At 31.6% G+C, this 72,089-nt stretch overlaps 3 protein-coding genes across 3 annotated transcripts; 2 read left to right on the forward strand and 1 right to left on the reverse strand.

The window, feature by feature from the left end:
- The first annotated feature begins 19,182 nt into the window (after positions 1 to 19,182).
- On the forward strand, positions 19,183 to 20,041 carry LOC129292328 (cysteine-rich receptor-like protein kinase 14). Its single transcript, XM_054929900.1, has 3 exons — positions 19,183 to 19,339; positions 19,404 to 19,559; positions 19,659 to 20,041. The coding sequence occupies exons 1-3, from the start codon at positions 19,183 to 19,185 to the stop codon at positions 20,039 to 20,041; spliced, it is 696 nt and encodes a 231-aa protein (XP_054785875.1).
- A 13,397-nt stretch (positions 20,042 to 33,438) lies between these two features.
- On the forward strand, positions 33,439 to 37,019 carry LOC129293192 (tetraspanin-2-like). The gene is made up of 2 exons (XM_054931005.1): positions 33,439 to 34,043; positions 36,523 to 37,019. The coding sequence occupies exons 1-2, from the start codon at positions 33,540 to 33,542 to the stop codon at positions 36,832 to 36,834; spliced, it is 816 nt and encodes a 271-aa protein (XP_054786980.1). The 5' UTR covers positions 33,439 to 33,539; the 3' UTR covers positions 36,835 to 37,019.
- Positions 37,020 to 37,733: 714 nt separating this feature from the next.
- LOC129293191 (uncharacterized) lies at positions 37,734 to 44,833 on the reverse strand. Its single transcript, XM_054931004.1, has 8 exons — positions 44,380 to 44,833; positions 43,762 to 43,829; positions 40,645 to 40,792; positions 40,494 to 40,574; positions 40,038 to 40,124; positions 39,363 to 39,448; positions 38,186 to 38,306; positions 37,734 to 37,944 (listed from the first exon to the last, which is right to left on the reverse strand). Exons 1-8 carry the CDS (start codon positions 44,638 to 44,640, stop codon positions 37,867 to 37,869), a joined length of 930 nt encoding a protein of 309 aa, XP_054786979.1. The 5' UTR covers positions 44,641 to 44,833; the 3' UTR covers positions 37,734 to 37,866.
- Between the last annotated feature and the right edge of the window lie 27,256 nt (positions 44,834 to 72,089).

The raw sequence follows: 72,089 nt of genomic DNA on the forward strand, positions 1-72,089 counted from the left end.
TCTAGAGAAGAACAACAAAGAAGCAGACACTAGGCACCAGCAAAGAAGCAAACAATAAAATTGAGATGTAAACAAACTTGCAAAACTTAATGGCAAGGTGGAGTTAAAACAAGCTGGATATCGAGAGACAAAGACTTGATAACAATAAGGTTTTAGAGACACAGAGACCAACGAGCAATTCTGCAGTAGTGAGAGAGAAACGAAGATGAAAGAGAAATTCTAAATTTGGGCTCTAGGGATCGATTTCATTTTAGATATTTCAGGTTTCTTTTATTCTTTTGTAAAAAACCTCAAAACAACGTTGTTTTGGAATTATGACAAGGAAAAAAATTATAACTTAGCCAAATTGTCGAGTTAATCAAGTTATCTCAAGTTAACCCTAGATTGCTCAAGTTAGTCTGGTTTTCCATTTTATAGTATTGCTAGACTTTTCTATTTTAAATATAAAAATATGAGTAAATATAAGTTAAATTATAAAAAAAATATTACCGCATAGTTCGTGGTGGTTTTACACCAAAACCACTGCAATGTTTGACTTTACATGTAAACTGCTATAATATGTTTACCTCATAGCAATTTTTATTGGATACAACTAGCATTCAAGAAGGGGAGTGAATTAACTATTCTAAAAATTTTTCCCAACACAAAACTAAAAATGAGCAAAACAAAGTTTAATGTAGAGATTTAACAAAAATAGATGAGTTCAAGAGTAGAAGAAGGTTTGTATAAGAGAATTTTTTCTAACTGCTTAGCCTACGTTCAATCCCCAATATCAAATTTGAAATTTTCCACTATAAATAAGAGTCTTAAATGGTGCTTGTCAGCACCACTACAAAAAAACAGTGAATTAGCAACAAAATAAATCTTCATCGCTAATCCATCACTAATTCCATCACTAAATTAGTGATGGAGTGTTTCGTTACTAAAATTCTATCATTATTCTATTACTAATAAGTTAGAAATGATTTACCGACAGAGCTTATTGATGGAAAATTTTGTTACTAATTTTTATAATATCTTATTCCAATTTAGTGACAGAATTTGCGATGGAAAATTCCGTCACAAAGCTTTCTATCATAATTTTGTCATTAGTTCTATCACAAATTATTTTTAACTTAATTTTATTATTTATAATATATACTTATATATAATTTATTTAATAATTTATTATTATGCTATAAATAAATAATTTAAAAATTATAATTTAAAATAATTTAATATTTTAAATTATTCTTATATTATTGATAATAATTTAAATTGTGTAATTAATTATTCTTATTTAAAAATAAATGAATAAATAATAATTTAAAAATTTAAAATATTATATATTATATAAATACAAAATATAATATAATATATAATGATAATAAAATATTTTTAAATTTAATATTAAATTTATTATCAAAAATAATTTTTTAAAAATAAAATATAAGAGAAATAATTATTATATATAAATTAATTTTTCCATATTAATAAATAAATATAATGTTAAAAAAATTTAAATACTATATTTAACAATCATTTAAATAATATATTTATTAAAATATGTGTGTGTGGTTAAATATTATATATTTAATTTTTCAATTAAGATTGAAGATTCATTTCAACTTAACTGGTAATAAGATGGACACAAAGACACTAGAGAGTATGAGGTTGTAAGTTTGAGCTTGGCTAAGGCACAATTGAAAGTAAACAATATTTGACATAGTAGTGACAAATGACGTGGCGGTGGTGAGATGGGTCTATCGGGTGATGTGGCAATATTGTTTTGGTCCACCTAAAAATTAGCAATGTAATTAGCGATAGAATAGGTCCATTACAAAATTTGTGATGGATTAGCTATGGAATACATTCCGTCACAAAGTTAGAATAGCTTATCCTTATTTAGTGATGGAAAATTTCATGTCTAATTAATGATGGAATTGCAAATTTCATTGCTAACGAATTAGTGATGGTATTTTTATTGATGAAAATATTCCATAGTTAATCAATTTAGAGACAGAATTTTCATTGATTAGTAGAATTTTTCGTCGCTAATAAGTTACTTTTTTTTATAGTACACAATACAAATCAAAAAATTACACTAATATTGATTTCGTAAAAATATACACTTGCAAAACTTGCAAGCTAAATTGCACTTAGAAAATCACTTTCCAAGATTTCAAAAAGGCACTAAAAGCTTTCCAAATCAAAGATTATCTGAAAGAGTAAATATAAATAAAATTGAAAGCTTATAAATCAAGTCAGAGCTTTGTCATAGAAATATGAATGCAATAGGTAAGAATTTAATGTAACACACTTAATGCTCTAAAATTTATTATCCATTCACTTAAATGAGATCTTATACATAGTTTGGGGATCAATATAGACATTAAGAACACTCAAAAAGTGATTAAGAGCCATTGGAGACATGTAAAAGTGAAGGAAAGCAGGAAAAGAACTTTTTCTGTGAACTATATTAAATACACTATTAGAGCCTCAAACAAGCATGTGTAAGGTTGACACATGCATTTGATCTCACTCAAGCAAGCGTAAATTAATAGTTAAAAGAACCTTGCTTCTATTGTGAACTCAGACATGTGCGGGTCAAGTTTAGGACAAGCATGTATTAGATGAATGTTCTCTATAAACCAAGACATGCATGTATGACCACTGAGACGAGCTTGTTCTATCTTGCTCAAGTTCAAAGTTCTCTAAGTTAGGCTTGTATGTTCCAAGTGTTGAACCTCAAAAAAGCTTGTATCATAAAAGGGACGCATGGGTTTTAGGTGAAAGCACAAACTCAAGCTAATATGTTAGAAGTATATCTTACTTGTGTAACCACTAATTTGAGCTTGAGGTAGATCACAAAATTATATTCTTGGGTAAGTATTAAATCAAGCATGTGTCTCCTTAAGACAAGCAAGTTTTAGGTAATCTTAAAACATTTGCCTTCATTGGAACACTCAGACACATGTGTGGCTCTATTGAGACAAGCGTGTATTAAGGGTTAGTATAGAACAATGCTTCTAGATACTAGGACAAGAAAGTAATTATTCCAAAACAAGCATGAACTAGATCCAACAAAATCGTATAATGTATTCTAAAGACTCATCATACATGCTTGTGTCTATATTGAGACGTGTGTGTCTATATTGAGACAAGCTTGTATTAGGCTATATGCACAAAATGCATTCTAATTGTTTGACATTAAAGTGCTAGAACTTGTGAGCCTATAACATATTCTAATATGAAATATTCTTACCATACAAAGTATGAATTGGCTCTCAACATAGTTTTCACAATTGAATCTAAGAGAAGATAAAATGACAAACCTATATAAACTAAGTCTTTTCTTACTTTTTATGTTCTTGAGATTTTGTCATTTTAGAATACAATGATTGATCTGTGTAAGTAATAAACTTTTTTTCTTAATTTTGTAAGGTTTAAAGGTCAATTTTTCCTTTTAAGTGTACATGAAGGGTCACAAAGGACTCTAAACTCAACTATGGGTCATTTATATCCTTCAACCTCAAAAATTCTATTTTTCTTCACTGTGCCATTTGTTGACCATCTTTTGACCGTTTGTTGCTATGTAGGGCCCAAAAATTTGAATTTTTTTAATATTTGTATTATAAAATAATATTAGCGGGCCTCACATTACTTGTTTATATTTTTATCCCCTCTCTCTCCTCTCCTTCTCTGTCTCTCTCCTTTCTCCCCCTCTCTTTAACTATCTCCTCTATTTTGCTAAATAAAAACTCCTAACCATCTCTAGTGCTCTTAAAGAACTATTAAATCCCACTAGAGGAATTAATAACGTGGACAAGGAGTTCAACAATCTAGTAGTGAAAGTGAAGCATAAAAGCAAGTAGAGCATCCATGGCGGAACCTGTTGCAGAGGTCATCTTCTCTTTCTTCTACCACTCTTTCTCTATCAAATTCATGGTGGCTCAATTTTACTGTTGCCATCATCTTCTACTGCATTAAACCCATCTACGTCGTCCAATAACTAGAGTAAGATTTGATTTAAAAATGAAGGTGAGAGAGAGAGGGAATGAATGATGATGGAGATAAAGAGTAGTGTCATAATTTTGAAAAGCAACATACTCTAACTAGCAAACCTTCCCCATGTATACCTTTTTCTGCCTCCTAGATCAAACCCTCTCCATGCACTCAATTCCTTTGTCTCCTCCTTTACTTATCCCATCATGTAGGCCTCCTACCGTTACCTATCTCATCATGCAAGCATTAACTAGACAGAGAAGGAGGAATGTTAGAGAATAATATTGACCTTAATTATATGATTAGTTATTTGGTAGATAAGGATGATTTTGTACTCTGCATACTTTTTCTCGCTCTACTTGTCATTTATTCATTCATTCTCTTGTAACCATTTTGCACAGACTTATACTATTTATGTAAATAGAAATGGTAGGCCAAGGCATCGCATTATTCTGAACATTTTCCATTCCTTGTTTGATTCTTCCTTTGCTTTGATATTACTCCTATTATTATTGTTCATATTGTTTCTAAACCTAATCCTTTATTTAGTAATCAGGTCACCTCGGTCAAGCTGGAATGAGGGCATTATTTATTTTGGGAATCTATCATTTTTCTACTAGTTAAGGGCAACAAGTTGGAGGCCTACATTAATGATATCAGTCCTGTTCTACTGTCTAGTGTTACAAATGACTTGGGTTTTTGAACTAAATCCTGACTATATTGACTGATATGCTGTGGATTATTTGCTCACTGGATGGCTGAGAAACACGATAAGTATAGACATTAGAGCTCAACTCTTGCATTGTCAAACTACTCAAGAGATATGGGACAGTGTTAAGGCTCTGGCCAATGCCTCTATTAAGGCTCGTGTGCTTGTGTTCAAATAAGAACTCCAGAGTACTAGGAAAAATGACATGAAAATGGGTGCCTACTTGACTAAATTGAAGAATCTAGTTGATCAACTTGCAATGGCAGGAGCTCCTGTCTCAAACTGAGGACCTCATTTCTCAAGTGCTTAGTGGTTTAAATGTTGAATATAATGCTATTGTTGTTAATCTTGTTGATGTTTCTAACCTTACTTGAATTGATGCCTAGGCTTCTTTAATGGCTTTTGGAAGTAGGCTTGAGCAGCTCAATTCATTTTCTACTTTATCTCTTCAATTGAATGTGGATGCTGCTCATCATGATAACTCTCGTTCCTTTCTTGCTCGTGGTCCCACTTGTGGCTCTCGTGGTAGTCAAGGATATCATTCTCGTGGTCGATCTTTTCATGGTGGTGGTCGTGAAATTACTTTTGCTTTTACTACAATGACCTAACCATGTGATAGCAAATTGCTTTCAGCATCTTCATCATTCCTTCCAACTTGGTGCTGATTATGGTTCACCTCAGGTATATTTTGCTTCAATACAGTCTCTGAATGACTTTTCTTGGTACATGGATAGTGGTGCAAGATATCATGTGGTTCCTGCTTCTGCTCTACTTGACTCTACCATTCCTGTTGGTAAGTCTCATTTACTCACCTGTACTAGGCAAAAGACTCTTATCTCAGCCATTGGTACATTTTCTCTTACATGTGATTCAACTTTAAATCTTAACAACATTTTAATTGTTCCCTCTGCTACTAAGAAATTATTAAGTGTTCATAAGCTTATTAAAGACAATATGGTGGACGTTTTATTTACTGATCATGGCTGTCTTGTGAAAGACAAAGTGACAGGTCAGATGCTACTCTAATAAAAACCAAGATAAGGAATGTACCCAATGGGTCAACCTCCGTTTGAAGCCTACTCTACTATTTTTGCTGTTCATTTTGCTAAAGCCTGTTCTATCAATTTAGATGAATGGTACCATAAAATAGGACATCCCCGTGAAAGGGTTTTGCATCAAATATTAAATAAATGCAATGTGAAGGTGAAACCTAATGAAAAGTTTTTTTGTGAAGCTCGTCAATTTGGCAAAGCAAAACATTTACCCTTTCCACATTCAATGTCTCATGCTTTAACACCTTTAGAACTTATTCATACTGATGTTTTGGGACCATCACTAGTTCAATCTGTTCAAGGCTATCAATTTTACATTCATTTTCTTCATGATTTTTGTCACACCCCAAACTTTTGAAATGTGATCAGCTGGAATATGAGAAAACTCATATTCCATAAGCCTAAATCCTTAATACATCTATCAAATTAATTGAAATTTGTTGTACAATTCTCATTTATATTAAATAATTATTAGTGAATGTAAAATATTTGAACTAATTGTATAAATTTTGGCAAAGTCTCTGCTGTAAGTTGGACTTCCTGAAATTTCTACAACCTGCCAAAAGCATATCCAAGCAACGTTTGGAGTTCTACTCTGATACAATATATACAAACCCAAAATAATTTAACTGAGGATCCTGCCTTTATGATTCGTGGAGCGATTCTAGAACAAAAAGGCAGAATATTTAGATATTTACACTCGTCCACTATGTAATTGAAGAAACAAAATATCCCTTGTCTCAAGATGTCCCAGAAGATCTACTGAAGAGCAGGTCCACTCCCACTATCTGAATACTAAAATTTTTCCAGTAAATAACGTTCCTAGATAATAAACAAGTAAATAAATAATAATAATTAAGTAATAAAAGAGAAAGGAGGAAAGATAATCGTGATCAATAAATTAAAATTTTATCTTTTATATAAAACAAATAATAATGATACAGTTCTTAAAAGTAAACAATTTGGAAAATTGGTTTTCTATTAGGACTTAGACAGAATGAATAACAGGTGTGGACACACAGTCCACAAGGGCAAGTAACATCTGACGTGGTTAGAAACCACAAAAAACAGGCGCAAGTATAAAGCTCACGAATAATAGGCGTGAATTATATCCATAAATTTATATCCTCTATTCCACGTGTGTTGGCCGACACACGGGGCTAGCATCTCCCATATACCCTGCTAGCTGGGTGTGCCATGGCGCGCTAAGGGCTAATAAAACTGTCGTTAGCGACCAGCGTTTTGTATTTAGTTCTATAAAACATTTCTGGCATACATGGAAGGAAAATATATTTGTAGCTCAATTTGTTCACAAATTATTAATGCCTTCTAGATCTTCCCATTAGTAGATTGTTCAACCTATGCACGAATAATGTGTTTGAAAAACAAATAACCAAATGAAAATATAAGCTAATAAATTTAAATCCTATGAAACCAAGTACATTCTTCAATGCAAACATTTTAAGGCTCCATAATATATATGTATAAACATAAAATTTCCTCGAGAAAAGTTCTATTTATTTATTTAGACAAAAATCATCCTCATTTTGACGTATAGGGAACGTTATTTACTTACCTGATGTACCACCTAATTCCAAAAATCTCCTTTTTTTTATAGCTGTAATCAAGTTTTCCCTTCTTCTAATGACCCTATTAAACATGATAGAATTTTAATAAATTTGCTACCAGATGAACAAACTCTCTTACTCTAATAGCAAAATCACAATCAACTTAAATAAATCAAAGTTTGTCCTTCATCATTATTTAAATTTCTTTACTTTCTTAAATCATTTTCCCTAATAGTTATCAACACAATTATAATACTTCACAACTCCAATTCCCATTGAATGTCAAGTTCAATTTAGGAAATAAATTTCCAAAAATTTAGATATTTGCATATTACTTCCAAAATCAGACCTTCTTTGCAACCTTTTCTAATAAACCTTTCAACAACCATCTTATAACTGCCGATATTCAAGATTTGTATTCAAAATATTCTCTTTCAATTTCATTTAAACAAATACTTCTATATATTAACCAATCTAACAAGTCTAATTTAACTCAAAATTTATAACCTATGAGTATACCTTTGTCAAACTTTAAGTTAAATTCTCAACCATTTTTTTTTCATAGCACAGCAATGACAGCGGCAGATTTGAGAGAAAACAAATTGCAAACTTCACTCCTTCACTTCTTCCATTTACACGCACCACAATTGTCTAAGGAAAGAAGAAGAGATCAAAGCTTATCACCTAGATGAATTAACAACATCCAAACAGGGAGGACGAAGCAAACATCAGGTCTGTACAGGGGGTAACGAGAACCAGAATTAAGCATAGAAAAGAGATGAGCAGCTCGGCGGTGACCAAAGAAGCAAAAAGGAAGAAAGAATTCTAGCTTGCTTAAGCAATTATACACATGAAACAACAAGAAAAAAAAGAAGAAGAAGAATTGGGCATACTTGGGACGATGATAACGGCGGAGGAATGGTGAGATAGGAAGAGAAATCTCACAGCTACAGCGGACGAAATAGCAGCAGGCACCGGTGACAGAGACTTACACAGACGACGGTGACCGATGATCGAGAGGGGAGGAAGCAGAAATGTGACGGGAGACAAGCAAGGACCCAGATATCTAGCTCTCTCTCTCTCTGCTTCTCAAACGTTCGAAAAAAGAGAATTAAAAGGAGAAGGAAAAAAAATCTGATGCAAAGAAGGACATATTGGTAATTTCATGGAGTAATAAAATTAAATAAATCTCCTTTAGGCTAGAATTAGGTTCGAACTTGCGACCTAAAGGCAAATTATTTGCATAGTTTTCACTACACTAACATTCCTTCTTGTCCTAATTGTCTCAAAATTAATATAACTAACATATGTTTAATTAATTTATTATCATTTTAAACATTTGGGTTATTACAATTTTAGCTGTTACACTTGGATTTATCCACTAAAACATAAAGGAGAAGCCATTAATGCTTTTAATCATTTTAAAGTGCTTGTTGAGAATTAGTTCAATACAAAAATAAAAAAATATTCAAAGTGATATGGGAGGTGAATATAGGCCAATTGTTAGATATACATGTCTGTACACTTCTAAACAAATGGTTGTACTGAACGAAAGCATTGGCACATTATTGAAACTGTTTTAGTGTTGCTTACACAAGCCAAAATGCCTCTCATGTATTGGGTGGAAGCTTTTCAAACAACTATATTTCTTATTAATCAGATGCCTACTCTTGTGATTAATAATAGAACACCCTTGTTTAAGTTGTTTGGAATAGAGTCTGGGTATAAAAATTTTCAATTGTTTGGATGTGCATACTATCTGTGTGTTTGGCTTTATAATGATCATAAATTTCAATTTCACAGTCAAAAGTATGTGTTTCTTGGATATGCTTCTCAACAAAAAGGGTATAAATGTCTCAATTCTAGTGGATGAATTTATATCTCTCGACATGTTATATTTTATAGCTCTATTTTTTCCATTTACCATAGGCTTTCTTCATCGATTAGTCACAAATATTACTATTGAGACTTTTGTTCCTATTAGAATCAGAGGATTCAATTTCCCTTTATTAGTTTGCTGAACCTAGATAAGTTTCTGAAGCTTTTGGTGTCTCTCACTGGCATCAAGCTATGGCTGAGGAGTTCAAAGCTTTGAAACGGAATCAAACATGGATTTTGGTTCCTTATTAGAAAACTCAAAAGGTAATCGATTGTCGTTGGGTATTCAAAACTAACTATAAGGTTGATGGATCATTTTTGAAGTGCAAAGTGCGATTGGTTTTAAAAGGTTTTCAGCAAGTTCTAGGTTTTGGTTATAGCAAGACTTTCAGCCCAGTTGTTAAATTAACCACGGTATGTGTAGTTCTTACTTTGCTATGACTTTTAATTAGGAAGTTAGGCAATTGGATATTAATAACACTTTCCTCAATGGGTTTTTGGAAGAAGTCTTTATGCATTAGCCAGAGGGATTTTATAGATTCTCAAAAGCTAAATCATGTTCGTAAGCTTATTAAAGCAATATAGGGCTTGAAACAAGCTCTATGTGCTTGGTTTGACAGATTGTGACTCACTCTATTACAGTAGGGATTTCAGAATGCTCGAAGTGATACTTAATTATTCATGCCGCGTATAAATGGATTAACAATATTCATTTTAATTTATGTGGATGATATCTTGGTGACTGGCAATAACTCTTCTTATCTGAGGTCTTTTGTTCAAAAACTCAATAGCTTATTCTCTCTCAAAGACTTAGGTTCAGTTCATTATTTTCTTGACATTGAAGTTGCTCGAGATATAGTTCTAGAATGTTTTTGAATCAAGCAAAATATGTTCTTGATTTATTAAAATGTCATGATATGTTTGATGAAACCCTTATGTCTACACCCATGGTTAGTAGTCGATAATTTTTAGTCTCAGATGGTGAACCTTTAGCTGATCCTAGTCAATATCAACAAGTTATTAGTGCTCTTCAATATTTGACTACCACTCGACCTGATATAGCCTTTTCTGTTAATAAGCTGAGTCAATTTATGTCTAGTCCTTCTTCTGTCCATTTTCAAGCAGTAAAAAGAATATTGCAATATCTCAAGGGCCCTTATAATCTTAGATTGCACATTAAACCATTTTCTCAATTGCAATTAAATGCATTTATAAATGTTGATTGGGCTATAAATGTGGATGATAGAAAATCAATGGCTGGTTTTTGTATATATTTAAGAATACTTTGATTGCTTGGGCATCCAAAAAACAAAGGGTTATGTCACGATCTAGTATTGAATTAGAATATAGAGCTTTAGTTGACACCACTGCTGAGATTAATTGGTTGTGTTCATTACTTTATGAATTAGGATGTGCACCTAGATGTCCTTCGACTGTATGGTGTGACAATATTAGTACAAATTCCCTTACTACCAATCCTATACAACATACAAGAACTAAGCATATAGAAATAGATTTACACTTTGTGAGAGATCAAGTTTTGGTTGGCACTCTTCATGTCAGATATATTCCTTCTCATAATTAAGTTGCAGATTATTTTACTAAAATTTTGGCCTACACACAATTTCAACCTTCAGGAACAAACTTATGTCATCAATAACTTCCCCGCATATGAGGGAGAGTGTTAGAGAATAATATTGAGTTTAATTATGTAATTAGTTATTTCATAGATAAGGATGATATTTGTACTTTATATACTTTCTCTCTCTCTACGTGTCATTTATTCATTCATTTTCTTGTAACCATTTTGCACACACTTATACTATTTGTATCAATAGAAATGGCAGGCCAAGGCACCACATTATTTTGAGCATTTTTCATTTCTTGTCTGATTCTTTTCTAGGAATATGTCTCCATGCAATCATTGTCCATCTCTTCTTTTCCTTTCTCTTGGTCACTTTACCTCTATTTTTTATTCAAAGAATAGAGATAAAAAAGGAAGAAGAGGTTAAAAATGGATCTCTATCAAGTGACTAATGAATTCTAGAATGCCACTTATGGTTATGTAAGTCAAGGCCAAGAGTTTAGTTACTAATGGATGATCTCTATAAGTACTTCGTTTAGTCACTAATTGCCTTTGTGTAAGTCTTTTAGTCATTAATTTCCTATCTCATCTTCTTGCTCTCACAGCTAAGATTGATTACCTAACGTTCCACTGTTATGATAACAGATGTAACTACTATTGGGTTATCCACCTTTGATGGATTAGGCCCATATAAAAGCTCAAATTGGGAATAGGGCTCTTATGAGAATTATGAAAAGTGTTTGGGTTTGAAATGCGATTTACTCAGGGCCTTAAAAAGTAATATTCTCCAACCTTTGAATTTGAAATATGGGCGGTTAGAGAAATTGCCATACTTTCCTATAAGAGGTGGTTATGGGTGCGGTTTCATTCGGTTTAGATTTTGGTTCTCTGCGTGGAGAAAGAAATAGAATGCTCTCGTTTTTTCATCCATCTCTTTTCTTTTTCTCTTTACAAGGCTTTTCTCTCCGAGAGTGCATTTGCTGTGTACCCGAACAAAGTTTGACTAGTGTAACTTTGTTCCTGCATACGTACGCGTGAATTAATGACTCAAGGTATGTTTTTCCTCCTCACTTTTCTTACATTGGTATTAGAGCTTTCGTCTTTCCTGGGTTGTGTTTCCTATGTCTAAAGAACTGATAATGATTTGCTTAACTCTATACACGCAAATCTCCAAGTTTACTTTTTTTATTTTCTTACTGTGTTTACACTTCAATCTTTCTTTATTCGTCTTTAAGATTATCACTATCAAAATGAGTGTGTGAATATGCTTCTTAGTTAATATGAATGTTCCACATATGGCTATACACGTTTTGCATGCAATCAACAATGACGAGCGTAACGCCTGAAAACAAACCAAATAATAGGTGTCTAAAAATAAGTTTTTTGAACAAAAGATTGCATAAATGTGTAGAGCTCGAAAAAAATAAAGAAAATGACACCAAGAATGAGTAAAATGGAGACCGGACGGAGGAGATATGGCCTCCGGAAGTTTTCGAGTCTGACAGACCCGACCCGCTGGAGGAACCGGGTCAAGTTAACCTGGCTGGGGGAAGACGACGACAATAATGACACGTCGTTTTTGTCCTCATCAAAACGACTGTCATCAAAACTAAAAAAAAGGTTTCTAGGCTACGAGCCCAGAAGCCCAAACAAAAAAAAAAGATTTTTGGGCTACAAGCCCAGAAGCCCCAAACCTAAAAAAATATATATATATATATTTTTAATTTATTTAATTAAAAAAATATTAAAAGGACACATGGCGCCTGGGACCCACCGGGTACCTCGATCGGCGCGTGGATGACCCCACTATAAAGCTAGTGGTGCATGGGGAATGATGGTGTGGCGCGTGACATCGGCTGAGACAGATAAGGTGGCGCGTGTACAAAAGGCGCCTCCTTGAGAGTGGTATTTTAAATTTTAAAAAAATTTCTTGATCCAGCACCTTCTTGGGGTGTGTGCTGGCGCGTGTTAGATTAGATTGGGACCAAATTTATGTTAAAAAATTTCTCAATTCGAGATCTTCATTTTGATATATATAATTTGTATATTTTTTTTGAGATACAATAAGAATTTATTTTTTGTGTTATCTAGTGCTTTTTTTATGAGTTTTAAAAAAATAATTATAATAATATTTCTAAATTTTTTTATTTTTTTATTTTTTTCTCAAGGAAAATATGAAGCAAGAGGCTTCTAGCAGCACTGATAACTTAAAAAATTATTCTGTCAGCATTGAGTATTTGGATGAACCAGATTATGAGCCTCTTAGTGAGGATTCCGACCCGAAACCCTTTGAAGAGGAGGAGAAGGAATATGAACCTTAAAGTGAGGATTCTGATTCTGACCCTGAAGAAGATCCTAATATTGATCTTGAAAATGTTTTGGGAGGATCTAAAGAGGTGCACATGCTATCAGGACTAAAACATGAATCAGAGGGTGATGAGAATGTTCAAAATGAAAATGAAGATGTCGAACAACCTTTCACACCCTCAATGATCATAAATATAGCAAAAAGAGAAGCTAAAAGAATAAAAAAATTGGATTAAATTTCTCTAATAGTCAGAGCATATTCAAGCTTCATAATGAAAGAAGAACAAGCCATAGTTGTAGGAGAAATTTTCAAACAACTTAGGAAGGAGCTTATGCAACATAACAAGCGAAACAAGTCATACTCTAAAAATCCTCTATTGGATAAAGCCATCAACAGAATGAAAGTACAAGAAAAATATAAAGACATAATTAAGAGTTTTCTTTTTAGATTTGCACCTTAAGCATTGTTCTGTTCTTGCAAGAATTTTTTTTATGCTATATTAAGACCTTGATAATTTATGAAATATACGAAGCATGTTGTTTTATGTTTAATTACTTTATATATACTTTATTTGAGTGGGAGCTCTAAAGTGATAAATCATTTATGAGCCATATGTAACGATTAAAATATTTGTAAAATTCTTTATAGATGATAGTGATTTTATTAGAATCAATGTGAAGGGAGCTATAAACGTAGCCTCTTGATCATTGATCTAATAAAGTTATTATCACTCTAATAAAGAATAATACAAATATAAGACATTGTATCTTTCTTGTAAGTATTTTATTCTTGGTTTAATATAGAAAACTATTAATGTGGGATAGTTTCGTCTCAGAACTAAGAATGGCAACAAAAAGCATTATCACTGAATTGAATAAGGGCGACAAATTAAACAGGGATAATTAGGATATCTAGCATCATAAGGTAAAGTCATGGCTGAGCCTGAGGCAGGAAACTCGGCTCAGCATAGGAGAGACCAAGAGGCATTTGAGGCATGGAAACGAAAAAATAGCATCGCTCGAATAACACTTCTAAGTGCTATGGCGAACGATTTGATGTGTGAATTTGAGAAGCACTCCACTACTCAAGCCATGTGGGCTGCCTTAAAAGAAAAATTTGGTGGTACCTCAACCACCAAACTGAGAAGGCTTACAATTAAATTCGACACTTATAAATTAAAGTTGAATACTCCCATGCCGCAGCACCTTAGAGAGATGGCCAACATGATTTGTGAACTTAAAGAAGTCGGGCAAAATCTTTCTGACGAACAGCAAGTACAGGCTATAATTAGATCGCTCCTACACAGCTGGGAGCATATGAAAGTTAACTTAACTCATAATGAAAATATCATTAACTTTAATGATGTGGCTAAACACTTAGAGCTAGAGGCTGAACGTCTGGAGGCTTACAAGTCATCTGGACAGACTTACCTTGAGGTGGTCCTTCAAATTCTAAGCCTAAGAGAGGCAAGAAACAACATAAGAAGGGTAATAAGAGTGGCCCTAGAGTAAAGAAGGACAAAAAACCTTTCAAGAAAAAGGGCAAGAAGAGCAGCAAAAAGAGAATTAACCTTAAAAGGTCAAATGTTTCACTTGTCAAAAGATGGGCTATTTTGCAAAGGACTATCCTGAGCAAAGTGGACGTGATCAGGTACTTGTGAATTATGTGAATTCACATTTTTCTTATGTTTCCAGTAATGTTTTTCTAACGAAAACTATTTCCTCTTTTTAGATTGTAGACTCGGGTTCCACAGACCACGTAACCAAGGATTGTGGATCCTTCGTAGAGTACCGTCGGTTGTCGAATCAGACCAAGTGGCTTTACGTTGGCAACAATGCAAGGATCGAGGTAAAAGGCATAGGAACTTGTAAGTTGATCTTGCAAGGTGGAAAAACCTTAACTCTCCACGATGTTTTACATACACCGGACATCCGACGGAACTTAATTTCAATTGCTTGCCTTTTAGAATTTGGGTTTGTAATTAATTTTCATGACAAGATTGTTGACATTATGTACAATTCAACTTTTTATGGTTGTGCTTTTCTTTCAAAAAGGTTCTTTATAATGGATATTGTTGACCAAGTTCATTTTCATGATTGCTTTACCACCTCTTCTAATAATGTAGATATGAATATTTGGCATGCTAGACTGGGGCATATTAATCAAAATAGAATGATTAAGCTAGCTAAAGAAGGAATTCTAGGTCCAATTACAAATATGGAAATGTCCTTATGTGAAAATTGTCTAGCTAGTCAAGCAACGAGAAAACCTTTTAGTAAAGGTGTTAGGGCTGAAAATCCATTACAATTAATCCATTCTGATATATGTGGTCTTATGAGTATAAGGGAAAAACATGGAGCTTGGTATTTTATTACCTTTATCAATGATTTTTCATGTTTTGGTCATGTCTATTTGATATCACAAAAGTTTGAAGCTCTTGAGTGCTTTAGATGATACATTAATGAGGTTGAAAATCACATGAACAATAAAATTAAAGCATTACGAACTAACCGAGGATGTGAATACTTGTCTGATCAATTTAAAGAACTCTGTGAAGAAAAAGGAATAATTAGACAACTAACTATTCTTGGCACTTCGTAACAAAATAGAGTTGCTGAAAGAAGAAATAGGACTTTTCTAGACATGGTTAGGTTAATGATGGCACAAGCAAATCTTCCAATCTCGTATTGGGGGGATGCTTTACTGACTGCAGCCTTCATACTTAATCGTGTGCCCTCAAAATCAGTTACTTCCACACCCTATGAGTTATGGACAAAACGTAAATTGGATTTAAATATCTTAAGACCATGGGGGTCAGTTGCATATGCCCATGATGATTCCTATAAATATGAAAAATTAGGTCCAAGAGGAAAGAAATGTATCTTTATAAGATACTCAGAGCAATCAAAGGGTTATGTTTTCATTGGTAAAAATGATAATGGAACTGTAACTAAATTTGAATCTAGAAATATCAAATTTTTAGAAAATGAGTTTCCTAGTAGGGGAGAAATTGATCGAACTATATCTCTTTATGAGACACAAGAGCAACATAATATAGAACTCATAGAAAGGCTTGAATCATCACAAAATGCTGATTTAAGTGGAAGCTCTAAAAGGTCTTTCAGAAGACCTAAAAAGAATCAAAATTCACAAGAGACCCACTTCAAAAAAGTAATAGAGAAAGTGTGCCAAAAAGATGCTTCTAAATTGAGGGTGAAGCATTGATGGTAACTCCTCTAGATGATGATGAGCCACGTTCTATAAATGAAGCTTTATCAGGACCTACTAAGGATAAGTGGAAGAAAGCAATGGATGAAGAAATGGATTCCATGAGGATTAACAAAGTATGAAAATTAGTTGCTTTACCACGAGACCGAAAGGCTATTGGGAACAAGTGGGTTTTCAAAATCAAAAGAAAAGTGAATGGATCAATTAATAAATATAAGGCTCGCTTAGTAGCAAAAGGGTATACACAATAAGAGAGAATAGATTATGAGGATACATTTTCTCCTGTTATACGCTTCAATTCTATTAGACTAATTTTGGCAATAGTAAATAGTCTGGACTTAGAGTTGCACCAGATGGATGTAAAGACTGCTTTTCTTAACGGTGATCTGGATGAAGAAATTTATATGAAATAACCATTAGGTTTTATTGAAAAAGGAAAAGAAAATAAAGTATGTAAATTAAATAGATCAATTTATGGACTAAAACAATCATCCATATAGTAGTATTTGAGGTTTCACAGAGCAATAACCTCATATAACTTTCAAATGATTGAGGAAGACCACTGTGTTTACATTAAGAGGTTCAATGGGAACTTTGTAATATTATCTCTTTATATAGATGATATTTTACTAGCCGAAAATAGTCTGAATTCGATAATCGCTATTAAAAAATGGCTTTCATCGAATTTTGAAATGAAAGACATGGGTAAAGCATAATATATTCTTGGAGTTAAAATCTAAAGAAATTGCTCTAAGAAGCTTCTTTATCTATCACAAGAGAATTATATAAGAAAAAATCTTGAGTGTTTTAATATGAAAGATTGAAAACCCATGGATACTCCAGTAGCTTCAAGTGTGAAGCTTAGTCCTGATATGGGTCCTAAATTTGAGATAGCCAAAAGAAAAATGGAAAGAGTTCCATATGCCAGTGCAGTCGGAAGTTTGATGTATACAATGATGTGTACAATATTAGATATCTGTTATGCCGTAGGACTTGTGAGTTGCTACCAATCCAACCCCGAAGAAGGACATTGGAAAGCTATAAAGAGGATCTTAAGATACTTAAAGGGTATTGTTGACTATGCACTGTGCTATCAAGGGAGTGATCTACGCCTGACAGGATACTCCAATGTGGATTTAGGTGGAGATAAAGATGAATGAAGATCAACTTTAGGCTACACTTTCTTGCTAAATAATGGGGCCATTTGTTGGAGCAGCAAGAAGCAGACATGCATTGCCCTACACTCTATGGAAGTTGAATTTGTAGTATGTATTGCAGCAGTGCAAGAGGCTATATGGCTTAAGAGATTTATAGAACATCTTAGGTTTGGAACTGAAAGTACAAATCCAGTGTTAATTCATTGTGACAATACTGCAGCCATAGCCTATACCAAAGATCCTAAATATCATAGCAAAACCAAACACATAGACATTAAGTATAATTTTGTAAGGGATTATATAGTGCAAAAGGTTATCACTGTTCAATACATTTCCACGAAATGTATGATAGCAGATCTCCTAATAAAACCCATAGCCAAGGAGATATTTGAGAAACATGTAAGGGCTCTTAGCATGGCTAGATTGACTTGATGTAATATATTGGTTATATTAATGAGATTTTTCATTACTTCCATATGTGTACAATTGAGAACATACAATGTCTAGTATGTTGTACAAATTGATAAGGTTGACTCTCTCACACGAGCAACTACCTTTGGTATTGAAATCAAAGATGAGACATTAGTGTTCACCAGCAAGGCAACAAAAAAATGTTGATATGGTAGAAAGGAAACACAAATCATATGTCGCCTCGATCAAAGAGCAAGTTAAGATGAGATCCGTGAGCATACTTGGATCGAATGATGAATCCCCATATCCATGATACCTGTAGCCAAACGACAAATTCTTCTAAATTGACGTCATGTGAGATCAATAGAAAAGAAGAATTTGAGTTTAGATACAATGAATATCTAAACTTATGTTTGTATGGTGCTAATAATAAATGAAAATAATGTATACTCTTATAAGCAAGAGTAACACCATAACATGTGTTTCATAGCACATGTGCTTAAGAATTGCAATGGGAAGCAAGTGAATAAATTCCTGCTTCATTATTGTGTGAGTCCTAGAAAGAAAAAAAAATCCTTTCATTGATGTCCTTTGACTTTGACATTATCATGGAGATATGTTACAGTATCTACTACTTTAACATGCACCCTATGGTCATGATTGATGCGATCTAAAGGTTTCATGTTAGGAAAACGATTGTTTCCTATCAAAGTGGTATATGGGCAAAAGGAAGATTATCTTAAAGATACACATCTATGCTCGTATTCAAGACATGTCCCTTATGAAATAATTTGTGAATTCATAAGTATGGATACTACGCATATAAGAGAAACTATCTAAGTCTTGGACTGACTTAAGAGGGATCAGATTATTCATAAAGAGAAAAAGTGTATATTGGTAAATATAGGACATTAAGGCACGAATTTAATCAAGAATAAATTCAACTTTAAAGTTATTTGTGCTGGTCCTTAATAGGATTTCCTAGTATAAATAACTGAAATGAAGACATCAAGGCTATGCAGTCACGGCAAAGCACCTAGTATGAAGAGAGGAAAGAGAAAGAGATAGAATTGACATTATCTTCTCCACCAAGTATGAGTGGGAGATGTTGGGTTATCCACCCTTGGTGGATTAGGCCCTTATAAAGCCCAAATTGGGAATAGGGCTCTTATGAGAGTTATGAAAAGTGTTTGGGTTCAAAATGTGATTTACTCAGGGCCTTAAAAAGTAATATTCTCTAACCTTTGAATTTGAAATATGGGCGGTTAGAGAAACTGCCACACGTTCCCATAAGAGGTGGTTATGGGTGCGGTTTCATTCGATTCAGATTTTGGTTCTCTACATGAAAAAAGAAATAGCACGCTCTCGTTTTTTCATCCGTCTCTCTTTTTTTTTCCTCCTTACAAGGCTTTTCTTTCCGAGAGTGCATTTGCTGTGTACCCAAACGAAGTCGACGTACGTGTGAATTAACAACTCAAGGTATGTTTTTCCTCCTCACTTTTGTTACAACTACATATACATAGGTTCCTACCACAAATACCTCGATAACCCTCCTTTTGATTTCAGTTCCGACAACACAAACACTGAATATGGCTTCATCAATTCCTCTTATGGCCAAAACCCTGACATGGTTTACGCACTTGGATTCTGCAGAGGCGACATGATGCCAGATTCATGTCGTAGTTGCCTCCAAAACGCCACCATCGTCCTCCCACAACTATGTTCCAATCTGAAGGAGGCAGTTATATTATACGATGGTTGCACGTTTTGATACTCAGATCGTTCAATATTTGGGATATGCAACGCCTCTGACGTAACATACTCAGTATGGAACTTCCAAAATTCAACGACACTCACGGATCACTATGTTCCGGTGTTGTTGGATAAAGTAAAGAGCCAAGCACTGAAAGGGGAGTCTCATCGTAGGTTCGCAGCTGCCAATGATACAACAAGCGAATCTCGGGATGTATATGCTTTTGGTCAGTGTAGTCCTGATCTGCCCAAGGTTGACTGTAATGCTTGCTTGCAGAATGTTCACGATCAGATCCCACTGTGCTGTGAAGGAAGAAATGGTGGTAGGGTTCTAAAATTGAAGCAAAGAAATGTGTGCATATTGGGTTATTATTTGTTCAGAACAATCCAGAAGATAGGCCAACAATAACTCAAGTTGCTTCATATCTACGCAATCTTTCCATTGAATTACCTTCTCCAAGAGAAACCGCCATTCTTAATTAATTCAAACCCAATGACGTCAACAGAATTATCTGGTTTGGATCAAACTTGTCAGAGCTCCAAGATAGCCTCAAATAAAAGGTCTATTAGTGAGCTATTGCCTCGTTGAAATTATATTGTATTTTCTATATTCACATACGTTCGTGTAATTGATGGAGTGAAGAATACTCACTTTCATTTAGGGGGGGGGGGGGAATAAGCATGTCTCAAAACATATGCTGCTAGCTACTTGTATGGTGCGTAAACCCCCACGCTGACCTCCTTCAATTTTCTCTGGGAAAATATATTGTGTGTGTGTGTGTGAACGTTCTTATGATTTCTCTTAATTTTAAATTACGTTCTTATAATTTATTTTGTTTTAATCAAATTCTTACAGTGTAATTTTTTAGTTATTATCTGTAATTTTTTGAGTCTTTATCAGTAGCTTTTTGTTTTTTTCTAGAATTCTTGATTTTATTTTTTGTTATTTTTTTGATTAACTAACGGTTAAAATTAATTTTTGTTAATAAAAAAAGTTAGATTATATCATTTTCTACCGTTGAAAGAAAATATTACATAAAAAATTTTAGACTCTCAAATACAACACAATTTATAATTTAAGGGATTAATTAATTAATTAATTAATTTTTTTCTCCAAAATGTCTGTGATATTGGCCCAACATCTGTTTGAAAGTTTTGGGCTTGGCTCCCAAAAAACTTTGATACTGCTTTCTTGGGCAACATTATCTTTTTTATTTTATTTTTTAATAAATCTTTTTTACTATGTACGTCATGTTGATTGGAAGATAATGATCCATCCTTTGGCCAAAAAAAAAAAAAGGTAAAAAAACATAGTGATTCATCCACATGTCACGTGTGGGAATGGATATTGAGAGACAGAACGGATGTGCCATGTTTGAGCCAAATTATGGTCTTACTTTTATTTCATTTTGTCCGCCAGGAGGATGAGCATTGATTCGGCAATTAGACACATGGGGGACCACTTATTTGTTATTATATTATTTATTTTCAATACTACAAAATTGATTTTATACCAGTACTATAAGCATAAGCTAAAGGTAAAAAAACAATCCAACCTAACTCTTAATGAGTTCAGGATTAAAAGAGTTAGGCCTAAAAAACTCTCTTATCTAAAAAAAGTCTCATCTACAAAACCCAACTCTCGACCTCACGGGTTCAAGATAGGTCCTGCTGACTTCAAGCTCTTATGTCTTTTTGTTGTTGATGTTTTTGCTCTTTTAAGTAAATACATAAAATAAAAAACAAATATTATAAAAATTTTGAATTCATGTCATAAATATTAACAAACTTAAGTATTAGCCAATGTTAACAGTTAATTAAATCAAAGGATTCTTCTCTAAATTTCAATAAGACAATAATAATTAAACATTAGTAGCAACATTAGCATCATGATCATACAAAAGAACTCCTATTTCAAGTAATAAAATATTAAAATTTATAAATTTTTAATTCAAATCATACAATCTCAAATTGTATCAGTGTAAAAATATTCTTTTGTCAAAAATATAATTTCAAAATATTAACACACATACATAACATAAATCAAACCATTCTTTAGGTTAAATTAAATCAAACAATTTTTTAAAGGCTAGATAAAGAAATTATTATCTATAACTAAACAAACCAAACTATTATGCAAAGTTCAATTCTAAGAAAATACAATAACAACTAAGTGTTTAATATATTATCAATAACGCCAAAAATATCAATATTATTAGCATAATAATTAATATTTAAAAATAAATAAATAAAATGACCTAAATGGGCTGACTTGTTTAAGCCATCGGTTTATTAGTACTTGCCATTATAAGCCTATTTTATGTTTTGAATATCTAAATCTTGAGCTAGGTTTTAGCAATTTTCAAGCTTAAATGAATTAGCCCTATAGGCTTAGCCTGTTTTTTCAACTCTAATTTTAATAAGTATAGAAAGTATTTTATATAGCAATGTTTATATTTTATATCATTTTGTCCCACAAAATAAAGATGGAATATAATTTTCTCTTTTTTCCCTTACTCTCTTCTTCCTTTCCTCTTTACTCATCCACCATTAGATTAAAATTTCAACATATTTAGTACATAATAATAATAATAATAATATATACTTTAAAAATACATAAAAATTTTAAAAGTTAGAATTTTACTTAGCTTGAATAGTTTAAAATTATCGTAAAAAGGGAAAAATATTAATTTATAAATTACTTTAATAATATTTTACACTTGTAAAATTTTCTGGTCAAATTTTAAAAATTTAAAATTTTTTTTACAAAAAGTATAATAAGAGTTTTATAAAATATTAAATTTGAATTATTAAAATTTTCATCTTGGCAAAAAAGGCATTTTTGTAAATATTTTTATGGACATTTTTTACATGATTGATTATGTGATTCTATCATATATTCGAGAATTGTTAGGCATAATGAAAAGAAATTTTTTCAAAATTATTTTCTATATTTTTCAACCTCAAGCATTAATGACATTTTAAGTTGTGTTTGATTTGAAAGGAGAGGAGGAAAAAGGAGGGGAGGGGATTTCCCTCTAACCAAACAAGCCTTAAATATAATTGTGTATTTTGCAATAGTTACAATTGTAACACCTCACAAATTGAATGCTCTTAAATTATAAGCAAACTAGCCTCTAACTAAATCTCATGCTGTGCGTTGAGGGAAGGGAGGGGAGAGGGAGGCCCTAAATATAATTGTGTACTTTGCAATAGTTACAATTGTAACATCTCACAAATTAAATGCTCTTAAATTATAAGCAAACTAGCCTCTAATTGAATCTCATGCTGTGCATTGAGATCAAATGGAAAAAAAAAAAAACCTTATATACTTAGTCAGACATGTGAGTCTTTTACTGATTATTTATTTTTAGAAGAATGATAATTATATCTCAAAATATAGAATTAATAACACTTATATTCCTAACAAATTTTTTTAAAAAATAAGTTAAAAATAAGATGATTACAAATACATGAGTTTCAATTACAAATAAGTAGTTAAGTATCAAATAAAAAATTTTACAACAACAACAACAACAACAACAAGCCTTTATCCCACTAGGTGGGGTCGGCTACATGGATTGCAAGACGCCATTGTGCTCTATCATTTATTAAGCTTTTAGAAATATTATTAATTAAGAGATCACGTTCAACAACTTCCAAGAGTGTTCTCTTAGGCCTTCCTCTACCTCTCTTAATCGGACTCAAAGTTATATGTTCCACTCTTCTCACTGGTGCCTCCCTTGGTCTTCTTTGTACATGCCCAAACCATCTCAACCGATTTTCTACCATTTTTTCCTCAATAGGTGCCACCCTCACTTTTTCATGTATGTGCTCATTTTGAATTTTATCTTTACGTGTATGTCCGCACATCCATCGTAACATTCTCATCTCTGCTACTCCAACTTTATGCTCTTGCTGTCCCGTTAGAGCCCAGCATTCACTACTATATAACATTGCCGGTCTGATAGCAGTACGATAAAACTTTCCTTTAAGTTTATTAGGCACCTTACGGTCACAAATAACTCCTTTAGCTTTTATCCAATTAAACCACCCAGCTTGAATTCTATGTGAAATATCTCCATTGATTTCGCCATCATTTTGAATAATGGCTCCCAAATATCTAAACTTTTCCACTTGAGGTATGATTTGATCTCCCAATTTCACTTCCAAATAAAAAATTTTAATTATAACAAAAAAATTTATTTATAATTGTTTAATTGATATTTATAATTCAATTTTTTGTAGAAAATTTTGTCAAAGACTTAACTGTTATTAATTCTATCTTTTGGTACCTAATTGTCATTCTCCCTTTATTCCATAACAAACTTTTGTTAATATTATGAATATATTAAAATCCAATTATTTTGACTTAATTAAATAAAAGTATATTAAGTATATTTGTTTGGCAAAGCATATTGAAAATAGAAGAGTAAGTACATAGAGTCCTTGCTCGAAAGCAAAACATGCCTATTGCTATTTATAAATTAACTTTGGATTAAAGGACAGACTTGGAACCTTTTCACCAAAAACACTATGTATTTTTATTTTTTATGAGAGCAATGTAGTTATCCTTCTTTCACAATTAGAATGATGCATACGTGTCAAGTACATACATTAGGTTGAGTGGGACTCGCAAAAACGTAAACAAGTTTTTTTTTTTTTATTTGGAAATATTTTTCATTCCCACTTAGTTTTTGTTGAGGCCACATCACCCTTCCACCATCAGTCAAGGCCTTCTTCTTCCTTTCCTCAACGCTTCAAAGTTTTTGAAGTAGCGTTGGCACCCAACATTATGTTTCTGGTTATTGAACTTACCGCAACTTCTAGAAAACTAAACCTACGCACAAAATTTGATCTTTCAAGCTGACTCCGATTCTTCACAAGTTTCGCATATTAGCTGACAAGTAAAATTTCTAGAAAACACAAGTTTCAATAGTTACATGACTTGAAAATTAATTTTTTTTTTTGGCTAACTAAAGTGTCATGGGTTCAAACTCTACTTTAAAGGATTTAAGTGGTTGCTGGTAGTTGTCGATGGTGCTCCGATTGTTGGTGATGGCTTCAACGATAATAGTAGAGGGATGGAATTTTTTTTCCCAATAATAAAGGGAATTTTATTAATTGATTAACAAATTTAATTTCAATTTAATCCCTTATTCTAGAGATAAGATATTTCAAAATGGTTTGATCCTTGATTGAAAATTTCATACTTAATTACATTAGTACAGAAAAGCTTTTTATAACAGTTAAAATCACATTGTACATCAGTTCAAGAGGTAATGCTGTTTCAAGAAGTGATACAACTGATATAAAAAATACATTAAAAAAAATAACAAGTCACTTTCTGCATTAGTTGGATTTTAAAACCAATGAACTTTCTACATCGGTTATGACTTTAATTGATGTAGAAAGGACACTTTTTAAATTGTTTCTGTAGCTCAAGCAATATAGAAAGTCACAACTGTGCATTATATCATCAATCATATCACACATATAACTCTAAATCAATCCTCAACCGCTTCTCAAAAATAGTAAGGGAACGTTCATAGCATTGTATGTATCAAAATAATCCTTAATGCGTATCAATACAATTATGACCATACTTGCACTAATATTTTATCCCTGATGAAATTATTCAATCACACAACACTGACTCTAGAGCACAAAACACAATCAAAACTCAATAATGCATGTTAATAATGCAAGTATAACTAAAATAAACTCCAAGTTGAAAATATCATTAAAAGTTACACATATATAAAAGCAAATAAAAGAGGCTTATAATAGAAACAAATTTCCTATGCCTTTGGTGCTTCCCTCTATCTTGACTAGAGCTAGTGCCCATAAAATATAAAGAAAAGAGGTGAGTACAACTACTCAGTATTCAAAGTATATCTAATATATACAATTGCAAGTCAATTGATTATAAAAAATGCAAATTGTAAACATATCAAATATTAATGTTATAATCACATTTGATCTATGATCACACTATCACTAGCTATCATAAGCTACCACAAGTTATCACTGTCACAAAATTAGCAACCATGTGACAATTACTAATTATATGCATGATCAATACTTTCCTTATAATCTCATGATACCTTTAATTGAATGTGTTGGTTATTAAATCAAACAATGCTTCATCTGTGTGAATGGACTACCTAATCTTACCATAATTGCTGGGAGAAACCCAACCAAAAGTTGCTACACTCACTTTCAGACCATGGTTTCTTCAATTTTTGAATTCCTAAAGTATCGTCACCCTTAAGCTAGTGTACTCATAGAACATATAGAGATAAACTAGATTTAAGTCTCTTGACAAATAGTATGATAGTCACTCAAAAAACAGTAGTACAAAGGCTAGCCTTTGGTTATCAAAAGGTAATCATACCATGTGGATTTATATCTATCTTACTAGGTAAACACCTGTAAAAAATGATCATGTAATATATCATGCTAATACATGTAGTATGCCGTAAATTGCGATACCATGCTTAAGCCACAGTTTAACATTTACTATACTATTATCAATTGACCATTATCTCATTTCACATCGTCTTCTCATCAAGTAATCACATATGACCACATCATATTCATTTGCACATATATCTCATTTCAAAAAATACTCTCTCATGTGAGCCTAATTGGATTAAGGGTTATCTTTATGTCAAAAACCCCTTATTAGCACTTAATTGTTAAATCATGGATTAACTAATATTATATTCATAAATAATTCTGATAATCCAATTGCATTTACTTAATCTAATACATACATTGTATCATAGCAATTATACAAATAATTCCATATATTCAAAAATACATTTTGATAGTTCTACAATCAATTAACAAAAAATAAGTATAATACTAGATTTCTTTCATTTACCTCAAACCTTTAGTTGACCCTTCAAACAATCCACTTCCAAAGCTAATCTCAAGCCCAATCGGTATGCAAGATGATTAATTTACAATTAAGCATACTAATCACCATTAATATCAACACAATCACACTTCCCACTCTTAACTCTTGAGTTTAATCACAATCATTAGGTTTATTAGCTCTCATTAGCCCTAACTAACTTTATTAAATTTTAAACTACCATTAATGGCCTCAACCACCTCAACCACCACCATTAATGACACTTTAAGGCATAAGTTCGTCCATTAATGAGAGCCCATTCTCATGAATGCACAAAATCATTATTGTTTAGATAGCTCAAATAACTTTCATTCACTCCATTTAAGATAGTAGGTTCTGATCTAAAGCTCCTAAGGATTAAAAATCATCTTTCAACTATAAACCCTAACTTAAAATGTTATAAGGAGGAAGGGAAGGATAGGAAAGACTTACCTTGATGATTAGAAGTTCTAAATCCTCCCAAAAACTCCCCTAATGTCATGCCCTAACAGATCAAGGTGTGGGGTCCTTGACGTTTCTCTCCAATCTCCTCTTTCTCTCTATTTTTCTTCTATTTAAAATGCAAATTTGCAATTTGAAGAAGACAATTGTCCCCTTTACAAAAGATATTCGTCCACAGTCAAAGCTACTTACCCCAAATTTATCCTTATTATCTTTGATCATGACTGGTTATCTCTAATGTAAATCTCAACTGTGGACGGTTGTGATCAGATAGCATACCCTACTTTCAGGGATGTTCAACTATGACCGGTCATCTCATGCAAAAGACACAACTGCAGACAATTCTGAATAGAGAGTAAACTTTGCTCCTAGAAGTGTTTTGCCTCCTGTGGTGATCCCTTTTTAGGTTACAACCATGGATGGTTGTGGACAAAAGCCATACTTCTCCCTCTAATTCACTCTTAAACCCTAATTCTTGCTCCTCATCCCTCCTAACTAATTTCTTTCTTTGTATAATACTTTTAATTAAAATTTTAGGATGTTACATGTTCTGTATCAATCGGCATCAAAGCTAGGTTCCTACTCCACTTCTACTGTTAAACTCACTCAAAAAGCAAAGTCTTATCCCTTAAGCCATAACCTTTCATTGTAAATCTTTTTTCTTCACGCTTTCACACTTTTTCCATAGTTTTTTATCCTTTTAAAGCCTTCCTAAAGCCAAGAATCACCATATGGAATCATTTTTTGGGCTGAAGTTTTTAATTTAAGCTCCTTAAGTTACTTGATAAGACACTTTGATCCTAAAATTTTAGAGCTTTTAATTATTGCATAGGTAGTTATTTTGTATTCTTGTGCTTATTTTACTACCTTTTGCTTTTCCTAATTTTCCATTTTTAAAAATCCTTACTGTCTTAATTATTTTACCTTTGATTTTTCCTTTTGATTTGACCCTAACAAATTTTGCTATCTTATAATCCTCTCTCTTATAATCTTAGGACACATCCATCTTACACATAGTTTGGTCCTATACCCAAGTCAAAAATTTATCCTAGACTAGTAGAAGTTTCTATCAATTTTCTTGAAAAGTTGCTAAGCCCCTCAGAGGTCAATGTGAAGACATCATTTAAGCTATTACTTATTTAGCACGTGTAATCTTTGAGAAACTTTTGAGTTCTTGGAAGGTTAGACTCGTTGAATAAGATTTTCACCTTATAAGTAAGGACAACTTGAAAGCTTTTTTTCAAATAGAATTTAGATCCTCCCTTTCCATCTCACTTTTGTTACCTAGAATTCAAAAAATAAAAAGCCACCTTCAATCATGATGTTATAGGATCATTCAATTGTTGATATGATTATATTTATCATTGTTAATATGACTATATTTATTGCTGTCCATGTAATTATCATCATTACTATGATTATGTTGATAATCACCACTATGATTATGCCAATCATAATTAGTGTCATTGTAAGTGTGATTTAATTGACCAATCAAACTTGAATTTCCTAATTTCATGTCTTGAAAATATAAGAAAAAATTGATGAACTCCAAAGCTCCTTTCGATCAACATTAAAAGAAGGGAAGTGCCATTAAGTTGAGAAAGAGAAGTCATATCAAAATGAAACAACAACTAATCTTATTGATAGTGTCATAATTAAATCTCACAAGGACCTTAATATTTGTTGAATCCTAGTTTTGATAATAACAAATTGGAGAAGCTTTTATTTTGCAGATGACAGTTGTTTTGAGATTTAAGGAAAATAAGGACTATATGCTTAAATCTTAGATTTGTACCCTTTCTATGTCCTTTACATTTATATTCTCTACCCTAGTCTTGAGATAAGTGTTTGAACTATCTCAATCTAAGTGAAAATAATTCAGTCTATAGCTCAAAGGCCTTTAATTTATTTTTGCTTAATTATCCATGTTCATATCGATATGAACTACTTCACAATAATATGAAACCCACTCTCATGCATCTATTAGCATTTTCCTACCGATATGAAGCTCTGCTCTCATTGCCTTCATCTTGCTTCAACTTCATATCGATACCAAGTCTCTTCAAACTGGTATGAAGGTTCAAACTTGTATGAGAATGTTCACATTAATGTGAACTTTGCTTAATCATCATCTTTTATGATTTTCATTATGGTATTAGGCCTTTCTTACTCATATGAGATTCATACCCATTTAGTTCTTTATTCATACTCATTATGGTATGAATGCTTTTCCTTGTGGTATGAACTTAAACATTTTTGCTTTGTTTTTGTATACCATAACAAAGTATTCCTCGATCACTCTTATTCAAATCTCAATTTTTTTAGTGCCTTTTAGTTGTGTTCATTATTCTACCTTCCTAGACTTCTTTTAAGCATAACCATGGGTTTGATTCAACACTTTTCATATCTTAATCTTTTCTCATACCCGTATCAAAATTATTCTATTGGTATCAATCTTTTTTTCTTTTTGTCGAAGCATTTATTGTATATAGCCGTTACTTTTTTAAGTTTACATTAACATGAAAATCTTCCAGAATTGGGATAATCAATGAGAAAACTCAGAGTAATGAAGAAGTCTTTAATGGCTAATTTATGAGTCTAACATATTTGTTTCAAGGATTAACTATAAATATAACTCATTTATAAAGGAGACAAAGAGAAGATATAGAGCCAATTACACACATTCATTTCTAACTACCTTCTACTATTATATTCAATACTTTAAGAGGTTTATTGATGGTATATTCACTATAAGAGAGAGTTTTACTCCAGCAGTGATTCATTATTAAACTCAATTTGTTCATCTCTGTATTTCACACCTAAAACAGAGTAACTTAAGCTCAGGAAGCTTAAGGAAATTTTTGATCACTTTTGTAAAGGGGAGAGTTTCAAATTTAGTAAGAAGTATGTGTTGTATTATGGCAACCAAAAGCTTGATCTTGGTGGATATAGTGATAAATCTCAAAGATACCTTAGAGACTGGACAAAGACTCAAATGGATAGAGCTGAATGAGGATAGACTCTTTGTGCAAAGCTTCTTGTCCCTTCACTCAGCTTTGTTTGGTGATATTATTTTTTTTACTTATCTTTATTTCTACATTACTTGCTTTAAATTTTAATTAGCCTAATTCATCTCTTCTTGGGTGGTTTTTACATTATTTTGACTTTCAAAGGAGGTAATATGCCCAACAAATATCATGTACCTATATCAATGGTGCTAGAGAACAATAGTATTGATGATTTTTGAGCTTGAAGCATGTAACAACATAAAAATTAAAGAACTCTAGTCAAATCATATTAAAGTTCTTGTTTCTATCCTAGATATAAGCATTGTTGAGACTCAAGAGGTAACTCTAAATCAAGAAGAAGAGCAATTATGAAAGCAAATTCTACCCAAGTGGCTAAGAATTTTGAGACAATTAATATGATATTCAATTTCATCCGGCTATTGTTCTAACTCATTTGTCTACTATGCCCTCTAGTGCTGATATTATTGCAATTGTGGAAGAACAAGTTGTTCTTGAATCACATAGTCCCCTCCAATATTATATTGTTCGTTTGAAAAGATTTTCATATTTGTATGTTGTACTTCTACATCCTTAAATTGTTTATTATCTATTTGATGCAATTTATTGGTATTTGATTTTCTGAAGATGATTTTCAAACAAAGACACAATTTGAAATCTCTTGATCTCATCGTACTTCTTAAGCATATCCACAATTTTACTTTTCGGAGGAGAGTTCTTCAAGTTGGGAAAAAATGATGGGAATAAGAAATGAAGGAAAGAAAAAGAAATAATTGAAAATATTGAAGATTTAAGGAGATTTGAAGATTGAAGATATTTTATCCTATTAATTAAGAATATTTTATTTTAATTATGATAATATTTAAATTATTGTCATCTTTCAATATTTATTATTATCTTTTCATTTAATTTTAGAATTTCTAGAATTTTCTTGTATTTACTTTCTAGGATTAAGTTGAGGCTCATAAATAATACCTTAACTCATTTTCTTTGTAAACATGCCTTTGATTAAATTGTAATTGCTATTATATTGCCCCTCATCTAAATTTCTTTTTTCTCTGTATTTTCTCTACTTTCTCTCTATCTCTTTTTCTACTCTTTTCTCTTATCTTCTCCAGTTTCCCTTCTCCGTTCTACAAGTTGTTTCTGGTGGCAAATCTAGGTAGTCATGAGGGTAGGCAAGTGCCCGCCCTAATTAAAGTGGAAAAAATTACAATGAGTGGGTGGAATTTTTATAAATTTGTTTCCATTACCCTAATAATTTTTAATCCACTAGATTCAAACTAAAATATATTTGAATTTAAAAAAATTGAGTCCTTTATATTTTACTTAACCCTAATAGATTTAAAATTTTGAATAAATAATATTTAAATTTAGATTTTTTATAAAAATATCACCTTAATTTTTCTTTTCTAATGTTATTTCACAAAGCTAAATATTTATTATATATATGTTAAATTATTTTTATATTTTATATATTTATGCTCCAGTGGCTCAAGATCTTGCGTTTATCACCGGTTGTTTCCTCTTATTAAAAAGAAAAAAAAGAAAAAAGAAAGAGAGAATAACGTTTAGAATCCTGGATGAAAAAAATGGCAGTGAGAGTGCAGAATAACAAAAAGTTTTGCACGTATAACTGAATTGCTAAACCTTGTCTTGTATATTGTAGAAATTTTTGTTATTCTGAGCTCTCACTATTTTTTTTTTAAATTTGAGAGCCCTGAATGTGATTCTAAAACACACACAATATAAAAGGTTATCTTTACTTAAACTATTTTGTATATTCACTCTTTTGGCAATGGGGAGGATTTGGAGTGGCGATGACTGGTGAGAGAAATCTCTAGAAAGTAGAAACGCGCTTGCTTTCCTTTATGGGTGGTGGCATTATGCTCATGCTATTGTGATCTGATCATCGACGACGGAGACAAAAATCTCCACCCCTAGCATAAAAATATGGGTCGCCATATACCAATAGCTTAATTAATTTAATAAAATATTTTTTATTTATTATGAATCATGATATGATTATAATTTTAAATATTAATCCTAGAATAAGTGTCTTTATTAGTTTAATAATCAATTTAATCTTCAGTACTTTGTATGGACGAAACCTGTAACTACATGCTATCCAAAAAATGACAATCCTCTCTCTGTCTCTCTCTACTTTCTTTTATTTCATTTATAAATTACTTTTACCATTTTTGCTAGAAGCAAAGAAAATATTAAACTTTATCCTTTCTAAATATAATAAAATAACTTAGCATTTAATAATATTCCTAATATTTAATAGAAAAAAGGGTAAAAATAAACATAATAATTATTGAGGTATTTAATAAATAAGATCAAAATAAATAAATACTCTCACTTTCCACTTTATATAAATAAAGAGTATATTAATTTATCAAGAGAAGTGGAATCTCAATCTGTAAAGTCAACAAAAAAGACTCGCATTTTCTCCAATTCCAAAATAACTCATTACTTTTTTTAAAAAAAATATTATTCAAGGATCATGGAAGCAATTAATTTAATATTAAATAAGAATCAAAAGATTCAAAAATATCACCATAGGGGTAGGAGACTGATTTAAAAATAAAATTTGAATGAAAAAAGACTATAATACCCTTATTTTTCTTTTGTATTTTTTTTAAAAAAACTTTTCAACTAGCTAATAATTTTTTTAAATGTAAATAGATACTTGTTAATTAAGTATGACTATTTGTTGAAATATAATATACAATTGTCCCTTTCACAACCAAGTTTTTTCAAATTTTTAAACTTGTTAATTAGAGAATATTTTGAATGAGTATTTGTTAATTAATGAATGCTTATTTGTTAGAACGTAATCTACACTTGTCCCTTCCCACAGTTAAATTCTTTGAGACTATTAAATTTATCAATTAGTGAATAATTTTTTATTAAATACTAAAAGGTACTTGTTAATTAATGAATAATTACTTGTTGAAACATGATCTGCAATTATTCCTTTCCACAATCAAGTTCTTTTAAATTATTTAACTTGTCAATTAGTGAATAACTTCTTATAATACAAATAGATACTTGTTAATTAACAAATAGTTACTTGTTGAATTATGATTTATAATTATTCCTTTCAACAATAAAGTTTTTTTATATTCTTGAATTTTTCAATTAGCAAACAATTTCTTATTAAATGCAAATGAGTATTTGTTAATTCACAAAAGATTATTTGTCAATAAAAAAAAGTATTATAGTCTTTTATCATATAAAATTACTTTCAAATCAATCTTCTAATTTTATAGTGATATTTTAAAATATTTTGATCTTTGGTTGTCATTAAATACTTCCAGTGGCCTTTGAATAATATTTTTCCTTCTTTTTTTCCTTTCTTTCCTTTTTAAACCCCTCAACTTTTCACTCGTCAATGCACATCGATCCATTTCAATACAAACTACAACTTCACAACAACAGTCTCCGTATGCGTACCCAGAAACCAAATCAAACCAAACCAAAAGCAAACTCATCATCATCATCATCTCTCTATGGGTTTAAGCAATAACATCACAGCAGTGGTTAACTTCATAGCCCTTTTATCTTCAATCCCCATTATAGCAGCAGGAATATGGCTAGCTTCAAAACCAGACAACGAATGTATCCACGACTTTCGTTGGCCCGTCATCGTTTTGGGCATTCTGGTTCTTGTCGTTTCTCTGGCTGGTTTTCTTGGAGCTTACTTTTACAGACAATGTCTTTTAGCCTTTTATCTTGTCTCTATGGCCTTGCTTATCGTTCTGCTTCTTGTCGTTCTTGCGTTTTCCTTCTTCGTGACCAATCCTGATGGAAGCTTTCATGTTCCTGGTCGAGCCTATGATGAGTATAATCTTGAGGGTTTCTCTGGTTGGCTCAGAAACCATGTTACGAGTCCTGAATCAAGGTGGCATAAGATAAGTACGTGTTTGGCTGGTTCTAACGTTTGCACTAAGCTCCCTGAGGATTACGTCACTTCTGATGAGTTTTTCAACTCTAATCGTATTTCTCCTTTGCAGGTATAATTTAATTTCCTCATCCTTTGTATATTTCTGAAATTCCCTGATTAAATTATTGGTCTCTCTCTTTGATATATGAGAACAAGTTCTCTCGTTTATTATTATTTTTTTTTAAATAATCGTTTTCTTCTTCACTGAACTCTCAATCTTCTTGACCCCGCCAGTTTTCCTCATACTCGGTCTTTCTCCAGGCTTGTTCTTGTAATTAGTACTTACTCCTCCAACCATGCATATAAATCATTTCTATTAATCTCATCTCATTAATACCATTGCAATATATATATATATATATATAAGAAATAAAAGTGTTTAGAATTTCAAATATATCTCTATATAACAAATCCAAAAAGTAATGTTATGTTACTTTTTTCTTTCTTATGAAAAGTAATTTTAAAGATATTTTTTAAATATTATCTAAAAAGTTATACTGTAACTCATAAATAAATTTAAATAAACCTTATAGAATGTGTCTCATAAATGAGACCGGAGGGAGTACTCTTCTTATTAGAAGATACTTTTTAGAAGCATTTTTTTAATCTTTAATATAAGGTTGGTTATTACACTTTCTCATTTTACTTTTATTGTAAATTTAATTTTATGACTCATCATGTATTGTGTATTTCTCTCTTTTTATTTTTAATAGGGAAAAAGTCAGATTTTTTTTATTTTAACACATATTTAATGAATTAATTGTCAATCATTAGTTTTCATGAAGCAGTTGAATGTATCTTATAATAGAAACTAGTTGGGTAACTAATGAGTATTGAAAAACAAAATAGAAATGGAATGTGTTTGACAAAAAAAGAAAATTTAAAGACTAGATTTTGAATTGATAGAGGGGTGTAAATTACAGAAAGATATAAGTGGATAACTTATTTTTTTTCACATCTCTCTCACCTCGTGATTCTCATCTCTCTATCATTCTTATCTTTCAGCCAATTTATAATTTTATTTAGTTTAGTTTATTCTTTTTTTTTTGACCAAATAGTTTATTCTTTATTAATTCATCTAATTCAATTCCTTAGTATTTGTGATTTTTTGGCCCCCACATACATATCACTTTACCATTTTGCACGTAAGATCAGAGGCTAAGATACCAAAGCTTGTACAGTATTAAGGTTTTAAATCGTTAAATGCAATTTGACTGGTCAAATTAAGATAAGCATTAGCAAATAGCAATGAATCTTAGTTGTGAAGTAGCTTGGTCATCACGGGACAAGAGTAGATAAAGAATAGTGTGACTTTTCTATGTTTCTTTTTTTATTAAGGAAAAAAAAAAAAGAGAGAATCAAGTGGGATCTATAGTTTTCTATCTTATTTAACTCTGCCCCACCACCCCACCACATATGACAAAGGTTTAACTGTTTAATTTAATAATCTTAGGAAACTTTTCATCAGTCATGCTCATGAGCACATCAAATACTTTGATTTTGTACATGTAAGGCAATTTATATACTCCATCTGTATCACAATATATGATGTTGATGATTAATTTATAGTTTTTTTAAAAAAAGTTAGTTGAAATCTTAATATTTTTTAAAAATTATATCTTTTCACTTATACCCTTATTAATATCTTATATAAGTGTTTTGATAATGACAATTGAAATTTCAATATATTATTTTTTAAAAAAAGTAATAAGTAATATATAGTTGAAAAATAATTGTAAAAATTACTCAATACTCTATTTTAGATAAGCAAGACTTCTAAAAATATTATATATTATGATCCAAAAGGAATACATAGTATATACAAATCACTAGGACTTCATGTTTGGCATTGGTTACTTAAATATGAAGTACTTAAAGACATAGAGGGGATGGAAGTTTCATTTAAAAAAATGGAGAAATAGAGTTAAAAAATTTTAATTAATTTTCCTTACTCTCTTAATTAAAATATTATTTTTATTAAGATTTTATCATCCTACGTATGCATTTTAAAAAAAAATCGTTAAAACATTAGAATCTTCCTCCTCTCTCCTCTAACAAACAGAGGGTAAAAGATGCTTAAAAGATTTTCATGGCTTGAATCAGCATTGCCTCAGATTGCTTCATTCTTGGGCATGGCCCATTTTTAAATGCCCAGTAAGGTTTGTGCCAACTCAAAAGGCTACTAGGAACACTCATCGCTCACCCTGAAATCATGCAAATCGAGACAGAATTAAAATAATTAAAAGCACATTTTCTAGTTATATTTTACATTGCACAACTTGTGAAAAAGGTATGAATATGATAAGATCCCCCAAAAAGAAAAACCCAAAAAAAAAAAACACACACACACGCAGAGAGGCTGGCTTTTGCTGATAAACAAAAAGAATTAGGGTCAATCGTTGAATCAATAAACCGTGTCTTAACCTTTTAATAAAACAATTTGTTTATGATCAATTTGGTCATGGTTCGATAATGGTTTTAATCATTAACTCTTGAACTTATATTTTGATTGGTTTGATTTTTAATACCTAGTTGGTTTCACTATACAGTCAGGATGCTGTAAGCCTCCAACAGCATGCGAGTACAACTATGTGAACCCGATATTGTGGGTGAACACAACAAATCCAATGGATAACCCAGATTGTTACATGTGGAACAACGACCAGGTTCAGCTGTGTTATAATTGCAATGCATGCAAGGCTGGTCTGTTGGGAAATCTTAGAAGAGAGTGGAGGAAAGCCAATATGATTCTGCTTGTGGCTCTGGCGGTTCTCATTTGGGTCTACATCATTGCCTGTAGTGCCTACAAGAACACAAGAAGAGAGACCCTTTTCCGCCATTTCAAGCAGGGTTGGTTTTGACATGTTTCTGCTAATTTTGCTCATTTTTGTTGTCTTCTACATTGACCCAGTAGGATTTTGTTGTGTTTGGTTTCAATCCTCTGAAATTCTCAATTCTCAAGTGTATGTGAACTTTGAAAATAGAAGATAGAAAGTTGAGTGGAAGAAAAATAAAATAAAATGTAAACTCCATGCACATTTACACTCTTCGGGTCACTCTTCAAACTATTCCTTGTCCTGTGTGTTTGCTGCTAAACACCCCCCTTTTTTTCTCTGCACACCTGGAAATGATTTGAGAGTTCCTACAAGGTTCAAAACCATTAAATACTAAGCCTATTGCTAATTGCTATGTAAAAATGAGAATATAATCTGAAGAATTCCTTCCTTCTAAGATATATGATTCTCCTATTTTATTGGTTCTTGTCTGTCTTTTTCTTTTCTTTCTCCCTCTCTTATATTAAACAAACCAGTATTCAAAAGTCAGGCCAAGCTCTAAAGTCCCAATAAGAAAAAGCTCTCCCAAACAACTTTTTGCATTCACATGGACTCAATTCTGAAACTGAAACTTCATGTTTAAACTTTAAACAACCACAGTCCCTTCTATTGTATGGCTCTCACATCTGTCTTTTAAACAACGTAATTTGTACCCATCCTACCAACAATGTTGTAATTTGTATGGCTCTCACATGGTTATGCACGTGCCTTGAGGCAAGCACAAATGGTCCTTTTGATGCTTATGTTTGGTTTGGATAGAGAGAAAAGTGGGAGGAAAATAGAGGAGGAGGAAAATTAGGAGGGAAAATGCCAAAAATGGTACACGAATTTTTTTTTTCTATTTTTGGCAATTTTCCCTTCTAGTTTTCTTTCCTCCATAAATTTCTCCCCATCCAAACCAAGAGTTAATGAAAGGCTATTGGAGATTTACAGTACATGAAAGAACTCGTGTAAAAGTGTCAAAATACTAAAACAAATTATGTGCAATATGAATAAACTATTTCATCGTATCAAAGACAACAAGACTAAATGATTTGACTAGTTCTGAGTTTACATCTCTTAAGCGGCAGAGAGCTTCCTAGAGTAAACAATGTACATTGGATCTGATCGTCCAGGATTGGGAGTTATATCAACAGCCTGCAGAGAAGTGAAAAACAACATAAGAAACTGCAAAGCAATTGACTTGAAGACTCAGCCATGAAAACAGTGTCACCGAAACTGCAAGGGCAATAACTTAAAGACTCGGTGAGAAATTTTAAAAAGATGCTGCCTTAGGGAAATTAGTTGGGTGCGGATTCATCAGAACTTAAGCAGAGTATGTGACAATGCACATGACTAATCTTTTTCCACGTGGGCGTGGAAAGTTAATATCAATTACCTGGGGAGGTTCAAATCCTCCAGCGTAATGGAAATACGACCCAACAATCATAACATGATCGGCATCCCCAGTTGATGTCCATATAGAAATTGCTTTTGTCCAGAAGCAACGATTTGAAAAACTAAAATCATGAAACAGTGAAATTATCAGCAACTGAACAGGACATAACAGATACAAGACCAAGAAAAAATATACATGTGATACAAGAAAAATTATCTGCAGGTTGATACGGATAAAATGATATTTAGAAGCTTTAGATCTTGGATATCACCAAAAACACTGGTAACTAATACACTCTAGTTGTAGCATTTCAAAAAATGGGAAAAGCCAAGTTTTAACACAATAAAGATTATATTAACTTCTACTTAACTATGGAACTTGCTCAAGGTAAAGTTGTAGTCATTTGTTAGTCTTGCTTTGTTATGCAAATCGAAATGAGATATTGGGAAGAATCTATTTAATTATTAGTAATTTATTTTAATGTAATGACTATATTTCGCTTCCTGCTAGGCTTTCTCAGGTTATAGCCTATTTTATGCTTTTTTTTTTTTACTAGAAATTTAAGCCATGTTCTCTTTTATTTTTAAGTTAGCATTTATTTCATTTTAGGTTTAAGTTATTATTTTTGTGTTTATGAATCTATATGTAGCCCTATAGTTATTCTCATTGTAGACCTTATGATGAGTTGTCAATGAGACTAAATATTTGCCGTCACCTCTCTCCTGCTATCTCTTTGCTCTACGTCCTTCCTTTTCTCCCTCCTTTCTTCCCCCCTCCCCCTCTCTCTTTCCCCTTGTCCTGCATTCTCTTTCCCCTTGTCCTGCATCAGATTGCATCCAAATCTACCAAGTTCATTGGTTTGAAAATAAAGAGGGCACCATAGATTGCATGCAAATGTTAGTATGCATGGGAAGCCTTCGTTAGACAGCCTTATATTTTATTTATTTAGTTCCATCTTTCCTCTTCTTATCTCGGGCAATAGGAATTATTTAGCTCTGATAATGGATTGCCTAGTCATGCCAGTTAATGGAACATTCAAATATGCCACAATCCTAAAGGAAAATACTTCATCACAGAGTATTTTTTCTTAAATAATATTAATAAAAATTGCAGATGTTTAATGCAGAAATTTTGAATCTAAAGTGATTCCAAAACTGATAGTCCACAATATTATTACCTAATTATGGCCAATCCACCTGGTTTAAGTATCCTGCACATCTCCTTGAAAACATCTAGAGGCTTTGTCAGGTAATCAACACTGACCTGCCAGACAAAGATTTCAAATTTCAAACTTCATACGGCAACCATACAAGGCATGGACCATGACAGAATCTGGACTCACTTCACAGTCCTATTTCCAACATAATCAACTATCTAATTCTGAATGATCATCATTTCAATTGCAATTGTGATTTTGTCAAGCAGCTGTCATGTTGAGAAGGAAGGTGCATTTGCATCAAGAGTGTTACACAAAACTAGTGAACAGTTAGTGTTCCAGGATGTCACCCAACAACTATGATAAAATAAGTTATAATCCTATTGTGAGATGAAAAGATTTCTATCTATAAGTTAGACATAAGTACAATCAGCATTTATTGTTGGAACTGGTAATTGTGATGGTAGCAACGTAGGGGGAGTTCAATTACCTTTTCGACAGAATCCATGACTTAAAATTACAGTAACTGAGTCATAAGCATTAACATTCAAAAAGAAAAACTTTTATATAGAGAATATAAATCTTCATAACATGACAAGAGACTAATATGCAGACAAAAATCCAGTGTGGATATACAAACATGGCACCACTTGCAAAAGCAGCAACAAATTTTAAGATTAGGAAAAGATTTTGTACCACATTAGTAATGATGTCGAAGGAGTTATCCTCAAATGGCAGTCTGGGGTTCACATTTAAGTCTTGTACAGCATACTCTGTAAGAATCTACAGAATCAACCGTTTTTATGAGTTTAGGTTTGTCTTCCTTGGGGACATAACTTTAAAGTACATCATATAAAAAAACTAAATTACAAGGACACAATTAATGCTAGATATCAGATTTAAAACGAAGACTACAGATTTAGAACATTAGAGTTATGTTTCTCATGCAGAGTAGAACTATTGAATGTTATAAGACCATATTGTTCCAGATTTAAACTACACTAACCGAAGCTTTAGTAATATATTCAAGCTATATAATCATGACTGAATATGAATAATCAATTCAATATAAAGTCAGATTTCATGGCACTGAATTCAGTATTACAATTAAGGCCAATGGCCACCACATGGAGTACAAGAATATCAACTTACTGGATTTCTCTTCAGCTCTTCTTCATTCATTCCCAGTCCCACCACTCGTTCTTGTTTGTAACCGGGTGGAAAATGGCTGACCTAATAGTGAAAAGTTTAATACAAATATGCAGCACAGAAAGAAACTAGATTACAGTAAGAAATATCTTACCCAACTGCTGCACATATCTAAGATGCTTACACCTGGAGTGTTGCTGGGTGGAAAAACTTTTGAGTAGTAGTTAGTAAGAGCAGCAATAGCAGGGTCATCAATGTGTGTCACAAAGCGAGGTGCTTCATAGAACAAGGAATCTGGAGACCTAAATGGAACATTTTCATGTCATATAAACCCAAAAATGAAAAAGAGGATAAAATGAGGGGAAATTGAAAAGAATAAGAACCCACAACTTGGCTGACAAACAGTGAGAATTCAAAATTAAAGAAATTGATCCAGGGAACAAAATGATTTAATCTCATGCATTACTCAAATTACATACTAGATGCTACTCAAATATAAGTTTCAATAGATGTAACTTGTTTTTCTCGATGATATCTCTTGCAACTGATTTATCCACTACATAGACGAGAAATGGAAAGCCATTATTAGATAGAGACAATTTCTAAGATCCTTTGCTAGAAAAAAGGCCACGCAGATAAGCCAACTTCTCTTTTTTCGTGTTATGGAACTGCTGAACAAGACCCATGATTTTCAGACACTATGGTCAGTTTCAGTTATATATGATTCAGAATTTCCACAGATATTCACTTCAAACTAATTAAAGACCAATAACAACAAGCCTTATCCTGCTAGGTGGAGTCCACTATATGGATTGTACATTTATACTATGCCATTGTGCTCTATTATTTACTAAACTTTTAATAATGTTAACTAAGAGTTCTCGTCAACAACTTCTATAAGTGTTCTCTTTGTCCTTCCTCTATCTCTCTTAATAGGACTCAAAATTATTCATTCAACTCTCCTCATTGGTGCCTTCTGCGATTTTTTTTGTGTATGTCCAAACCATCTCAAATGATTTTTTTTTTTTTTTTACATCTCAAACCATCTGATAGAGGTAGAAGAGAAAAAGGGAGAGTGTTGAGAGGCAGAAGGAGAATAGAGAGAAAGAGAGATTAATTCCATTCATAATAACTCGTTACAACCTAAAGGCCTATTTATAGAGAATATACTAAATACCCATACTATCCTTATATCCCTAATTCCCTAATTATCCCTACTATTCCTAATTCCCATGTATCAATATACTCCCCCCTAAAAGAGATCCTTGTCCTCAAGGATCAGCACAAAACCTGAAAGTAAAACATATATATCTAGAATAGTTTTTTTTTTTTTTTGGATCTTAAGGTGCTAAAACATGTATATATATATATATATAATTTGAAGACAAATACATTAATGGACATCAAAAGCCCAAACTTTTTGTAGTTGTTGTTCAATCCAGAAGCCCACTGTCACCCTCCATAATTGCATCAGAACCACATTTGAAACAATGGGGTCCTTAAATTGGACTTGATGCATTGTTGTACAGAGGCCCACATCTAGCGTCCCATTACTTCCAAAAGGCATTTGCACTATTGGGTCATTTGGGGAAGGCCCAAATTCATCCTCATTAATCAGCCAAGGCACATTGGAAATGGCTTGCTTGCCGCATTTCATATTGCCACATTGAGAACACTTGGAGGAAATAGAGCTAATGTATAGCACGAGTAGCATTGAAAAAGTTGAACCTGAAAACGACACATGGCGGCAGACGCACTTCCTCCCCATGAAAGAAGATTCAAGAATGCTCAACAAAAGCCTGAAATCTGTTTCTTTTTGCGAACACCACTCAACGTCCTCATTGCCGAAGAAAAGTTGAGAAACTTCCTTGAAAACTCGAAGGCCATGATCACTTGCAAAGCTCCACCCAACCAATTATCGTCAGAAGACCGACCCGACTTGAACACAAAATTTCCCCAACCCAATTCACCTCTTGGTTGTCCTTTGTGTTCATCAGCCGATATTCTGGTTTCAACCTTGCAGCCAGAAACTCTCTGCCGGATGAACAGAGTGATCTCCGATACAGTATTCAAGGAGCTAGACAAGTAACAAGTGAACTTCTTGCGAAACTTGTTTGCTAGATTAGAGGAAGGATCGATTGTTGGTGAATGGAGAAAAGGAAGGATGGAAAAAGGAGAGCCAAAGAATGAGAAACAAAGTTTAGAACTAATGCGAAAATTTCCAATTAAGCATGATCGAAGCATCGTTCTCTCCTCAAATTTTTGGCCTATCAGTTGCTTTGCATCTTGAACACCGTATATCTCTTCAGTCCTTTCCCCTCGCCCATTAATCACATTGATGTTGTTGTCACCATTGGTTGGATCTGCAATTAACATTGTGTTAGTAGAAGAAGCATAAGAAGTCAGAGGGCCATGAGAAGACTTGGCAGCTTGGTGTTTCTCCTTCGCTTCACTATCATGCTTCTTTTGGTTTTCCACATTGCTTGAAATGACATCGTCCAATTTCAGGGCATCGACATTCCCTGTCATGGTCAGTTCATCCGTCATCTCCTTGTCAACAAGGGTGAATGTTGAATCTACACCCATCTCTTTGATAATTGGTTCCTCATGCTTTTCTCTTTCACATAGGATGCTCGTTGATGTGAGTACTCATTCACGGTTGTACTAGATGTAAAGGTAATCATTGTTGGTTGCAGGCGCTAGTTGACAAGCACAGAGAGCTTAACCAAGATTTCATGCATCTGTTGAGAAATGTGAGACATGGTTTGCTTGATCTCACCAAAGTTGTGAGTCTGTTGGTCTAATGTCTGCTGGTTGCATTGAAGCAAAGTCAATTGCATCTCCAAGAGAGCACCAATGTGTTCATTGGATCGGCTCTCCAGCAGAGCCATGGCCAGAGAGAAGACTTTGATATCTTTGATAGAGGTAGAAGAGAAAGAGGGAGAGAGTTGAGAGGCAGAAGGAGAATAGAGAGAAAGAGAGAGATTAATTCCATTCATAATAACCCATTACAACTTAAAGGCCTATTTATAGAGAATATACTAGATACCCAAACTACCCTTATATCCCTAATTCCCCTAATTATCCCTACTATTCCTAATTCCCATGTATCACCATCTCAATCTAACTAAAGACTGTTCATTAGAATTTAATAAGAAACTATAAAAGACATTAGAGAAAGCAAATTTACTACTTTTAGATAAAGAATAAAAAAATAAAAACGCAAATTATATAATCCCAAATTCCTCAGGCCACTAGTTGTGAAATTTACTCATCAAAACGCCGGAAGTCCTCCTCCTTGAAGGGATACTGCTCTGGCCATTCCACATTCTTCAGTAACTTCATAATGAAATAAGTCGCGAAATATTAGAATAGCCAATAAGATAGAACTAGCAACAAACATTTTTGTAACAAACAAAACACGACTTTAGAGCATCTACAGATTTCAGTTGGAAAATTCTTTTGCCACAGAATTAAGTTTGACATTGGAATAGATGCTGACTGTGGCACCGTGGCCAGTTGAAAATAGGATTCCCCCCCAACCCCCCAAAAAATAGCTTGAACTAGTTTAAGCATCATTCATAACATATCTATCCTGGCCTGTCAGTTTTAGAAGCAAATTTATCAAATAGACATATATATTGCTTTGCTCATCTTAATTAATCAACTTTAAAGCCAAAAAAATTCACTTAATGCACCAATATCAAGTGGTTGATATGAGTGGAAATTACTCTTCTTGAACTCCAGCATTGTGAACCAATGCCAGAGGGGGAAAATTAACCTAATGCAAATTCAAGTATTTGACAACGGAGATATCAATCAAGTAGAAAAATTGGAAGTCCACAAAGAAGAAGAAATCGAATTGCGAATTAATAACAAGTGAGATTACCTCGTCAACGGAGGAACTACCCTTAATCCTGGCGGACGCAACGAAGGACCTACTGGTCCCATTTCCAGCCATACTCGCAAACTGAAGCAAGAATGAAGATCCCGCGCCGAGTACCGTGCGACGAAGAGCTTTACCCCTGTAATTCCACTGCTTTACACCAGCGACGACAGCAGGATATATGGACGAACAAGTACACACCCCAGTGGCTCCACCAACAAAAGTTCGCCTCCAGTGAAGCTTGAGACCAAGAAAACTGGTCATCTTGGGCCTTCGCTACGCGATGATGATACGCTTGAAGCACCCAAGTGATGAGGAGAGAATGGAAAGGTCACCGTTGGATAATCTTCCTTCATCGTTGATCTCGTCTGACTACAAGTGATGGACGTACGGTTTACGTGGCTATACGATATTCCCCTCTTTCACACTCCTGTCCGTCGCTGCACGAGCTATTATCAAGTACGAAAAAATCTAGTTGGCCTTAAACTCCACGGACCAGAGAAGCCTCCCCTACCTTTTCTTTCTTTGAGGCAGAAGGAATGTGAATCATTAGTTTAATACTTGGAAAAATGATAATTAGGTCTCAAAGGACTAATTTTATTCAAGATAAGTCCTAAAATATTTTGAAAGGCCAGTTAAGTCCCTAGGTCCTTGAGTGGCATTTTAATATAATAAGAAATGACCGAAATACCCTTATTTTGGCTGATGAAAATGTGAGGTTTCTCCTTCTCTATTCTTCCCTGCCCTATTCGTCATCTCTTCTTTCCCTACCCTGTTCCTCGTCTCTTCTTTCCCTGCCTTGTTTATCGTCTCTTCCCTGTCTCATTGCAAGCGAGTAAAGCTCTCTGTCATCTCTTCCCTAAGCTGTCTAATAAAGCTGTCTATCATCTCTATTCTAGTCCTATTTAACATTTCTTCTCTGCCCTAAGTGATCAGTTGCTTAAGTTATTAATCTGTAATATGTTTTGGGCATTAATCTTTGATGGGTGTGATGCATTTGCCTAGCTGAAGAGTCTGATCCTCATTAACATTTACCATTTCGATTATGCAGAAATTGCTTCTTCAATTTTTTCCCCTAAGTGTCTTAGCTGAAGGGGACTATGTAGTTTGTACAAGTGATGACATGCTTAAATGGATTTTAAGTTCGAAGTTATACATTGTACCCAATTAATCAAGTTTGCAACTTTGTAACTCTGTAATTTGTTTTCACAATTTTATTCCCAACGTCTAATATTAAAATGCATTTATAATGTTCAAGTTATACATTATACTCAATCAATCAAGTTGTCAAGCAACTTAGATATCCAGTTTTGCAACTAGCTCGAGACAAATTTGCCACTGCTTGTCAAATTTTTGGATGGAAGAACCATTAAATTTTTAAAAAAGTTATTATTGTAGGACAACGCTCCAGTAATTTGTAATTCAGACACCAGATTTTGCAACTGTCTTATGAATAATTTGCAATTTCTTTTCAAAATTTTGGGTGGAAGAACTATTGAATTCTTAAAGTTAATATTGTAGGATAATGCTCCAGTAATTTGCAATTGAGACACCAGATTTTATAACTTTCTTACAAATAATTTGCACCTCCTTCTCAAAATTTTGGGTGGAAGAACTATTCAATTTTTGAACTTGCAAAGCTACTAAATTATTTTAGGACATGGCTCCAGTAATTTGCAACTGACATACCAGATTTTGCAACCTTATTACAAATAAATTGCAACTCCTTCTCAAAAATTTAGGTGGAATAACTTTTGGATTCTTGAACTTACAAAGCTATCAAATTATTTTAGGATAACGCTCCAGTAATTTGCAATTGACATACCAAATTTTGTAACTTTATTACGAATAATTTGCAACTCCTTCTCAAAATTTTGAGTGGAATAACTTTGAATTCTTGAACTTGTAAAGCTACCAAATTATTTTAGGATATGGCTCCAGTAATTTGCAACTAATATACTAAATTTTGCAACTTCTTTACGAATAATTTGCAACTCATTCTCAAAATTTGGGTGGACTAGCTTTTAAATTCTTGAACTTGCAAAGCTATCAAATTATTTTAGGAGATGACTCCAGTAATTTGCAACTAACATACTAAATATTGCAACTTCTTTACGAATAATTTGCAACTCATTCTCAAAATTTTGGATGGAATAACTTTTGAATTCTTAAACTTGCAAAGCTACCAAATTATTTTAGGACATGGCTCCAGTAATTTGCAATTGATATATCAAATTTTGCAACTGCCTTACAAATAATTTGCAACCTCTGTTCAAAATTTTAAGACAACATACTTTTAGTGATTACAACAAATATGAACTGTACATATAAGTTACATGTATTAATTCATCTAATGCATCTGCACATATCAGTTGTCCACATACACAAAAGCATGAACTTGAATTTATAAAAGAGGGGTTGCTATGTATCAAAAAAACCCCCAATACTACCAATATATATGTATAAAAACCTATATATGTTAACCAAATCTAACTTGATCTAAAACTACCCATATATGTATATCACCCAAATTCAAGTTCATGTGGTAACCCATTTACAATAACATCAACTTGAATTTAGATTTCTACACCTCTTCCTTGTACGGTCTGCTTCATGACAATGAGAACAATAATAAACCTTCTTCTGTTGATATTGAGACTCAATCCTCACATGACAAGGTCTGCCAGCTGATCGAGATGTTCTAGGAGGTAGCAAAAAGGTTTGGCTTATGAGCTTAGATACTCTCAATGCATTTGGCTTTGACATCTCATAGGTCTCAACATGATGCATAGTGCCATTGTATATTTTCTCCTATGAACTACGAAGATAACATGCATAGTGCAACACTATACTTGTAGATTGCTTGTCTACAATCATCAGCACTCGCAAAAATCTGCTCAGGTCCTACTAGTAAATCTTTTCACTTTGTTGCATTTAGCTCAGGCATTGGTGTTGGGATACTTTGTATTGCACATGGTAGAACTTCAAGATCTTGTGTAGCATGTGAATTCTCAACTGAACATCCTACTCTGCATTTTCATTCAAATCATGTTTATTACTACCATCCATATTCATATTAACATAATATTAATTATGCAACTATTAAAAAAACTTACCCATCAATTGAATCTCTTGTTACCTCTATACTTTGCTATATCTTCCCAATGATGTACACATGAGCAAAATTATCATTTAATTTCATTAATTGATTTATCCCTTCATCATCTTTAAGGTCTAAAAGAGTATTGCAATTAAACTTTACTGTGTACTTCAACTCTATTCCATTTAAATCACAATTTAAGCATGATGAAATCAATCTAACAAGTCCTTCAAGAGACATTCCTTCTCTAATCATTCTTCCATTACAACTCCCCCCATCATAATGCATTGTCCTATGCATATCTTTTACAATATCTCCATTAAAATGAAAATAACAAAAAATTTCCTTTAAACAACTACTTTTCATCGTACCCAATAATATCAACCTATAAGAAACAAAATAAAATGTAATAATATATCACTTAGAAACAAGTTACTTTTGACATAAGTGATTTTCACATCAGTTAAACAGTGACAACGTTTCATCTTAAAATATGGACACTCAATAATAATTTCTTACACTTTCAGTTGCAAAATGTCGAATCTTCATGTCAAATATTTAGAAACATGAAATAAAAAAAAATATTTCATGTTCAATTGCAGAAAACCGTTCCATCTTTTTCCTTACGAAAGCTATTTTGCAAGAAATCAAACCTTCATGGAGTAAACCTTTTTGTTCAGATGCAAGGATTTGCAAAAAAAAAAACCTATCTGCACGCACCAGCACAACTCCTTAAGCTTTCTTGAGTCAATAATTAAGGCAACTCACCTCTTCCAAGCATAACTCTATTTCAGGAATGGGTATTCTTCAATGTACAGTTCCACCACTTACATGCAGCTCTCATCAATGGCGGGAAAAAGATAAATCGGGAGGGAAATGTTGGACCTGATGAGTGTACATGTTATATTTACTCATAGGGGCATTTTCGTCATTTCCTTTGTAATTCTGATTGGGAAAAAATAGCATGGGACTTGATTGGCCTTTTAGAATTAGTTGGGACTTAACTGGTATAAAATTGATCTTTTGGGACTTGATTGTCATTTTCCCTTAATATTTTTATTTTTTATTTATATTTTTAAAATAATATATATATATATATATATATAAATTGTAAAAAATTTTAAAAAATACACTTATCAATCTGACAATTTAAATTTAATATAAATGATCTAAATTTATTATAAAAAATTTAAATTGACTTTTTAGATATATTCTAGAAAATGTAAATATATTTTGAACAAAAAAAGTAAATTTGTCAAAAAATTTTAATATTAAATTTAAATCATCTATATTAAATTTGGACTGTCAAATTAATAAATATATTACTAAAAATTTACAATTTTTATATATTTTTTCTTTTAAGAATATAAATAAAAATAAAAAATAGAAATATTAAATCTTAATTTGAACTGTCCAAATTAAGCCTCTGCCTCAAGGGAGGGGCAAAGAAGGAGTCCTAAACTACATATACCCAAGGAATATCTAAGAGTTTACATTTGTTTTGGAAAAACCATTTTATTGGTATCTATACTTTCTCTCATTTTTTTTAATTTTGCACCAATAGTTTTTTTCCCCTTTTAATTCCTCCCTTTAAGTTTCAAATGTTAGCATCGTTAACTCTTCAAGATTCATTAATAGTGGCAGGGACTTACAGTGAGAGACATCATTAACTATGAAGCTTGGAGGGGAAAACAAAAACGCACAAGTGATCTAGCTCTCATTAGGTTTGGGAAAAACAAAAACACACGAGTTGAGAGATTGTGGTGGCATCCTTGGTTTTGTTCTCTGGTTCAAGGAAACTACAAGAGACAGCTTCTGCTCGATTTTGATCACTCTCAGTTGTTTCCATTTGCCTCTAAGATTGAAAGAGAGGTTTAAATGCATTACGTTCTACTCTCCCCAATGCATAGGTGTGTGCATTAAGCGATGTATCATGTGCACGCACGCACTAAAGTGCTGTAGCATTCTGTTCTTCATGCATTCTTCTTCTTCAACATTTTTTCTTCTATGTTTTCTCTTTACCACTACGTTGTTTTGTTTTTGAGTTGTATATTTATTGCATTTAGGTTAAAATATGGAACAATATAATGTGTCAGATATAGGGAGTGGGGATAAGAGTTTAGATGATGATTTTTTGTCCACTAAACCAGAGGATAGTAATGAGGCAGAATTGGGGGATGATTATTTTCAACATTTTATTAATGTTGAAGTTGGGCAAAGTAGTGGGAGTTGTTTTAATGTCTCAGGAAGCCAGCTTGAGTGTTCAGAGATTATTCCTGTGTCTAGGCAATGTGTTGAGAACATTGGAGATATGTTCTCTGATCTAGATGATGATGAGTTGCTTGAAGAGTACATATTAGATGAGAATGAAAATAAAATACTAACAAGGGACATAAAGTACAATCTTGCTGAGATGTCTAAGGATTAAGAATGGAATGTACCTCAATTTCACAATTAAAGGATGCTGTGAGGGAGTATTCCCTTATCTATGGTTATGATATTAAGTTTTTGAGAAATGAAAGGCATAGATTTCGAATTATATGCAAGAAAAAATGTGGTTGGTTGATCTTTGCTAGCAAAGTTGGTGACTCTTTAACATATCAGTTGAAAATTTATAACCCAAAGCATAATTGTGAAATAACATTTGCTTCAAGGTTGGCTTCACCTAAGTGGGTTGGAAAAAAAATAAAACCTCATGTGAAGGTGAGCAAAAATATAAAGTTGGTAGATGTTGTTTCAACAATAAGTAAAGGTCACATGGCCCAACCATCAATTAACAAGGCATATAAGGCTAGGAAGCTAGCAAGGGAAATGATTGAGGGAAATCACAAAAGAAGTATCACATGTTGAGGGACTATTATAATGAAGTTAAAAAAAATGCTAAACTCTACATTTTGTCTTGTTATCGATAGGCTATGGGTAGACTGTCCACTTGTTTTTAGAAGATTGTATGAATGTCTCGAACAAGTGAAAAGACGTTTTAAGTTAGCTTGTAGACCAATCATTAGGTTAGATGGATACTTTTTGAAGGGTTAGTTTGGAGGTTTATATTAGTGACGGTAGCTCATGATCTTAACAATCAAACTTTTCCCTTAACTATAGCTATAGTTGAGAGAAAAAATAGGGATTCTTAGATGTAGCTCTTGCAAAACTTATTTGATGACATTGGGAGTATAGCTGAAAAATAATGAATTCATCTCAAACCAACAAAAAGTATTTATTAAAAATTTTAAAATTCTAAATGTTTCATTATGTTTATTTTACTAATTATGTGTTTCACTTTTAGGGGTTGGTTCAAATGATTGAACACTTACTTAAAGGTGCTAAACATAAATTTTGTGTCAGGCACTTGTATGCCAATATAAAGTCAAGGTATAGAGGTGGAACTATAATTAGAGATCTAGTTATACATACAACAAAGGCCACTTACAAGAGAGCATGGGAAGAACAAATGAGGTAACTAAAAAATGTCTCTTGGGAGGCACATGATCATTAAATGTCTTTTAAACCTTATTGTTGGACCAAGTCACATTTTTTAGAGTACTCAAAATATGATATGATCATGAATAACATATCAAAGTCCTTCAATGGTAGATTGTTAAAGGCAAGAGAACTTTTAATTATCAGCCTACTTGATTGGATTTGAGTTTATTTGATGATGAGGTTTATAGAAAATTATGTGAAAGCAGAAAAGTATTATGATAAGGGAAGAGTGTGTCTTGACCTCATAAAAGGCTTGATACAGAGGTTAAAGAGTCCAAAAATGTTTAGCAATAAAGGCTAGAAATGACATATTTGAAGTATCTTATAACTCTCATTGATTTTCTATTGACCTTAATGTCAAGAGTTGCGAATGCAATTGGTGGCAATCGATGGGAATCCTATGTAGCTATCAGTTTAAATCACTTGTATTTGCATGGTTATTATAGTCAAAGATAATAATATCATGTAATGTTTTATAGGCATGTTGTTTCTTGTATCTATACCAAGTAAGAAGATCCTCAAGACTATGTTGATGACTATTTGACTCTCAAAAAGTATGATAAATGCTATCCTCTTGTGTTGCAGCCTATAAATGAAAAAAGATATGTGGGTTAGAACAAAATTAGAGCCAATTAATCCTTTAAGACACCATAAGCATGCTAGTAGGCCAAAAAAAATAGAAGAAGGGAGAAAGATGAGCCACCACCTATAAACAAGTCGAGAAGATGCAATACAAGCCTTAAGTGTAAGCTTTATGGAAAAACAAGACATAATCAAAGAACACATAGTCAAGCACTCAAGAATGCTTTAAATGCAAGCTCATAAGGTGGAAGTAGCCACCCCTATGACTTTTTAGATATGACTTGATTGTTGTGCTCTTTAGTTTTTTTTGGCTTAGGTTTTAGTAAATGACTTTGGTATTATTTTATATGTGTTGTAATCCCAAGTACTCTTTTGAATCTTTAACCTTAATGTGTGATAGCCTCAAGTTTTATTATAATATTTTTGATGGTGGCAAGTTTATAACAGCAAGTAATTCTCAATTTATAACAAGTTTATGATAGCAAGTCTATGTTCATTTTGGTCCAATTCATGTCTATGATATACTGTTAATTTATGATAGTAATTCATATTTGTGGTAGAAAGTGAATGGTTTCATTTTTGCGACAAAATGCATATGATTCTAACACCTATATTAGTTTCAATTTTATTTTTGCGATAGCAAGCGTATGGCTTTATATGTTAAGCAATTCATGTCATGAATATACATACTTTTTTGATATAAGCTTTGGGTTTTATTGTTGCTATCATATAATTTCAAAAGCTGTCATATAATTTTTTTTATTTCATGACAGCAAGTATATCCTACTTTTGCTGTCATATTATTTCAAAAGCTATACAAAATTTCATAAGTGAATGAACTGACCAAACTCTTTTTTTGTTATTCAAATCTTCTATTAGCAGGAATTGTATCCCAAAAGCACAAAATGACAATAACAATAAATTATTTTAAATTACAATGGGAATATGGCAACGGGAAAAAAAGCTAATCTTCATTCCACAATAATTTCTTTCTCTTACAACATCAGTGGTTCATCTATCCATTAAATTACATATTACATCTGAATACGACAAAATACACTAGAAGACAAAGTGATCTACCTACCCACTTCATTACGTTCCACTACTTTTAACCTAATGGTCCTAAACATTCCTAAACAATAAAATCTACATTCAATATCATAAAAATATGCAAAATAGCCACAATAAACAATACAATATTCAAGTTCTTCAAATTTCAACTTTGAGTATGAACATTATGAGTTAGTAATAAGGTTGAAGGAAGAGTACTATGACTATCTATCACTAATTTAAGGTTCACTTTTCCTGCTATTAGCTTCTTCTTTAACTTAGTGGTCTAGTAATTCATCACATCATTGTCAATTCTACTAGAAAATTATAATTGCCTACCTCCCATTTGCCCATAAAAGGGTATAAATGATATTGTCCTCTTCTTTAGTAAAACCTTCGTGTTTGATGTCTAGCCTTACATAATAGAGCCCTTGTACACGACAACTCTTGCCATATGTCCAAAGGCCTGTAATGTAAACACAAGGACATATGAGACAATTGTTTGGGGGTGGGAACACATCAGGCTAGCTGCTGGAAAATTAAAGCAACAAAACATGACTACTTTAAAGAACAACACCATTTGTCATGTTGGAATAGAAAACAAACCCTGCTTTGTAAATAGAATTCTCAAGCTTACCGACTCATATTTATATCATAAAATACAACTCAAATTAAATAAACAAGTTAGAAAAATAATCTAAAACACAATCTAGGAGAACCAAAATACTCTGTAATTTTTAGTGCAGAATTTTAGAGCACCAAATGTTCACCTAGACCTTAAGCATTTATGGCCAATTGGTCAGCCATCTTAATAATCTCCTTATAAGCATGATGAACCACCACATCCCAATCAGAGTAGATATGACTTCATATTTTATTTCAATTGGTTATGCTGTCGATCCAAAAATAAATGGTAAGGCTGCTTGTATACACCAAATCACCAAGACGGATAAGGCAACAACTTAATTGTTTTCAATTTTATAGGTTGGCTTATCCATATGTGTTTCAAACATTAATTCATCATAGGATTGTATCTCTTCTCATATGCTACACTAATAATCCATAAAGTGCTCACATTGACAAAAGTTTCCTCATTAGAGCAAATTTACCAACCTAGCTTACTTCTACTGAGCAAGTTTGAACTTCAAATGAAATAACAATACAAACTTAAGGATTACTAAGACTAGATACGAGACTGCAACAATGTAATGAATATATGAAAGGAGATAATAGCCTGCAACCAAAATGTATATATTAAAATTAGAATGGGATGTTGTAATTAGAAAAATGAAACTACAACTAACTATATCTAGAAAAGCAATAAGTTATATGACAGGAAAGGAATTCATGTGGTTTCAGAATATCTTTTTCCTTTTGTAACATAACATAAGCTAACTTGTCTGCAGACTTATTAGTTTAAATATTTGCTTTTGTTGTGTAAGAATTCCACTAAATGTGAAGCAACTAGAAATATTGCAAGTGTAAGACTGTAGAGGAATCACAACTTTAGTAAAATAATGGCAAATAATATTTGAAGAAGTGATCCTTGGCAATTTATCCAATCCATATTTATTTTTTAGTCAATTCATCAAAATCATTACCAACACATGAAGAGCGACCAATCTCTCAATCATGTTGAGCTAAACCAAAAGCCATACTTAATCAACCAACCGTACTATGAAAAAGGGAAAAATTAACTGCATTGAACTGTGCAGGAAAAGCTCTGTAGGTTAAGGCATAATTATACATCAATATAAATATCAAGAACAAATGGAAGAGTCAAACTTTTATTAAATTATTAATCATAAGTTTGTTGTTCACCACAACAAGTACTACTATACAAAAATCTATAAACCATAGAGAGATAAAGCTATATCAGAAACACAATGAGAGAAAGCTTACTTAGTTAAATTGGTGGAGATCATAAGTGAATAAAGATCACCCTATCCTGTCGCACAAAGATCACCACGTTGTTTGGTGATTGCAAATCACCTAGTCATATGAAGCCTATTGATCGTGGATTGCAAAGAAGATCATCATTCAACTGAGATCCCTATTGTTTTCTATTGAACTAAGATTGCCTTATTCTTAATCCCAATGAAGATCACTATCTAATCCTTAATCGCCACTATTGCTTGAAGCCTCATTTTTTATTTTTAGTGTTAATGTCGTGTTCTCCTCTGTAAGCCCCTTAGTTTATTTTTCAATCTAAAAGAAGTAACATGGCTAATATTGGAAACTTTAAGGATGGCATAAAAAGAAAAACTAATATAAGTACTAAATTATTCCAAAAGTTATTCAATGACAATATGTCACTTTGCTAGATGAATGGGTTATGGAAAATGTAACTCTTTCCTTGCCACAACCAACCCTTGATATTAGAAGTATAAGACAAATACCAATAGGAACTATAGGATTAATGTTTTGATAGAAGAAATTCCTTTAGTAAAACGTCCTCTAATGTAGGATCAACAACTAATAACTTTAAAGCTGTGCCTTTAGAATTACCTTAATACTCAACCTCTCTAGTACCTTAATCTATACCTTCAGCTATACACCTCTAAAGCCTAAATACTTCTTCCAATATTTCAAGGCCAACCTATCAAAGAGATGAGGATGATCAAACATCTATATTATTTCCAACATTTTCAAATGAATCTTATAAAATTAGTGTTATTTTAATTGATTTTCAAATTGATAAAAATATTTGCAAAAATATTTTTATTCAAATGAAAATGAGTCTACTAGGACTTGGTTCGTTGAGCATTTCAAAGGAGGAAAAAGAAAACAAATCTAAAAAAAGTTTTATAGCTTCCTTAAAATGTTGCAAGTGAATGTTTTATTTTTTGAATGGTTTGAAGCTTATGCTTTAGACAATAAATTGGAATATTCATTTCCTAATTAATGTAACCAAATCATGGCATACTCCTAAAGAAGATATTATAGATTCAAAACTCCCTCCTAAAATAACCTTTCAACCCCTAAACCTTTATGATGACAAAAAAGCCCTTCCTTTGGTATCTTTTTTTTAAATGAAAGCATACTTATGAGCTAACTAGTTCCAAGGATATTCAAAATTTTATGGAACAAAATAACTATACCGAAAAATATCTCCAAACATTAGGTGAACAACTTACCCTCAATCCTCGTAAATCCCTATCTACATCTTCATCAACCTACATAAAAGCCTCTCATTGTTTATACCTTCTTGTGTACCATCTAAAATTAGAAAAAGAGTTATAGGCTCCACCCTTCAACCTTCTTAAGAAAATAAAAGAACAACTTAAGACATTGGTCATCCTAGATAGTCACACCCAAACCTCTAAATTGCCAACACTAAAGAATTTAACCATTAATATTTTGTCAAATCAAGAAAAAGCCACTTCATTAGAATTAGATAAGAATCCTAAGATAAATCAAACCTCTTTTAATTTGAGAACACCCTCAAAATATTATTATCCAAAAGCTACAATTCCTAATCTCTTGTTAGAAGAATGTCAGGACAAAACTTTTAAACATTTTAGTGCCAAGTGCTAATAATATTTATGAATTTAATATAGATGGCCAAACCAAATATAATATCCTTAACACCCTTCAACATATGACCATGCTGAGTAATGCTTATCAAACAATTTACATCTGCACTGGGGAAGCCATAGTTAACCTCCTTGTTGCAAGATTCTTCGAACAACTTAAAGGATGGTAGGATAATTATATCTCTCAATAGCAAAAAGACCAAATTTTTAAAGCCATTAAAGTAGAAAATGATGGGACCCTGTTAAAGAAGAATGTATCCTTGATGCTATAAACACCTCGATATTTACCACATTCTAACATTTTATTAGTGATCCTTCTTTATGAAAAGTATATTTTTTGAACTCCTTTCAAACCTCAAATGTAGGATCCTTGCCAACTTTAAATGGTATAAAATACCTTCTTAGCAAGACTATATACTCAAGAGGATAATCAACAACCATTTTTGAAAAAAAAAATTCTAACTAGTTTTCCAAAATATTTAGGAGATAAGGTTTGAGAGAAAATTAAAAACCAAGGCAACATAATTATTCTTTATGAACATTTAAGCTATGGCCAACTCATAACTTACGTTCAAAAAGTTTTCATAAAAATTTGTCAAAATGACAAGATCAATCATCAAATAACAAAAGGAAGAGCTCAAAATAGTTCTTTCTATGAACAATTTGGGTTTTTATCTTGTAAAAAACATAAACCCAAATCCAAAACTCTTCAAAAATATTACCATCAACCTTCAAGAAAAACCATGTACCAAAACCATAAACCAAATATAGCAACTCCAAAACTAAAATAAGAATACAAATATAAATCTCTTGTCAACCTCACTGAAAAACAATTACATGTTACAAAGAGGGAAAACTAGGTTATATATCAAAATATTGTAGTTTAAGAAAGAAAATTAAAGCCTTAGAATGATTAAAGTATCCACATGAAACTTATCGCAAAATCCAACTAATGACTTTGGTTTAGTACAAAAATTACTCTATGTGAGAATTTTATCCATTAAAATCTATTATGGGTCCAAACACACTTTGTAAACATTTTAACTTCCCAAACCAAAGTAAATGCCAAAAACTATAGTGTAGACCACTTGATCACATCACATACAACCTAAACAGCAATTCTAATCCATACATTTGCTTGTATACTATAAAATCATCATAGTTAGATTAAAGCCACCCAATACAATTATAATGAAAAATTCAATATAAATAATCTTTCACTCTAAACACACCTTTAGTACTTTGATCATATCAAAATAAGGTCATGAATATCAAAAACCAACACATGGCAATCAAATACATGCTTAATCAAAATATGGAGTTACCGTGCTCATTTACACAAAACAAGTCCTAGGTTTGCAAAAATATACGTTGAATACTAAATGGTATCTAAATAAACTAAGGACGAGTGTACCACACACCAAACCTATGTCTCTAGTACTTCTCTACCTAGACCTGATCTTGCAAAAATATTAACAATAAGGAATGAGAAACAAAGGTCCTAATAACCAAAATCATTATGCCAAATGCATGTCATGCAACTAATCATGTAATTGTTAAGTACGGTAGATAAACATATTTTTAAACAATTTATAATCAAATCAAACCAATAAAAATTTATGCATGATCCCAACTGAACCTCTTTACTCCATACTTGATACCAAACTCACCCATCCAAAGTAAGTTGATTCAAGCTATGAATACCACTCATGGATCAAAGGAGGGCATGCCACATGTTATAAGATCAACTTTGACTAATTTAGTCCCTAACTCCTTTCTAATATGAAAAATTCATGTATTTATATTTTTCGAAAAAGTATAAATCCAAACAATTTAATCACATTTTTAAACAATAAATAATCTCATATCAAACAATACGCACATATAATTTCATCCCATTAACAATACAATTTTCCAAACAAATCATATGTATTTCCAAACATAATAATTTCCAAATAATTACTTGTTTCATAAAACACATATGATCAATCACACAACACACATTATAATATAATAGTAAAGGTTACATTTACCCTTATCAAGCAAATTCCCTTGAACAAGCGATTAATCACCACTAATAGTGCTAACACCACAATCTACATAATATACAAGGCTCATTATTTAACCCCAAACAACTCATTAAATTCAAATCCATTAATATGGTAGCTCCCAAAATGAACCCCTAACCAAATGCCAAAATTAGACTCGCTAGAAATGGAGAATAGGAGGTAAAAGATAGGTTAGAATGATTATCTTAGGCCTTTGGGAACTTAAATTCGTGCACTTTCAATGCTTTACGTGAAACCCTAGCAAAGCCATTGAATTTTTGCCTCTTAGACATCTTGAACTCTCACCAGTTCTATGTTTTTGAAATAGTATCATACTTACAACTTTTACCCTTACGCTATTATAGATGCACCACACATTGTAGTGCATGGTACAAAGGCAATTCTTTTCCTCTGGCCATAATTAATGATCCTAGGCCTCATTTTAAATCATAATTAAATTCTTGACATAATTAATCAACCTCAATGAACCTCAATCAAATATAATTTCAAAATTAAAATCTCAATTTAACAATAATTCTAATTTAAATCCTTAATTAGACATATTTCCCTCAATTAAATCTCTAAATAAAAATCAAGATGTTACAAAACTAAAATTCTAACAAAATCTAGACCAATCCAAATGAACTAAGAAGTTGAATTTTTTCAAAAAGTGATTCAAGAACTTCTCACCAAAAAAATTAATGAAAAAAATATAATTTTAGATTCTTGTACTTTACTTGCATTTTTCTATTAGTCCCTATACTATTTTCAGTATTTTAGAACCCCACACTTTTGTTTTTCAACTAAACCATTGAAAAAAAAGTGTAGGGACCTAAAACACGAAAAAAAATGCAAAAATTAATAGCAAAATGCGAGCAAAATGCAGGAATCTAAAGTTATATTTTTTCAAAATTAATTAAAAAAGTCAAAGTCCTTGGCATGTGCTATCTTTTATATTAGTAAAAATGTAGAAATTGAGAGAGGAGTTTGAACATTGGTAATTAACTACAAACCTATCAACCAAGCACTTCAGTGGATTAGCTAACCTATTCCAAACAAAAAAGATCTTGACAATATGAAATATGGATTTTGACCCAAAACTTTTCCAAGTTTGATGTGAAATATGGATTTTGACAAATCCAAATTAATGAAAAACATAAATCCAAAATTGGGATTGAGGTACATTTTTAATTCTCCAATGAACATCCAATATCCTAAACTATTTGTCAGAGCAAATTCACCCTTAAAGTAATTAAAATATAGCATATTTTTTCCTAACATTAAATACATTAATGTCAACCATTAAAAATGCTTACTTGGACTTAAGTTTGACAAAAAATGTCACCTAGCATGTCAAGTAAATTTAATTTAAGGTGCATTTTTAAAACCACTTTAGCACATAATTCACACACACACATCAATGGTTTATTTTTAAAACTTCTTTCACACATAGTTCACTTCGTAATTTGATTTCCTCTTCAATACAAATTATGAAAATTCACAAATTATTTCAATGATTTAAAATCACACACATAATACACCATTTCACTTATAAACAATGAATCTAACTAATATACAAAATAAATTATGCGACTACCTTAAGGTTACTTGTGATACTCTTTACTCTATTAGTTTTCTTTTGCTTAAGTCACATACATTTGCCATGTTAATCTACACAATATAGCACTATATGTCAATTACCAAATTGATCATAAGTACTAATTATCATTATTAATCATAACTAACTACTTTGTCATCTTTACTTAATAATCGTGAGTGCTAAACACTCTTCTTAAGTCTTCTATCACTTCTATTAACTTCTCTACAACCATACATACATTATTACTCTTTTAAACTTCATAATTTTAGTCAAACTGAGTGTATAACTTCAAAGCTCAACTGTTAATTCCCAATCCAGTTATAAAACCTTAGCTTAACTCCCAAGAATCTTTCTAGTACTAAAAGGTAAGAAAATAATCCCTAAAAATTATCAGATTTAATCTCTCTATATTCCCAACTAAGAAAAATTAGTATAGAATAGAAGCATACGACTGTACAAAATTTACCTGATAAGCAACAGGTCAAAAATAACTCCTAACACTATGAGATCTCTTGCCTTAGCAAGAGCTAACCTTCTTCCCCTCTCTCTCACATTCTTTTGCCCTTTTTCCTCTTTCTCTTGTGAGCTAATCCAATCCTTATTAATCAAATTTTTATGTCATGCATTACAAAGCATGCAACATAATCTATGGCATGTGGCATAGTAAGCAGAATCTCACTACTGCTCAGACACTTCAAGTTAGGTCATGATTTTTTCACTCAGTCTTATTTATTCACTTAACCATCAATCCAAAGCATCAATTTTCTATCCAAAATCCTTATTATCTACTCAATCCACTAGTAAACTAATTTACTCTTAATTAGTAATTATTTTTCAAATTAAGAATTTAGGATGTTACATTTTCAACCTTTAAATCCAAAGGTAGTTCTTCTACACTTTTTATCAAGCTATCCTTATCATGAATATTTTCCTGGCACTACAAATATACTAATCCACCAAATGCATATCCTATTCTCCAAAGAATTCTATAAATGAGGTGGTATGCAAACTTTAAAGACCATAGAACTAATGTTTTTGTAACATCCTAGATTTCAAGCTTTGAAAATTTTAAGTGTTTAAAAGGGCAAATTAGTCAAAATAAGATATTTATGAATTAATAATATTTTTGGATGACTAATATAGTTTATGGATTATTAGACAGCCTTGAAAAAGGGCTAAGCCAGAGTTAGAGTATACCAGGGCATAGAGGGGGGCTCAAATCATATTAGGCCATTTTGTGCGAACCACTACAGCAAATGCATGAAACTTTGGTTCTATCAATGCACATTTTTGAAACAAAGGAAAGAAAGGAAAGAAAACATGAGGGCCAACACAGGAGACTTGCAACTCTACTAAGGCTTTACTTTATAGGTGATTTGGAGGCATTTTGAGCTAGCCACACAATTGGGTAAGCTTCCTATCATTCTTCCTTCCTTTCTATGCAAATTTTCTATGGTTTTGGTGGTGTTTGAGGTTTGATTTTGGTTTCTTAGGTTGTAACCGAGCCCATTGCCTTAGTTAAGGTCTTGGGGAGTGAAATTAAGCTTCTAAACTAAAGTTTATAGGTTGTGTAGTGATTTGAAAATTTTGGTTAGGATTTGAACAAACCCTAAGTAAAAATTAGGAGTTTGGGAGCATTATGGATAAAGAAGTGGTGTTATTTCAGTATTAGTGTTAAATGAGATTAATGAAGTGTGTTGGGAGAGTTGGTGGTGTTAAAGTGAAATTTTAGGTATATTGGGTCCCAAAATTATGCTAAAAAGGAATTAATTAGAGTGAGAATTGATAACTAGAAGTTTAATGTGATAAATTAAATATTGATTAGGTATTGATATGCTAGTGAACACGTGTTAGGCTATTAATTGACCACAGAATTGCAAAAAGGTTGAGGTAACTGAATTATTTAAACTTCTATTTGTATATTTGGATGGTTGTGTGGTAATTGCAAAAGATCTTATTATTGTTTTGGACTAATATAGTATTAATATAAAAAATGGCTATGATTTAGAAATTTTATGTGAATTGGGATGCATAACTATGTTTGGCATGTTTATGGTTTTGAAAGTTTTATGCTAAATTCTATATTCATGCTTATGTATTTGCGAATTCCATGAATTATGGTGGAAATGATTGTTCAAGTATAATTTATATATTATAGCTATGTGTGGAATAGTTAAGCATATGTTTGTCATGATCATTGTGAGAATGAGGGAGTTCACCGTAATATTGTATTTAGGAATATTGTTTGAAAATTCATATGGTACACTAGTACTGTGGAGACCTCGGTGTACAGTTATATTATTGTTTGGAAGTCTCAGTACCATTTTAGCTAAATTGGGCATACGACAACCCGATTATTCATAGAAAGGGAAAATCAGTGATCTATAGTGGGTGGAGGCACCTTTGGCTAAGGCTGCCTCCCACGATTGATGAGCTTAAGTCTATCCAGTCATATGAAATTAGCTCTATCAAATTATCAACCCACAGATTCAGTCAGAGGATATAAGGCGGTATGTTGATTATACATATTCCTCTCTTTTAGTTTTTAATGAATGATTTATGTTTATGCCAACTTAGGATTCATGTGTTTTTTGAGGTTACTTACATAAGAATTGTTATGTAAAAGTAGGTATATCAACCTGAGATGTTGTAATTGTGATGTATTGGTTGTGAGAGGTTGAGATACTTTGCAAGTGATGTTTTTATATTGATTTTGTGTTGGGAATGGTCATAAAGATGTTTATTATGAATAGTTGCTACCCCTTAAATTTATGTTGAATTTAGGGTTTTGATGGCCAATTCTTGCATAGAATGTTGTTATTGTTGTTGTTTAAATGTAAAATTAGGTTACTTATGATCCATTTGAGTTAGTTCAAGTAGTTCCAAAGTTATTGGCACTAGTTTTATGGGTTTAGACAACCTTGTGGTTGTTTTGAAAAGAAAATGGATTATTTTATATTGGGGTATCCAACTTTCAAATGGTAAAGTGTAGAGGTGTGAGATTGGTGCGAATAGCTAGGTCACTCAAAAAGCTACATATGGACATCACTCAAATCAAACATTGGATGGCGAAATAATGCTCTTCAAAAGTTAGTCCCGAAGTGCTGTCATGGAAGATGTTTGCTGTTATGCCAGTAAGGTGCGCCATAGCATGAGGTATGTGTGCTGCAATGCATTACACAACAAGAGCCCTAAGCTCTTTATGCCATCCGCCGTAGCAGATAACACATGCGCTGCAGTGGATGGAGCTTTTTTTTTTGGTAATTTAAAATGCCCTTTTTAATGCTTGTTTATAATGTTATTTGATTCTTATGCTTCTGCTATTTTTTTTAATTTTTTAACTATTGTTTGATCTCAAACGTCTTTTCAAAAAGAATTTCTTTGGATCCTAATCTTTTAAACTAGTTTTATAAATCCTTGTGTTATGATGATCTTATTTAAGAAATGTAATTAATACTAGTTATCATAATTGTATTTTGTGTCTCATGTTCTATGTGTTTGGTAAAGTCAGAGCGGACATTACATTTTTGCTATCCAATTATGGGTCAAAGACAATCTCCTATAGCTCATAACATCTAAACCAATAAGTTTCTCAATCAAAAAAGCTAGATCCATGCATTCTTGGCTTTAACCTTAGATAAACAAACTTTTATTAACTCGCTAAAGAGTGTAATCTTTTTATTAGAGAAAGAAGGATAGTCCATTACTGCCTCCACCTCTACCTCTACCTTTACTTCTACTTCAGAGACTTTAGAGAAGGAAGACTTTGCACAACGTGCAGATTATTGCTTTGGCATTAATCTTGTAGAAGATTAACTTAAAAAAAAAAGTTTGACTATTGACCTTTGACCATTGACCATGGAATGAAAAATGTTGACTGTTGGATGCTATAGGTGGCAAGTTGCTAACCATCGGATGAATACAGTTAGATGAGTTATGAACTGTTAGATTAAACAGATATTAACTGTTGGATATTTTTCCAAAGTCTATATATATAATTATATAAGGTCCCTTTCAAGGGCAAGTTTGTATAGAGAGTGAAAGAGAGGTCTTGAGAGAGAGTTCTCTTTTTAAGCCTCCTTTTCCACCCTTTTAAATAAATTCTTCTATTAACCTTTTTATCCTTTTCTTGTACTTCTGCATTTATTTTTCCGCTCTTTAGTTTATGTCTTTGTCTAGACTATATGGACTACTGTCATTCTGACACTATTTTAACTTCTTGTTATTTATTTTCTGCATCTTTCATCTAGATTGTGCGGGCTACTTTGTTTTGGCATTCTTTTAATTTCTTGAATTTTATTTTCTAGTATCTTTATTTTTATCCTTCATTATTATGATGGTATAACCTAACAGTCCATCTGCTTCGTACTTCTCTTCCCCATTCTTTCTTTTCTCCTCTCCCCTTTCTAGACACTCTCCTCTACTTGTTATCAAAGCCTTTTCTTGATTCTTTTTTATAATTTTTAGGTCATTTTTTTATAATTTTTGTATCTTTTATTGTGATTTTTTGTCCGTTTCTATAACTTTTAATGTTTTTTTGGTCATTTTTTGGTTAACTAACAATTAAAGTTAATTTTTTCTATTGATAATGAGGATTAAATTGTACTATTTTTAAAAGTTAAAAGAAAATATTATAAAAAAGATGAATTTAAGGTCTCAAACACCTCTAGACCTATAATTTAGTTAACATGATTTTTGTATTTTCCTTTTAAGAATTTTGTTAAAAAAATGTTAAAGTTGGTTAACATGATTTTAGTAATCATGCATGAAAAATTGTGAGTATTAATTATATAAAAAGAAAAAAAAAAAAAAAATCAATTTTTCATTAATTTTAAAAGAAACATTGATGATTCTTTTTACGTGTTATAAAATGGTGAATCAACTATTTTATTTTAATTTTATGCTTTTATAATTTTTTATTAGTAGATTAAAATATAAAATATTATTGAAAATTATGTCTTTAGTAAGGTAAAATATTTCTCAAAAAGGTAAAATATAATACTTTTTACAATTTTATTTTCAAACATGATCAACTATTTCTCATCGATTCTATTAACATAACTAAAAATAATATATATATATATAGAGAGGGGGGGGGGAGAGGGGACCGGAAAAATAGAACGTCTCTTTTAAATGTTTCCCGCGAAAAGGAATTGTGTTCTTTATTATATTTATTTTAGCCTGTTTACCAAAACAGTCCAAAAATATAAAAACTAAAGAATGATTTGGGTTCAGGTAAATAAAGAAACAATGAAACAGAAGAAATATTTGTGTATATTAGTGTTTGAACAGGGATAAATAATCAATTTAACAGTTTGGATCTGTTTAAAACCGAATCAATTGAAATTTGAAATACTAAATTGATTATTCTACAAGCATCCCAAAGAACTGAAGTCCTTATTTCAACTGAAGTTCAATTCGATTTTCTGTTTTACTTGGGTTTTGCTGAAGAGTTTGTGTATTGAGTGCACTAATTAACTTATTAGTAAATATTTTTTCTCTGTTTAAAAATATATGATATTTTTAACTAAATTATATTTTTAATAAGATAATTAATTATATTTTTATGTTTATTCTTATTTAATAAGTTATCCCACTTAAAGGTAAATCATTGATAAATTGTTTACTTATTAAGGGCATTTAAAAAAATTATTAATTATAAATTAAAAAACAAAAAAAATATCTTATAATTTTTAACATCTAACTTAAGAAAAAAAAATATATTATATTTTTTAATAGAGAAAAGTATATGCCTTCCTAAAATTTATAAATGAATAAACCAAAGTGCTGTTCAATTTGAATTCCGTAAGACCTTTAGGAAAAATTCCTTAAAAAAACCCCATTAAGAAATTTATTATTATAAAAGAATTGATATTCTTTTGAGGACCAAGGTCCTTTAGGGTACATGTAAATAGGGGTATTTACAGGATGTGATGAGATCATGACACCCCTATTCTGTGTCCTATCCTAAAAATAATTGGAATTAAATTTTTGTCATGTTTCCCGTCTGTATTATCATAGAGAATTTGACTCCTAATTAGTTGAATAAATGAAGTTAATTAAGTAAATTAATGTGATATGTAATTATAGAAAACTAACAGGTATTATGGGTTGTAATTTTAGCTCTAGGATTAAGTCCGGAGTGAGATCAGGTCACCTGGGCATAAAAAATTGACAAAAACAAAGAAAAATAGCTCTATGCCACATGCTGCAGTATGTGCACAAGATGCTATGATGCACGGTGCGCATGCCGCGGTGCATGGTACAAATTCTACAAACATAAGTCATAAAAACAGATAGAAAATAGCGAGAAAACAAAAGATACACGAAGGAGACTGAGGAGCTCTGCTAGGTTAGGAATTTGGAAGCTTTAAGAGTATTTTGAAACTCTTAAACACTAGAGATAAGTTTCTTAAGCTTTTTCCCTCTCTTCCTCTTGCATTTTCTTGATGTAGAAAACTAGGATTTAGTTGAAAAAGATGATTTTCAATCCATAAAAGCTATGAATTCAAATCCATTAACTTAAATGAAGTTAATAGGAGTTGTTTGAGCTATTTAAACTTAGAATTTATGATTCTATGCATTTTTTGTTGTTGGAAGTCATAAATATGCAAAATTTCAACAATTAGTAAGGTGATTGGAGTAATGTGGCTCCATTAATGGTTATTTAGGAGTTTAATAAAGTTAAAGGGACTTAGAGGAAGCTAATGAACTCTACGGGTACCTTGGTATATAAAAAGATTGAATTTTAGGAGTGTAAAAATGTTAAACTAGATAGTGAAAATTATGCAAAAAGAGATATTGATAAATTATATTGTGATTAAATGTAAAGTAATCACATTTGGCATTATTCAAGCTTCATGAAAGCTTTGAAGTGAGTAATTGAAGAGTAAACATTTGACCTTTTAAAGGTTTGAGATAACCAAGGAATTCTTTTTTGTACTTTAGTGTATTGATTGATTTATTGACTTCAATATTATAATTGAGATTTCTGAAATTATTGAAATGCAAGTGTGGCATTAAATATTTCAAAATCAATAATTATGTGTATAAGGAGTTCAATGATTATGTGATATGTGGAGTTCAATAATTATATGTGATAGGGTTTAATGATTGTGTATTATGAGGAGTTCAACAATTATGTGATATGTGAAGTTTAATGATTAAGTGTAAATGGAGTTCAATTATTATGTGTTATAGGAAGTTCAATGATTACGTATAATTTAGAGTTTTATGATTAATTGTGAATTGAGAAAATGTAGAGTACAATAAAGTGAGTTGATGTGTTATTGTGAGGAATATCTATATGTCATCAGAAATTGTATTTTGATGTACTGCATGATTATAAGAGGTGGAAGATTGCCTAGGAAGAAAAGTAGAGAATTAAAACTCATATGGTAAGGTTGCCATTAGAGCTCGACAGTTTGCCTGAATTTATTTATACATATTGTCTCACTTGTTTGATAAGGAATTGTTCCACTTATTCAACAAGGGGCTTGAACCCAACTAGTTTTTCATTTGTTCGAAGAGGGAGCGAGTTTAGGAAGAATGACACCCCACATTGTGAGACTTGGGAGAAATTGTGAACCACAAGTAAGATAGGCAACCTTAGCCAAGAAGCCTCTTATGCATGAATGGCTAGGATAGTCTCAGTTCCTTGATAATCCCAGTGTCATAAACCACGGTTTCGTGTCAGAGGCATAAGGAAGATGTAAGGGATGTGTGATCATGTATAAAAAAAATACAAGAGCACATAGTTGTTTGTATTATGATCCCATTGATGAAAATCTCATGACTAGTCTTATATCCATGTAAATTGTGTTACCAAGTCATTATCTTGTGAGTATATGCTAATATGAATGAGAAATGTGAATAATATTCTTGAACATGTTAAATGATTTGAGAATGATATCGTTACCTCTTACAGTTAAATTAATTGACATACAATAGTATAAGTTAGATAGACCTTAGTTATTGAGTAGTTATACTCACCCCTTTTTCTTCAATATTTTAGAAACTAGCTCATTGAGACAAGACTGAGGGAAATGATCTCAGACTTATGACATTATCTTAATTTGTATGCCTTAATAACTTTGAATCTATATGTATGATATATTATGATATTGCTAATTAGGATAAACCATGGTTACATACTTGCACCATGTATTTTGTTAATATTAAAAATGTGTATTTTGGGCCCTAGGATGAGTTTATGTGTGAATTGTGAAATCTATAGTAAGGTCAAAATACTAGTGTAAGTAAGAGATGAGCATGACATGTGATTGATAATGATTAATTGATGAATATGTGATTGAAGCTCCCCTTTCAGTTTTTGAAATTAAGGCGTTGAACATTGAAAATGTGTTGTATTTTTTATTTGTGAGATATAGTATATTGCACAAGTCTGTTTTGGTCTTTTGAGTGTGATCTATGGTGTGAATTTGGCTTATGGAACTGAAAATGTGAATTAGGCACTCAAGTTGTGTAGCAAGATTGAAAATGAGTGAGTTTTTGAAATGGGTGTCCAAATTTTAATTAAAAAATGTTATGATTATAAAATCAGTGCCATTAGTTAGAGTTAAGAAAAAGCTCTCTATAGACACATAGATCACCTCAATAGAACGTTAAATGGAGGAATGGGATGCGTCAAAAGTTTGTCCTTGTTTCTGTTAAATGACAGCAGCAATATTGTCATATATGTACAATGCACCGTGATGTATGGTACGGAGACATACAACCTGCGATGCATGTATGACAACCCACAGCACACGCTTCTCTTCTGCACAGATTTACTATTTTTAACTTTTATGCAAATGCTTTGATTTTTTTTTGAAATCTCATGCTTTCACATACAAGGATATTTTAGAGAATATTAACTTTTGGAGGAAAAAAAACTTGGTACTCTAATTTTTAATTGTACAAATTTGGTAAAATCATTGGGGATAATCCCTTAATTACCTTGAATAAAGAGTTAATTAAAGATTAGTAAAGAAAATTTTACATAGCCCCATCTCGATAAAGTGGATAACATGGCAAAAAGATTTAGATAACAATATTTATTGAAATATTAAATTACACGGCTTGTTAAGTTTAAAACCAAAATAACATAAGTATAAAAATCAAAATGATTTAAAATTAATTATTTAGTTACATCAATCATAGCTATAAGTGTATTATTTAAAATCAAGTATACATGAGACATGGTGTATCATTATAGTAACTACAAATGACCTCTAGGTTATAATAGTAATAACAATAAACAAGCTAAACATAACATCAAATGTGTTTTTCTTCTTTAATTAAGAAATTCTAAGTTAATGACTTTTCTAAAAATAAAACAAGAATTACAATATAATAAAATAATAAGTAGATAGATATAATAGTACATTATATTAATATAATTAATATAGTGTAAAAAAAAGAGATTATCTTGTAGTACTTGATCTATTTCAATAAAATTATCAATATCATGAACTTTTAGTTTTGAATAGGGATTGCAAATATTGAAATTATTATTAATATATTTAATATATTTAATGCATATTATATATATATATATATATATAAAATATGCGGGACAGGAGGGGATGTTTTGAGAGTAATTCTGTGTCTCGTCTTATCTCGAACCCTTTTTTGCCCCATCCTATAAAGTCTCGTCCAACTTTTTTTAGTTGAAAAAGACCCATCTTGATATGATCGAGACAGGATTGATCGACCAAGACAAGTACCAGATTAAATACCCCTAGATGTGAATGGGAAGGAAATGACCAAAATGGCATAGATTAATAATGCACAAACAAGTAAATGAGCTGTTGGTTCCTTTGTCATCTCCCAGCCACCTTCATCTCAATTCTTCCATGGCCTTCCTCCATGGTTTAAAGTGATTTTTCCTTGAATAGGATTTAAAATGATTTATATTTGTTGGGATTTCATTTTTGTTAGATATTTCTCTTTAAATAAATACCTACTTTTTTTTGATTTTTTTTTACTATAGTAGCTCTTATACGCACTAGTTTAATCATTTTATACTATGGTAGAGCTTCTTTAACTTGGTTTAATTTTTTTCTACTATGGTGAATTACTTTCTTGGCTTATAATATTATAAGTTAAATTTTTTTTTAATCATAGCATATTTTTAAAGTTAGTTCTTTTAATTTTTATTGTGGTTAATTATTTTTAATTATGGTTTAAGTCCTTTTTATCATGGTAAGTATTAATAATAGTTTTAATCTTAATTATCATGGCGGAGAATTATATATATTGTAGTTAAACAAGGAGATAATACACATTTGATATTTATATTTTATTGCATTCATTATTTTTTTTCACATAGTATATTAGTCCTTCTTAGTTCTTATTTCTCATTTTCTCAATTTTTCTTTTTGCTTATGCATGAACTGTTGCATGATGCATCGCGAGACTGGTTCTCACATTTATGATTTATTTATTTATTTATTTATCAGCACATTTGTGAAATTTAAAATGAATTATTTAGATGAAGGAAGAATGACAGATAGAATTTAAAGAGACTAAATAATTTAAATTAAATTTTAACTAATTTTAAAATGTCAAATTTTAAAAATTTTTAAGTTTGACTCTCAATTTTATAATTTTATTGTAATAAATTTATAACTTATTTTTTAAATTTTAACATGGTTAAATAATAATAAAATTTATTTTTTCTATTAAAATTTGAAGTATAATTTAAAAATTTATTATAATAAAATTAAAAAATTAAAAATCAAACTTATAAGTTTATGAAGTTCGACAATTTAAAATTAATTGAAACTTAATTAAAATTAATTAATTTCTTTAAAATCTATATATCATTCTCCCTAGATCAAACCCTCTTAGGAAAACCCAGGAGAAAATTATTAGTGAAAAGAATAAAATAATAAATACATATATCCGTACTTTGATCATGAGTGATATCTATTCCGTAGATGTCTAATTTATTATTTGGTACAATAGTAGGTAAAAAAAATTTTATATAATACTACCATTTCCTAATTTATAAAATATTTTTTAAAAAAATTATGAATAAAATTTATTAAATACATCTTATAATTTTATTTTTTAAAATAAAAATATAAACTTCAAAAAATATGTAAACAAATATTAAAGAGAGATAATATAATAAAAATAATAATATTAGAAAATTATCATTGATAAATTTTATTTTTATTAAAATGTCTTAGAATGCATAATCTTTTTTAAAAGTACCTTATAAATTGAGATAGATGTATTATAAAAATAATAATTTCCTTCAATTAAAGTGTTAATGTGCAAAAATACCTAAAAGAATTTTCTATGATCATATGATATTTTTAAATCAACAATAATACATGGTACCTATTAATTTTTTAAAAGAGTCTAACCTCCGTAAATTCATTAAAATAGTCTGACATTAACCATTAAGTTTTAAAAATAAAACTTAATTGATTAGGAAATGTGTGCTTCTTTTATAATGTTAATAAACAATCAGTACATTGTTGTTGATTTAAGGACAACATATGCTCCAAAAAAAAAAATTCTGAATATTGTTGCACATTAACTTCTGATTAAAAAAAACACACCATAGCTAACATAAGATGGTCTTGATAAAAATTTGAACCATATCCTTTCAACTTATGTATTCAAATTTTATTATCAATATAAAAATTTCATTGATTAACGATTTATGAGAAATGCAATAAATATTTTTTGAATCCAAAAATATATGTTGACTGAGTTTAAGGACCCAACTCATCGTTAGCAACCATTTTCTTTGCTCATTCATTCTAGTGGGGAGAAAAAAAAGGTTGACTCATCGTTAGCAACCATTTTCTTGTTCATTCGTTCTAGTGGATAAAAAAAAAAAAGGTTGAAAATTGGAATTTCCACGGCGAGCATCAACATTTAACCGTGTTCCCCCAAAAAAATCCCATAAGTCAGTCTGTCAGTGCATTCATCGTCGTCTTCCTCCCCACAATCCCATGCGTTCAGTTTTGGCCTGATGAGCAATCAAAAATCTGCACGGTCCAAATTTATTCTTTTTATTTTTTATATTTTAATATATACTTATTAAATTATAAAATATAAAATTTTAATAAATTTATTTTGTTATTATAAATTTAATTTGAGTAATTCAATTTAATATTATTCTTGTAAAAATATTTATAAATTAACTATTTAGATATACTCTGGATCCAATCCATCCGAAATACATTTAGATAGTCAATTTACAAACTTTTGTAAAAACATAATATTAAATTGAACCATTTAAATTAAATTTATATTATTTAAATTAATAATAAAATATAAAATTTTATAAT

The sequence above is a fragment of the Prosopis cineraria genome, unplaced genomic scaffold (genome assembly GCF_029017545.1).
Source record: "Prosopis cineraria cultivar Desert tree isolate PC_DT_omini unplaced genomic scaffold, ASM2901754v1 PC14, whole genome shotgun sequence".
Classification (NCBI taxonomy): Eukaryota; Viridiplantae; Streptophyta; class Magnoliopsida; order Fabales; family Fabaceae; genus Prosopis; species Prosopis cineraria.

Bases quoted from the DNA above. Each gene is read 5' to 3' on its own strand.
- LOC129293191 (XM_054931004.1), bottom strand. From the start codon at position 44,640: ATGACCAGTTTTCTTGGTCTCAAGCTTCACTGGAGGCGAACTTTTGTT. The intron at 40,125-40,493 runs GTAAGTTGATAT...TTGATTCTGTAG, and splicing joins AAGAGCTGAAGAGAAATCCA to ATTCTTACAGAGTATGCTGT. The intron at 39,449-40,037 runs GTACAAAATCTT...TTTGTCTGGCAG, and splicing joins TCGACATCATTACTAATGTG to GTCAGTGTTGATTACCTGAC.
- LOC129293192 (XM_054931005.1), top strand. From the start codon at position 33,540: ATGGGTTTAAGCAATAACATCACAGCAGTGGTTAACTTCATAGCCCTT. The intron at 34,044-36,522 runs GTATAATTTAAT...TTCACTATACAG, and splicing joins ATCGTATTTCTCCTTTGCAG to TCAGGATGCTGTAAGCCTCC.
- LOC129292328 (XM_054929900.1), top strand. From the start codon at position 19,183: ATGGGTGCGGTTTCATTCGATTCAGATTTTGGTTCTCTACATGAAAAA. The intron at 19,340-19,403 runs GTGTGAATTAAC...ACATATACATAG, and splicing joins CCCAAACGAAGTCGACGTAC to GTTCCTACCACAAATACCTC. The intron at 19,560-19,658 runs GTAGTTGCCTCC...TTTGATACTCAG, and splicing joins CATGATGCCAGATTCATGTC to ATCGTTCAATATTTGGGATA.